The sequence below is a fragment of the Lampris incognitus genome, chromosome 3, assembly GCF_029633865.1.
Source record: "Lampris incognitus isolate fLamInc1 chromosome 3, fLamInc1.hap2, whole genome shotgun sequence".
NCBI lineage: Eukaryota > Metazoa > Chordata > Actinopteri > Lampriformes > Lampridae > Lampris > Lampris incognitus.
The window spans coordinates 89854177-89926265 of NC_079213.1; positions in this window are offsets into that span (position 1 = coordinate 89854177).

The following is a 72089-nucleotide window of genomic DNA, read 5'->3' on the forward strand; positions in this document are numbered from 1 at the left end:
ACCCCTAACGGGAGCAGCTGAAAGTAGTAATAGTAGTAGTAGTAGTAGATTCCCTATTGCCACACAGCGTTTTCTGCTTCCATCTTGGACACAGACAATCTAATTTTCTGACGAACTGAAAATAAATAACAAAATATCACAAATGCACAAAATTCAAATAATTACACCACTCCGAGGGATTTGAGTCAGTTTTTTCGCGAGTAATATGTCTCATACATCTCTCTTCAAATAATCTTCATACCGTATAACACCATATTTCTCAATAAACACTTTCATACAGTCATACAAAATACTAATATGATCAACGACGCTCCCTCACACCAAAGCTCATTGTTCAGACTCCCGCCCCCACCCCGCGTTTCTGCTGCTGCAATGGCATCCATGAACCTCGCATTAGCTACTACTAATTAGGTACGCATACACAGGCAAAACGGTCACAAACAAACACATACAGAAACTAACACGGTGTCACTAAACATTTCCCTAACCCAGAACACCTAAATAACTTCACCAGCTTACCTGCAAATGCAAGAATATGCGTTTAGATTCCCGATCGCTACACAGCGTTTCCGGCTTCCATCTTGGAAACAGAGAATCTCATTTTTGGACGAACTCACGCGAGACTTCCCTTTGACTCTCCCTGTACACACGCTGCTCACCTAGCGATACTGCCACCTACAGGCTAGTTACTGGTACCCGACTGTGTCACTGACTAACCTTGTACCTTCAATTTTAACGAATGAACACTTTTCGTTTCCCCATAACCACATAGGAAACATAGCAAATACTCCTAACTTGCATTACATTAAAGAAATTAGAAATTATTCTGTTTCATGACCTACATATGACTTATTCTGCCACAAGAGCAACAAAAGTCAGCTGGCTGTCAGCTGACAACCGGAAATTTCTCAGCTGCACATGCGCAAAAAGAACACAGCCGATAGTAACGGGTTTGAATCTTTACATGGTACAATTGTTCTTTTGATCGGTTTATGAAAAGGTTTAAACTACCCCTCTACCGAATCAGTACGGACCTGTTTATTCCGATTGAGATTTTTATATGAAGCATTGTATTCTGTTTGGGCTGTAAAACAGAGTTTATGTCCCCTCAACCTATTTCATTGAACTTACCTAAACTTAACCTAACATGACGTAACCTCGGCCGCCGCCTAACTCTAACCAATAGCTAACATATTCAATTGCTAACCCACAGGGCTGAGGGAACAGAGGGTTGACCCCCAGGAACGTATATATGTCAAAACAGACACTTTTTAAAGGTGTCAGGGGGTCAGCCTTCTGTTCCCTCAGCCCTGTGGGTTGGCTATCGAATAGCGTTGGGTTAAGGTTAGGGTTTGTAGTGATAGCAGTTAATACTTAGGAAATATGACTATGTTGTGGTGACCCACATCTATATAAGGAGAGACATTCACCTAAGAGGACGGTGTACCTTTAAGGGAAGAGGTGAGGGGTCAGATAATGCACTTCCGCTTCCGGTTCACAGTTCAGTGTCGTTGTCGAACGTATGACATCCTAAGTTGGAGCTAGTAAACTACCTCGACTACGTCTGCTCTCACGTCTCCTGTCTCGTTGTTTTCTAACTCCACATTGGTGACCCCGACGTGATCGAACTACTAATACGAGTATGTCTGACAACGAAGACGCCGGGAATAATGCTGCCGCGGTACCCGCTCCCGACGCCGGTGCTAACAACATGGCTATTGCTAACGCTAGCATTTACGCCGCTACTGTGAAGCTACCCGACTTTTGGCAGCATAATCCACGGCCGTGGTTTCAACATGTGGAAGCCCAATTCCAGCTGAGAGGGACAACGCGGGATGCAACGCAGTACTTCCACGTAGTGGCGGCGTTAGACGCATCGACAACGGCGCGAGCAATGACACTGTTGGAAGCTCCGCCAGCTGCTGGCAAGTACGATGCTATAAAGACATTCCTCCTGAAACTATTTGAACTGTCGGAGCTGGAGAAGGCAGACCGTTTACTGTCCCTGAATGGCCTCGGCGACGGCAAACCGTCTGAGTTAATGGAAAAAATGCTGTCTGTGCTGGGATCGGCTGATCCGGCCTTTCTTTTCACACACATTTTTCTGAGGCAGCTCCCCACGCCTGTACGCACAGCACTGGCCAGTTCTCCTCTCGCCGCCTCCAAGGACTACCGTTCTCTGGCTGCTGAAGCAGACAGGGTTTTCCTGGCCAACCGGCAACAGTTTGTGCATGCCCTGCTACCCCACAAGACCGCCCCAACACCACCTGTGTACGACTATATGGACACCGCGGCTGCGGTGACAGCCCGCCGCCAACCTGACGACGGGCTCTGTTATTACCATGCCAGGTTTGGGGCAAAAGCAAAACGGTGTCGCAAACCCTGCAGTTACAGGGTTCAGGGAAACGCCAAGGCCGGCGCTCGTTAACGGCTATGGGCGCCGGCCGTGACTGCAAGCTGTTGTTCATCAGAGACTCCTTGTCGGGCCGGCGGCTGCTGGTTGACTCTGGCGCTCAACGCAGCATACTACCCGCACAAGCTGTGGACACGATGACCGACAGTCACGGCCCCCAGATGGACCTCGCCAACGGCACGTCCATTCGGACGTACGGTATCAGACATGTGGACGTGTGTTTTGGCGGCCGACGTTTCGGCTGGGACTTTGTGATGGCTGCTGTATCCACCCCGCTCCTAGGTGCGGATTTCCTCTGTGCTTTCAACCTGCTGGTGGATGTTAAAAACTGTCGCGTGATTGATGCCGTCTCTTTTGCGTCATACCCCTGCACGCTTGGGGGGGCTGGAGCGCTGTGCCTCGCTAACACACTCTCCACCGGGGATCCATACCAACGCCCGCTCGCAAATTTCATGGTTACTAAGGCCGACGGGGGTTGGCGCCCGCGCGGGGACTACCGTCGCCTAAACAATACCACGACCCCCGACCGGTACCCCATACCGCACATACAAGATTTCTCTACCCACCTGGCGGGCGCTGCCATCTATTCCAAAATCGACTTAGTGCGGGGGTATGGTTGAGATATAACACCAGTGTATTTGTATGCCTATGTGTTACTGTGTACTATTATTTTGTTTACGACTTTGTTTGTCCACAAGTGGGCGGTGTTGCGCTTGCATGCGTGGATTGATTACGTCACTGAGACGCTGTTCATTTTTTTCTTCATCTCCCAAACTACCGAATAAACGGAGGCTGCATTTTTCCCTCCAGCAGAAGTTCGGTAGCCAGTACGATTCTTTATAACTGTTTAATAATCCACTTCATCTGCGCGGAGATAGACATAAAGTATTAGTCTAGTCTTCTAACAGGTTATGGGCCCAGATAACGTTGGATTATTTAGTAGTTTGATAAAAGAAGTACACGAAGTGTGATAACCTCGGATGGCGGGATGCGCGCAGGTTAGCACGGAGTAGCAAGTTAGCAAGTGTGAAGCTAGTTAGCATCGAGAGAAGCTATCGGGAAGCTAACGGAACGCTAAGCTAAGCTAACGCTACCTAGGGAGATGGAGCGAAAGAAGAGCAGGTGGCCCACATTCAAGGGACAGGCCGATGAGTATGAACTGTGGGAAGAGCGAATGCTCTGTTGCATGCATGGTGTGGGGCTGAAAACCACCATCCTTACCGAGCCCGCGGGACCTTTGACAGCGGAAGAGCAGGCCCTAGACGAGGAGCGGAACGCGGACGCCTACTGCGCATTGGCGCCTTTATTGGACAACACAAGCTTGGGACTGATCTTCAGAGAAACGAAGAACAACGGTAGAGAGTCTACCGGTGTTGCGGGAACATTACATTGGTAAGGGCAGACCCCGGATTGTCACTCTGTATGTAACATTGACTGGGCTAAAGAAAGCTGATAATGAGACGATAACCGAATACATTATCCGAGCTGAACAAATCATTACGGCTCTCAAAGGGGCGGGAGAAGCACCGAGTGAGGGACTAATGATGGCCATGGTGATGAGGGGGTTACCCGAGAGATATAAGCCATTCACTCTAATGGTGACACATGGCGACAGTGAGTTGACATTGGGACAATTTAAGGCCAAATTGAGAAACTTTGAGGCGGCAGAAGATGTAGCTAATGCTACAGCATCGGACGAGACGTCCGAGAGGGTGATGAAGGCCCACGCAGCGCCTAAGAAAAAGCCAGTGAAACGCTGTGAGGGAGAAGATGATCAAACGGTGTGCTGGCGATGCGGTGACAAAGGCCATCGGAAAACGGACTGTTCACGCAGCGTGTGGTGCAGCTTCTGCCGGGTCAAGGGTCACACGGACAAAGTGTGCAAGAAGAAGGACCGCGCTGATGGAGCCAGATGTGCACGCGAGCAAGGTGGCGGCGGTGGTCACGGAGCAGGTCGAGGTCAGGGACCGGGAAATACTGCGGAAGAAGAGAACTACATCTTCAGAGTGCAGGCTGGAGAGACCAGCTCAGCAGGACCAGGACGACGGCAACAGTTCAAACCAGGATTGATTGTGGACTGTGGGGCTTCTTCCCACATAGTCAATGATAAGAAGAAGTTTAAGAGCTTTGACAGCTCGTTCGAGCCAGAGAAACACTGCATGGAGCTGGCGGACGGTAAGCGCACCTTTGGTGTGGTGCAGGGCAGGGGAGATGCTACGGTATGTCTGCTCGACAGTGAGGGGCGACGGTGTAGAGTGACACTGCGGAACGCACTATATATTCCATCGTACCCCCAAGAGCTCTTCTCTGTGAAGTCTGCGACAGCACACGGAGCCAGTGTGTTCTTCGAAGAGGGCAGAGGTGCCCTGATGTCACCGGATGGTACCAGGTTTGACATTTTTGTATAGGGGAAAATGTACTATTTGCAAACTGAATGTGTTGTTGATATAGAAACTTGGCATGAGATAATGGGCCACTGCAACTATGACGATATCATAAAGCTACAGGATATCACTGATGGTATGCATATAAAGGGTAAAGTGTGTAAACCTGACAAAGAGTGTGCAGTATGCATAGAAGGGAAGTTTACCCAAAACAGAAACAGATGCTTCAACAAGCACACAGGCACTACGCCATACAGCAATGACAGGAAAAAAGTGCAACATGGCTAGAATGCAAAAGTTCGGGACAGAATGCTATGCTTACCAGCAGGACAAGGGGAAGTTAGATTCTAGATGTGAGAGGGGGCGTTTTGTAGGACACGACAAGAACAGCCCGGCCTACCTAGTCTACTACCCTGACCAAGAGAAAGTACAGAAACACAGACTAGTTAAGTTTGTACACAAGGCAACTAGTGAAAATGAGACTCAGACACCAGGTCTACACCCAGAAGACTGGGTAAGAGAGAGAAAGTCTGTTGAGACAGCTGCAACTCAGCCTAGAGTACAGAAAAATGTACAGACTGACGGTACACAGTCAGCACCCGAGGATGATGACGAGGAGCACCCAAGGGTGACGTCACAAGCCTCAGCCAGTGGGAGGTACCCCGAAAGGGAACGCAACCCTCCGAGATACCTGATTGACTATAGTCAGGGCGACAGTGATGACAGCTCACTCACTACTATAGATTATGCATACAGGGCAGTGTGCAGTGTCCCTCTGACCTTTAAAGAGGCCATGGAATCGCCAGAATCAGAAAAGTGGTCCAGGGCAATGGACGAGGAAATGGAGTCTCTAAGAGACAACAAAACATTCACCCTTACGAAATTGCCAGAGGGCAAGAAAACAGTGGGAGGAAGGTGGGTGTATTCGATAAAGACAGATATATACGGACACGACAAGTACAAGGCTAGATTTGTAGCAAAGGGATATAGCCAGAGAGCTGGGGTGGATTATGGGGAGACATTTTCGTCAACAGCCAACCTAACAAGTGTTCGAGTGCTTCTACAGAAGGCGGCTCAGTATGACTTGATTTTACACCAGATGGATGTAAAGACGGCCTATCTTCATGCCCCCATAGACTATGACATATACAAGGAACAACCTGAGGGTTATATTGAGAAGGGAGAAAAACTAGTGTGTAAACTAGAGAAGTCAATCTACGGCCTCAAGCAGTCTGGCCGCAATTGGAATTTACTGTAACACGAGTGTTTGACAGGTGATGGTTTTACACAAAACCAATCAGACCATTGTGTGTACTCCAAGGAGTCAAAGGAAGGGAAAACGATCATTATAACCTGGGTAGATGATCTTATCATAGCATCAAGCAGCACAGAGATGCTGAGTAAAGTGAGAAAGATGCTGTCCACAAAATTCAGGATGAAAGATCTGGGCAGGTTAAAGTGCTTTCTTGGGATGGACTTCACTCAGTCCGCCAGCTGTGTAACAGTTTCACAACAAAGGTACTCTGAGAAAATATTGGAGCGTTTTGATATGCAGGAGTGCAGGGTAAGAGAAACCCCATGTGAGCAGAAATTAGACTACTCAGAAGATGCATCAAAAATGTTAGATGTGAAAAAGTACAGAGAGGTGGTCGGGAGTCTAATATACTTAGCTACATGTACACGTCCAGATTTATGTTTTGTTGTGAGCAAGCTATCTCAGCATTTTGCAGAGCCTACTGAAGAGCAATGGGTGACAGTAAAACATGTGTTTCGTTACCTTAAGGGCACCACAGACAAACAGCTCTGTTACAGGAAGAGCGACGAGAAGCTTGGCTTACAGGCATATAGTGATGCCGACTGGGCTTCAGATACTGCGGATAGATGCAGCACATCAGGTTACTGTGTGAGCATGAGCAGGGGAAGTGCACGTATCTCTTGGAAAGCCAAGAAACAAGCTACTGTGGCACTTTCTATGTGCGAGGCGGAGTATATGGCTCTGGCTTTAGCCATCCAGGAATGTATTTATGTTGAACAGTTACTGGGAGGTATTGATTCATATGAATACAAGAGAACAGTGGTTTATGAGGACAACCAGGGGACAATAGCTTTAGCGAAGAACCCGGTGTGTAGGCAACGCTGCAAACATGTGGATATCAAATACCACTTTATAAGGTCTACCATAAGAGAGGAAAGGATGTCATTGGTGTATTGCCCTACAGACGAAATGGTTGCGGATGTAATGACGAAGCCCGCATCCAAGGTAAAACTGAAGACATTTGCTAAGGCAATGTTTGGTGTGTGAAATATGAGTGGTATGGGTTATACCAAGTTTTTTTTTAAATTTTGTTCTATAAATATGAAAAGGTATACAGTAAGCTCATGATTCATAAGTGGGAGTGTTGAGATATAACACCAGTGTATTTGTATGACTATGTGTTACTGTGTACTATTATTTTGTTTACGACTTTGTTTGTCCACAAGTGGGCGGTGTTGCGCTTGCATGCGTGGATTGATTACGTCACTGAGACGCTGTTCATTTTTTTCTTCATCTCCCAAACTACCGAATAAACGGAGGCTGCATTTTTCCCTCCAGCAGAAGTTCGGTAGTCAGTACGATTCTTTATAACGGTTTAATAATCCACTTCATCTGCGCGGAGATAGACATAAAGTATTAGTCTAGTCTTCTAACAGGTATCACCAAGTGCCGGTCCACCCACTGGATGTTCCAAAAACGGCTGTCATCACACCCTTTGGGCTCTTTGAGTTCTTACGTATGCCTTCTGGCCTTAAAGGGGCGGCGCAGACGTTTCAGCGCCTTATGGATTCTGTGCTCCGCGACATGCCATTTTTGTTTGTGTACTTAGATGACATCCTCGTGGCCAGCGTGTCGGCGGAGGAACACATGACGCACCTCAGACAGCTGTTCGACAGGCTCAGCGAACACGGCCTCATCATCAACCCAGCTAAGTGTCAGTTCGGGGAGTCGTCCATCACCTTTCTCGGGCACCACATCACTCCACAGGGGGCCGTTCCCCTCCCTGCCAGGGTTGAGGCTGTCACCATGTTCCCCCGCCCCCGCACTGTACAGTCGCTGCAGGAATTCCTGGGCATGGTGAACTTTTATAACCGTTTCCTGTCCCGTGCCGCCCACATCATGCGTCCCCTGTATGAGGCCCTGCGGGGTAAGAAGTCTAAGGACGAGCTGGACTGGTCTTCGGGGATGGACGAGGCTTTTGTGGCCGCCAAGACTGCGCTGGGCAAAGCTGCGCTGCTAGCTCACCCGTCGCCTGCCGCCCCCATAGCCCTTACAACGGATGCCTCCGACTACGCCGTGGGGGCCGTGTGTGAGCAGTGGGTGGGTGGGGGGGGGGCTGGCAGCCGTTGGCGTTCTTCAGTAAACAACTCCGTGAGAGCGAGCGCAAATACAGCACCTTTGATAGGGAACTACTGGGTCTCTTCCTCGCAACCAGACACTTTAGGTTCCTATTGGAGGGCCGACAGTTCACCGCTTTCGTGGACCACAAACCGCTGACGTTCTGTATGGCCAAAACCTCAGAACCGTGGTCTGGGCGTCAGCAGCGCCATCTCGCGGCGGTTTCCGAGTTTACCACGGACATACAACACGTGTCGGGCAAGGATAACTTCGTCGCCGACTGCCTTTCACGGGCGGTTGTTAACGCCGTTCACTTGGGACTCGACTACGCCGCTATGGCAGCGGACCAAGCCAAGGACGCGACCGTTCAAGACTACCGGTCGACCCCTACGGCGCTACGGCTGGAGGACGTGACGTTCGACGCGGCCAACACCACCCTCCTCTGTGACATCTCCACCGGTCAACCGCGCCCCCTGGTGCCTACTTCCTGGCGGCGCCGAGTTTTCGACACCGTCCACGGCCTTTCCCACCCGGGAGTGAAGGCCTCGCCCAAGCTGGCGAGCGTCAAGTTCGTTTGGCCGGGGCTCCGTAAGGATGTTAGAGCCTGGGCCGGCTCGTGTGTGGCGTGCCAACGCGCCAAGGTGCACCGCCATACCAAGCCCCCTTTGGCGCCGTTTGTGGTTCCAGAGAGGCGGTTTGACCACGTCAATGTTGACCTGGTGGGTCCCCTGCCCCCCTCCCGTGGTTATACGTTCCTCCTCACTATTGTGGACGGGGCCACCAGGTGGCCAGAGGCTATTCCCTTGTCCTCCACGGCGGCAGCAGAGGTAGCACGGGCGTTCATCGGCTGCTGGGTGGCCCGTTTCGGCACGCCTGGTGACATCACGAGCGACCGGGGCTCCCAGTTTACCTCGGAGCTCTGGACGGCGGTCGCTGAGCACCTGGGGGTGAAGATCCACCGCACTACGGCGTACAACCCGCAGAGCAACGGACTTTGTGAGCGGTTCCATCGGGACATGAAAGCCGCTCTGCGGGCAAGCCTCACTGGCTGCGACTGGATGGACCGGCTCCCGTGGGTCATGCTCGGCCTGCGTTCGGCCCCGAAGGAAGACCTCCAGACCTCCTCCGCTGAGCTGGTGTATGGCCAGCCCCTGCGGGTTCCGGGGGAGTTTCTTCCGGATGCTACGGCTCCCTGGTCGGCCGCCTCTCACCTCAGTGCGTCCCGGAGCGCTGCCGGTGCCTTCGCTCCCGTTCCGATGTCTCAACACTGCCTCCCCCGGTCCTACGTCCCCAAGGATCTGCCATCGGCGAGGTACGTCTTCATTAGGCACGACAGCCATCGGTCCCCGCTGCAGCCCCCATACGACGGGCCTTTCCGCATCCTGGAGGCGGGGGATAAGAACTTTGTGGTGGACATGGGGGGCAGGCCGGAGCGGGTCGCTATAGACCGTCTCAAGCCCGCTCACTTGGACATTGGGGAGCCAATGCAATTGGCCCTACCCCCGCGGCGGGGGCGCCCTCCTAGGTCGGCCCCGGCACCTGCCTCTGTTCCTGCTTCGGCCCCGCCTATGGCCCGGGTTTCGGCCCCATCTGTTTCCCCTCCTGTGAAGCGCAGCCGTTATGGCCGCAGGGTCCGCCCCCCGACTTGTTTTCCCCGTGACTTTGCACTATGTCATTGACTGTTCTGTTGTAGAGTCTATTTTTATGTTCATGACTTGCACTTTTGCTGTTCTGCATTGTTTTGTGTAGGTGAATTCTGGGGGGGCCTGTGTGTTGACCCACATCTATATAAGGAGAGACATTCACCTAAGAGGACGGTGTACCTTTAAGGAAGAGGTGAGGGGTCAGATAATGCACTTCCGCTTCCGGTTCACAGTTCAGTGTCGTCGAATATATGACATGCAAAGTTGGAGCTAGTAAACTACCTCGACTACGTCTACTCTCACGTCTCCTGTCTCGTTGTTTTCTAACTCCACAATGTATTAACTACAGTAGCAAACTGGGTCAAATATGTACATTCAACTTGGTGTGGTATCTTCTACTAAAATCCTACTGTCTAATAAAGACAACACAAGTGTAGTTTACAGGTAGGAATGATAGTCGTACCTGCCCTCTGGTGGTCGGATGTATTAATAACTCCTATCCCTTCACCTATCCCTATCCTATTCCTACAGGGCTGAGTAGAGGTCGAGGTTAAGTCCGGTTAAAGTAAATTAGGTTAATTCAAAGAAATAGTGTTGAGGGAGCATAGATGCGCGCCCCTTTTTAAATGCAGTCGCTCAAAAACAGCCACTTTCTAAATGTAGTTGCGGCCCAGTCGTTTACTAGGTTTTTCTTGTGTTATGTTTGCTTGTACACTAAGAGATTTTGAAATGAATTTATCCTCTAGCATTAGTTTTTTTTATGTTTACTTGTTATGAAATTGTCAATGTCACGTACTAATCAAAATGTAAAGCTAAAAAAGCCAGTGGTGGTTCAAAAATATTTTTGATTATAAGTAAGCATATGGTGATATTTCACATCATTTTAGCTTTTTGTGAGTCTACTTGATATACCCACTTAAGTGGGTATGTCAAGTAGACTGGACGAAGGTTTGGCGTCACCCTAACAGTAAATTTCTCAGGCTGTTTTTGCTTCATCTTTCATTGTCAGACATCCTAGAGGCGTATTCACTGTCTAAACAAATACCTGCGCCAAACTGTCTCCTGTGTGCTGTTACGCTCATCATTTCCCCGTCAAATGTAGATGCTGAAAGTGCGCACAAATTTGAACTTGAACTGACATCATGTGTCCTTTGTGTCCCTCTAGTGGACCGAGGAAGTCATTCATTCTGTTCAACAATACGGTGACTCAGCCGTGTGCCATCGTGGTATGCAGTTTTTTTTCTTTCTTTTTTCCTAATCCCAACCAAGACACCAGCAGCTAATTTTTACACACTGGTTTCTCTGGTATGTAAATTGATTCATTCAGCTTGTGTTTTTGGGCACGACTTCACGTTTTTGTTTTTATACTCTGGGACAATTGCTTATGTGATTGTGGCTACGCCAAAGCCACAGAAGGCTACTGAACGATAAACTCTGGAGTCAAGGCGGCCCAGTAACATCACATGTTCATCATACCCTGTTATAGTGATGCCTTTGACAAAAATCAAATCAAGGACAAAAGTTGATTTTCAAAACGCAACCATTTTAGAATGAACTCTTGTCTGAGACTCTGAATCATGGATCCTTCTTGCAAGACCAGGTGTCATTTGTTTTCAAACGGTGGTTATGTATATCTCCTTTTGAAACCGCTCTCTTCAGTTGCTGTGGCCGTAACTCATTGGATTAGGTAGACAAACAACTTGTGATGAGTGGTTTGCTGATATTTACTGGCAAGCATGGTCACACTGTATATAGCCAACCATCCTCTGCTCTCGTCTAGCAGCCGGCCCGCCCAGGGCCAAATGACCTCACGCCTGCATAACATCCTCTGATTAGACTGCTGCATTTCTTGCATAAGCATTAATTAACTCACTCTACCATGAAGAGATTTCACAATTCAGATGCTTTCTTTAGATAGTGGTCTGCTGGATGTAAATATCACGAAATATGTATCGGCGTGAATTACAACAAAATATAATTTGGAAATCCTGTCTATTTCGATGAGTGACCTTGTGTTTATGGTGAGGGTTACAGTGTCAACCATGGCCGCCTCTCCTCTGCACACATATCAAAACTGTGGGCCTGTAAATTGTCTTTTTTTCCCCATCCACATTGCACAGATCTGCACTGGTGTCTTCTTACTATGGTTTTATTCTGCTATCACTGTCCTTTGTTCTTTTTCCCCCCTCATTGGAATACAAAGCAGGTGTTTACTGATTGTGAGGAAGAGAAGCATGCAGAAATAAGCATGTAAACCCTGCCAGGACTGTTTGAATGCAGGCCAGTACCAAATATGTTCTAGAGGCCTGAAACAGCACACAAACTCTCACACACACACACACACACACACACACACTCACACACACAGAAACCCATGCACAAAATATTGTAAAAAAAAACATATTGTACAGTATACACTCTATGGAAGAGAGGGTCAAATGTAAATGGTTTGGTAATGAAAATGGAATAATTTCAGTTTAATAATTTGCATTAAAACCTGTTTCTCACAGGTGTTGAAAGGACATACCCTTTTCAGTGTGGCAGCATCAGCATGAAGGTGGGTTTAATTTCATTGTCTCAGTCAAATAATTATACGGTAAAGCACTCTCGACTTTGTCATTTAGTTGCATTTAACATTGTTTTATTTGTCAAGCCTATATGAAAAAAAAAGTTTGCCGTTATCTAGGGTGTAGTCTAATCTAGGGTCAGCTGCTTCTGTCAATTTAGGAAAGAATTTCTTAATGAATCTGCTAGAGATTAAAATCTTAAGTAGAAAATGTTTCTTATGAGCTCATTTCTGCAGATCTATGCTTATGGCAAGCTTTTGATGCCATCTGGTCTGGCACTGTGAGTATATTTAAATAAACCTGCTCTGAAATGTTCCAAGCATCCCAAGAAAATGTTATTTATTCTCAAGATATTTTTCAGCACTCCTAACCTAATAATGCATTGGTCAAAGGAGAATTGGCTGTTTGGATATTAAATATTTACTATATTTATATTACACTGTATTTATGATTCAATTCATAATTCAAGACAGGAAAAAAATAATCCAGAGTTGGTTCAATGAAACAACAAAAAGAAATTAAATTAATACATAAATCAAATGGGACTATTATTTGTTCATTTGAAAAATTTCAAAATTCCAGGAGATATAGTGCAACAACACGAGTTTTATTTGAAAATTAAGAGAAAAAAAAAACAGTCAAGGAAAAGCACATTAACCGACTTGGTTTACTGCATGTGATGTGTTTCTGGATTGATCAGTGAGTGAGTAGCAACTCAGACCAAACGTTAGATGAGGGCAAAGTCACTGCAGCAGATTCAATATTTCCACATTATTTGAATGAAAAAGAGCCATGACAATGAAGAGGGTTTGACAAATTTATTTGAAAATTTTTTTATTTTTTGGAAATTAATTTACGATACACACACTGGTGTGCAGCATAATGACAACCAGGGATACACAAAATAAAGTGACATTGCTTATTTTCATAGTGCTCCTTTAAGGGTTTGGCAGACAGAGAAAAAACAAACAAACAAAAAAAACCGAAATAATAATTATGATAGGAAACTTTACCAGCACAAAGTACAGATAGAGAAAATGCAAATAGTTATTTTATAAGTCTTTCAGAACCCAAATACTCATTTTTTTATCAAAGTGAATCCTAATGCGAGATTAAAACAAACTGTATTTCATTAAGGATAGTAATTAACTCTCCATAACTATTAAAGCATAAAATTAGCATGGATGCTGTGTTGCATATGCACGCACTAAAAATATAAATTTCAGATACATTTTTTAATTTGAAAATGGCTACGTAATATTATTGGTTTTACTCTTAACATTTTCTCATCACCCCCCCCCCCACACACACACACACAAACACACACACACCCATCCAGAGAGTGTGATGGAGATGCGTTCTGAGCTGTGTGTCGATTCACATTTCCTGTGTGCGCCCGTTTTCGGGAGAGGAAAGCAAGCAAAGAAGTAAATAAAGCAATCATCAGCATATCGTGATGCTATTCCTTGTAACGCTCGGCCGCGGAAATCTGGGACACAGTTGCATTCATCGTTCAGTGAGCTCTTCCACACAGTTAAACCCACCGACAGCAATGAATGTTGATTGTGACCTTTGCAGCAGTTTGGAGGCCGGGAGCTTCCCACTCCCTTCCTCAGTTTACAAGGGGGGGGGGGGGGGACGGTGTTCCTCACGTCGTCTGTGACTGTTCTTCAGGGAGTCAATGACTGCGTGAGCATGTTTGTTTTTCCTTTGTCTTTTTAGAGACACTGAGAGACAAGGACTGGCCACAGGGTACAATCAACGGTCGATGGTTTTTTCAATTTAGCTCAAACTCACCGACAGCGTTGAATGTTCACTGGGGCGAGTGCAGACCTGATGGTGAGCCGGGATGACAGTCTGCTTGAAGATGCAGCAGAGACAAGACTCCTCTGTGGGCGGAAAGGCTTCTAACTCAATCTCACACACTCTCTCTCATATATATATATATATACACACACACATATATACACACACACACACACACACACACACACACTCTCTCTCTCTCGCCTTATCTGTCTCTCGCAGAGCAAGAAGGACACAAAAAAAGTCATGAGTTTTTTTCCCCTGCTGACGCATGCTCCTTGGCAGACTCCATTTTTGCTCATCAGATGATTGATTGAAGATGCAAGATTTAAACAAAATGTTTAATTTCCATCCCTATTAATATTAGCTCTTTAGTGGTAGTTACAGAAGTGGTATAAATTCACTTGTAGACAGCTAAAAATGAAGTCAGGAGATTGGGTTTTATTCAAACAAGTAACGACCTCCACCCCACTGTGCACCTGGCATCCTGGTGATGTCCATTTACATACTGTACCCGAGGAGAAGACAGAAAAAAAGATTCATTTCAGGAATGAAACATGCTGCGATAATTCAAACAGAATATATGAATGTACACCCTCGAAATCAACGCTGGGCGTCTGCCATTTCAAATAAAAACTATCAATGATTTATTACATTCATTATTAAAAAGAGCTTCATTGGATGCTTACCATCACAACTACCACACTACTCAGAAAAGAAAAGGAATTGGCTCCCCATTGGCTTCATGAATAACGGCAATGATAACTGATTGTCGTGAGCAGGGTACACAGTGTCAGGTTGAGCTGTTTGCTTGGCTTCAGAGAGAATACAAACATGGTCATTATGCCACAAGAGAAAGACAGCGTCAACTTAAGGAAACACATTTTGTTTTTGCTGAAAGCAGCAGTTAGGCAGAGGGAAGTCATCTTGAAACTCCTGACTCATAGCAGGGGGTTTTAGTAAACACAGCAGCAGGGTGGAGGTTGTGGCTTATCGTCATGTGTTATACCTTAAGCGCCGCGGCTTGGCCTCTAGACACAGACCAGCAGGCCCCTGAGGGCCACACGCAAGTTAAAGGACGAGGCACGCAGCGGCTATGAAACCCTGTGGACTTGCCAAAATCGATAGCATCTGTGATTTCACTATGATGTGGCAGTTTGAAGAGGAAGGAGTCTTTTTTCTCACATCGATGCTCATAAAGAAACCATCCACTATCTTGTATAAAGTGGTTTAAAGACTGCTGCTGAATCATAGTTGCTTATTAAAAAAAAAAAACCACACTAGTGTTAGTAAGAACATGAAAAAATACCACAGAATTGCTGTGACTTGGTTGCAGGATGACAATACCATTAACGCAGAGTCAAGATGTGGTTGACTGATAAAACATGGTATGTGGCCATTGTTTTGTATTTTTTTCCAGAAAAGTGTGAGAAGTGACTATGAGACAACATGGTGAATTTCTCTATTCCCTGCTTTCAGCTGGACCACCGGTCCTATTGGATCAGACAAAACAAGAGGACTGTGGCACTTTTACTGCAAAAGAAAAATACCATGTCAGCGTGGTATTGTTTTAGCTAACATTTTCAAATGTGGAGTGGAACAAAAGAAATGTTTTCACAATGTGATAAAAGTGCACTGCTCATTGTTGGGATCCATTGAAAGCATTATCCAAGAGTCACTGAAAATCATTTTTTGGCAATATTCTTTCATGTTTTCTCAGTAACAAACTTCTTTTTCTACTGCAGCTTTAGAGCGCTGAACTTAAATCAAAAAACTTGACCAACTCATAATAGCTAAAAAAAAAAAACAGTTTGTTCACTGTTGACGCGTCATTCAATTTCAGACCAAAAAGCACAGTCCTTGCTGCAAGCAACACTGCTAACTTGGCCTCTCCGTCCTCCCGAAAAGTGATTTGAATGACAGCGTTGAAATTGATAGAAGTGGACGAGGATGAGCGACACTTCATAAGGTCTTCTGTGGCTGCGGGATGAGGGCGACAGCGGGATGAGAGAGCTGAGACACGCGAGAGATAGAGCGAAAGGCCCAGAGCTGACAATGTGACCCAAATCTGAATGACAAGCCCTGCGCATCAGCCCTCAAACCAGCCTGGGTGGGGGGATAGATGATTAAAGGGCTTAGAAGAGAGGGAGGAAGGGGAATGGAGAGTGTGAGGGTGAGAAGGAGAGGGAGGGGGAGCAGAGGGGGTGTGTGTGTGTGTGCATGGGGGGGGGGGTGAAGGAAGGGCAGCCTTCCTTCAAACACGCTGGCCTTAATGGCATGGACAGCTCTGACATTTAACCACTGAATCATCTTTAGATAAGTGGATGCAGGGGAAGGGCGGGGCGGGGTGGGGGGGTTGTACTGTGACTCGTAACATTTTTGGGAGCCAGTTTTCAGGCTAAATATAAAGAGCTTTGAAAGAACCCGAAAGACTTTGTGCGGGGGGATAAGGCTAATCATGGAATGAGTCCCACTCGTCAAAATTGACAGGGAAGAAACATGTCAAACTTGACGGGTGCCATTAGGTTGGGGGTCAGAGAAGTGCGCCACGAACCAGAAGTTTCAAAATACCTGGACAATCTAGAACAATTGACAAAAATAAAGTGATACTTTCCTTCCTTTTGACGGTTACTGCCAAGGCCCTCTTGAGCAAAGACTAAACATGCTCAGTGGGCTGTGGTTGCTCATGGGTGTAACTGTGAAAGTAGGGTACTATGGAAAAGGCCCATGCCCACTGAGCATATAGTATGTTAAGAAATGCTTTGAAATATTACTTTAAAAAAAGAGCGAGTCAAAACACCAGAGGGAGGAAAAAGAATGGCAGACCCAATGGAGCGAGTCTGCTTAACAGGTGCTGTGAAACTTTCACGGTGACACGGATAACCTCGTCAAAACACCCGAGGAACTTCCACAGTGACAAAACATTACAAGGGGTGATCGCGTTACTCCCAAATGATGCAAAAGGAACCGTCTAGACTTGGTATCAAAGTGCCCCGTGAAGGTGCGGCTGCCTCACTTCCTGGGCTTTCCTATTGCCGACAAAGCGGCTGGAAGGACCGACCGAAAAATAGGGAAAGGGGGTTGGGACCGGACAGCTTACAGGACGGTTAGTCCCTGGGCTGTGCTGCCCCCAATACAGGCAGGTTCGATCCGAGGCAATTGCCGTTTCTCTCTCCCTCTCTCACTAAGTGTCGCTTTCTTAATCTCGCCGTTTTCCTCTCTCTCTTCCTCTCACCCAGGAGGTGGAGGAGGAAATTCCTAGTGAGTGCGCTGTGAGTTGTTGCTCTCTGCCTGCAGGTACAGACTGGTTTCCTCTGCCTGCCTGTCTGCAGATATCATACCACGACGTGATCTGTTTAGCCGGCTGACTTAATGCTCACCTGCTCATGCGCCTCCGGGTCTGTGTATGTGTTTGTGTGCACATATATATATATATATATATATATATATGTGTGTGTGTGTGTGTGTGTGTGTGTGTGTGTGTGTACGTACGTGTGTTGGATTCTTCCATCTCCTCACAGCTGGAATGGCGTCTCTCTCTCTCTCTCTCTCTTTACCTCATGCTCTGCGATTGAGTACACGCTCGCACACACACGCACACAGAGACACACAAACAGTAGAGAATAATGGATAGGCTGTTACCTCACTGACAAGACAGTGTAAATCTATCACTTAGAGCAGCAGCAGAGATGGAGTTTAAATGCATAGGGGCTGATTACAGTAATCCCGTCAGAGGAACTGTCAAGCAGAAAAAGTTGGGAGGACAGAAATGAGACGCCTTCCAAAACACTGTCAAGACCCACCCCACTGGTTCAGCCACCAAGAGCTAACGATATAGGATCAGGAATTTAATAGAAGAAACGATTAAAAAAAAAAAGAGTCAGATAGCTTGATAAAAATCCCCAGAAAAACACACTATGACCATGTGACGCTTTGAGTAAGGCTTTGAATGTGTGCATGTGTGAGTATGTATGGTACGGCGTTAGGATAGGATATGTCCCTTGGGTAGGGTTACAGATGAGGTGGGCTGGGGTAGTTGGGGTTAACATCAGGTAAGGGCGTGTTCGTACGTGTGTGGAGGAGGAAAATGAAGGAACGATGGTTGGCATATTTTTTAACAGCGTGTCACTCACTGTGAGAGGGTTAACAGGTCCATTCCCTGTGAGGCTCTGTAAGGAGAGTGCTGTACAAATGCTGCCAGTGTTAAGGCCTTTGTTTACCACAGGGGCCACCCGTGCTGAAATTATATGTGCTCATGGGTACTGTAAGGCATTTACAGTATAAATAGAAGCATCCACAAAAAAAAAGGCATTATGCTATGTAAGTTACTTAATCCATAGACTGTCACTGAACTGATAGATACAAACTGACAAGTACAAACACACAACCACACTTGAGCGTGGGTCTGAGTACAGCTGGAGGTGTAGCCTCGCCAGACCTGCAGACAGGCTGACTCTACTCATATTTATCACACACCCTGATTGGAATGGACAGGAGTAGCACAAGACACACACATGCATGCACGCACGCACGCACGCACGCACGCATACACACACACACACACACACACACACACACACACACACACACACACACACACACACACACACACACACGGCTGGGCAAAGAAACCTAGTTGTAAGTAAAATCAATATTTCAAGGGTGAACTGACTGCTTTTCGCTAAATTTTAAAATGCACAAAAACATTTGACCGACGTTGCTGTATTATTAAAACCTCATTTTTATTTTCATTTTTGCTGGGGCATTAATTCTGCCATTGCGATTTTACATTTTACCCAACCCCTCCATACCAGCCAGCAGCGTACATTTAAAGTACATGGAAAACTGTGAAAGAAGGGGGTGGTTGAGAGACAGAAAGCGAGAGAAATAGGCATGCAACTGAGACAACCACAACTGGATGTAGACGAACAGTCCTGAATAATGTCATGAGACTGAGACAGAAGCGAACTAGATGCAAAAGAGAAGTGAGTAATAGCTAATAGGCTGAGAGAGCGATGGGAGCAAGGGGGGGGAGGAGAAAGGATGTCTCCCTCGCTCGCTTTCTCACACACATGCACACAGAAAAAGCATGCTTGAACATGCTCTCACACACATGCACACACACACACACACACACACACACACACACACACACACACACACACACACACACACACACACATACACATAGCTTAAAGATACTCTGTAGGGTCCTGAATAATAACCATCTTTGTCATTATCATCACTCAGCCACAACCCCCCTTCGCCTTCCACACAATCATTCCCCTATCGTTTACAGTATGCTGCTAAACGGGAACATCAATAGACAGATCCATTAGCAGCCAAAGTCCTCTATTCACTGAATATGGAGAGCTTTAATAGCCGGCAATTGCTCGCTCTATCGCTACACCTCGACCGGCAGTTAACCAGCCAGCTCCGGCCGTCAGGGCGGGATTGATGGAGTGTATCTTTGTGGCTGGTCTCTTTTAACACAGCTGCTGAGCCGGAGGGACAGTATCCCTTTATTAAGAAAATAGATTTCATAAAACTCTCCATTGTTAAGTTTTTGATTTAAGTGGGCCTGCCACTTACAGCTCTTCCCAATATTTAACCACTCTCATTTGCATTTCAGGCATTTAGCAGACGCTCTCATAAAGACTGACTTACGACCGCGGAAGCGGATGAGAGTGAAGTGCTCATCTCCAGGACATTTAAAACGGGACACGTGGCATCGTTACTGTGGCAGGAATCAAATCTCTTGCATTAAAGTTAAGAGGATGGTGTCTTCGACCTCGGGGCCATCCTACCACCCCGCTTGGCGCACAACTTGGTGAATCTGAAAACTGAATGCAAAAACAAAGCGGGATGGTAGTCTCCGGCTTGTCTCAGTGGGATTAAATAAGCAGTGCGCAACTGATCAACGGCAAGCATCTTCAAAACTTTACTGACTTTTCTTTAAGTATTTTTAAACTTGATGCGTTTCTCTTCTCAAAACATACGTAAAAAAATACAGAGGCACGCAACTCTTGCTGTAGGGCAACAGCATGAGGACAATCTGTGCTGACTTAATCTAATCTATAATGGCCAAACAAATAAAATCTATTCACAAAAACAGGCTTCATCTTCTCTGCTGGCCCGTCTCTGCGACGTCACTAGCTCGTTCACCTCGTCCTAAACGGGAGTTGATGGGACTGTAGATGGGAATTAATGGGGGCAATTCGCTGACAGTTTAATGCACGTAAAAATAGAGCACCAACCCCCTGACCAAACCCGCAACCAGACCCCCCCCCCCCCACCCCTCCAAAGACGATACCCAGAAATAAGAAACAGATCAGGAGGAAAAAGGAGAGAGATGGAGGCGAGAAAAAGAAAGAGAGCAAGAGAGAGACAGACAGACAGAGAGAGAGAGAGAGAGAGAGAGAGAGAGAGAGAGAGAGAGATGTGAGGGTTTCCCACAGTACCCCCACCTTACCCAACCCCACCCCCAGAATGTAATTTCAGCACTCTTTATCTGGGGGGGGGGGATGGGCGGGTTAAAGTAGGATGCTGAGAAGTCTGGGAAGGGCCTGGTGGGGGTATGGGGTTTGTGGGATATGTGGTACGGCCGTTAAATTTGACTTATAGAGATTGGTTGTGACTGATGGAAATGGTTAGCGAGAGGCCTAGTGCACACTCTTCCACACTCTACACGCACACACACACGCACATGCACACACACGCACGCGAGCGAGCGAGCGTTAAGAGGCTGATACACTAAAAACAGCACATAAGCACCCCACAAAGTGAAAACACACTATGATTCCACGTGGTTAATAACATTTGCTACTTGTATAAACATCAGCTCCACACTAATCCTGGAGCTTTGTTTGAAAATGGAGATGTCCACCGATACAAAAAACACACCGTTATTCCATTTCTACCGGACACCAGAGAAAAACCTTTACAGACTGAAACTTTTTACAGTTTTTGCAAACTTCTACAGACCGAACATGTCTTTAATATCTGAGATATTGAATGATGGGACTCCAGGTAAAATTCTGTGTGTTGTTCCCCAAAATGAGGGTATTATGTTTTCCACAATGCTTTAAGTTTTTGTTTTTTTAACAAACACTAATGGCAGGAAACAGTAGCCAATTAATGACTCTGTCCTTCCACATGCAAACTATCACGACGAATAATCTGATTCTTACCGTAAATGAGTGTGTGTGTGTGTGACAGAGTGTGTGTGTGTGTGTGTGAGGGTGGAGGTATACCGCAGACAGACACAGTGCCATGGGTGTGTGCGGCCGGCGTCTCCTTCATGTCTGCACCTGGGCAAGAAACAAACAAGAGGGGAAGAAAGCAGAGGATGAATTCAGGTGTTGTTTGGTAAAGGGTGTTATTAAAATAGTCGTACAAACATGGCATGGCACAGGCACACAAAATGAACAGGAGACATGCACACCACTCAGTGAGAAAGAGCAAATAAAGACAGCCGTCCCCCCCTATTACAAACACAGTGATTCATCACACTGACGGTTTGAGCTTCCCACCCTCATTCTCAAAAAAGCATTTTCACGGTTTGTGTTTGTGTGTGCGTGCGTGTGCGCGTGTGTCTTTGTCTTAAATCATCCAAAAACAGTATTAACTTACGTACAGAAGGAGAAAAAAATGACACTATATAGGAAAAAAAATGAAGTTATCTCACAGGACTTCTTTTAATAGGTGCATTGAACCCACTCATAAGCCAGTTGGGATAAACACCCCGGGTGGTCTTGATAAACCATGACAAGGCGCTGTCCCGAGTGTACATTAACGCGCCCATTCATCTTCGTAAACAGCAGCTTGATTGGTGCAGAAGTAAGCCTTCATGGTGTATAAATATAAAAAAATAAAAATAAAACGAGTAGCACTTAAGCAAATGCCAGCTATCGGCCTTTGAAGCCATTCTTCGCCGTGTAAAATAGAGTCTTACTGATAGGAGAAACGAGGCGGCATTTTTTTCTTCTTCTTCTTTCCTCCTTTTGCTGGATGAGTTAGCCGCGCGGTGCGATGCCTGTGATGCCATGCGTCGACAAGGCGGCCTTATTCAGCGCCACGAACACGGCTAAAACGAATACCCCCACAGCAGAACAACGAGCGCTCTGACGGTAAGACGGCGCCCAGCTTCTCACGCGCATCGTGAATAATATGTTGGGGGAAAAAAGGCAAACGTATACCAACAAAACCCCCTTGTTATGGTCGAAGAAATGAATCCTTCAAAAAAGGGGTTGCACTCTAGTCCGCATCATACCGCGGGTTTATATTTGGGACTTGAAAGAAAGTCACTCATGAGAGGTGCACTAAATGCAAAAGAAAAAAAAAAGGTCTTTTGGACACCTTTAGCGCTTCACTTAAGAGACGCATGAGTGTAGAGACATTTTGGGTACGTCTCCCCTGCAGCCCATTAATGGCCCTGCACCGAGAGTTTTGGAGCTGGAGGAGGCTGGACGTCGCAAGCATTTCATGCATTTATTCAAGATACCAAGCTGCCTAAATGTGCTGTGCTGTGAGGCAAACATGTGTACTTCCTCACCCAGTCTATTCTGCTTCATGTAAACAAAAAGGCTCCTTGTCTAGGTTTGATCTGAAAATCTAATCCTAGACCAAGGATCTCTTATTCTCAATCTAAGCACTGGTAGATAAAAATGAGAGACAGATGTCTGCGGAAAGCATCTAACGCTAACTTTAGCCTCCGGATATACCTGGCGAAGACGCGACCCATTTTGCTCACATCCATCTACCCCCCCCCCCTTTCGCATTACAGAGAACGCGTCCACATATATGATTTAAAACGGTCTAGACATGGCTTTGATGAAAGCCATGACGGGAATGTAATAAATGGACTAGAAAAGTCACGCAGTCCCCCCCTTTTTTAAGTGCCATCTGAACGCCTGGCTGCAAAGTATAACTAATCCGTTCGGAGAAGTCCTGAAAGGTGGCGTGCTTAAAGCATGGAGCTGCCACTGAAATATGGCGGAGGCGATTCTCTCTCAACTTGGCCCTGCGTTCACGGAGAAAGAACAATGATCGACCTTGGCCAGCTGAAAAATTGCCTCAATTGTTCATACTTCACTTTGATGTTAAATACAGAGACCGGGTAGCACAGGGAAGCTGCTTGCCACAGCTGAAGGGGAAATGAAGCCTTTTATGCCACTAAGAACTGCCCCCTCCCCTCCTCTCTCTCTCGCCATTTTTTTTCTTCTGAGGCTGTCTTTTTCTGCGCACACATCGCAGGTGTGTGAACACCTTCCCCCCCCACCATATTTCACTCTTACCATCCCCCTTATGCTTCCCGTCCATATTCCTCTCTCCCTCTACCACCATTTCTCTCCACATCTCTTCATCTGATATCCTCCCTCCGCTTTTCCACCTCATCTCTCATCCGTCTCCCGACTCTATCTCTCGTTCCTGTCTCTCCCCTATCTCCATTCACCCTGTCATTCTCTCTCTAGTACTATCGCTCTCTCCCCCTCTCCCTCTCTCTCGCTCTCTGTCTTTCTCCCCATCTCCATTTCTTTCTCACTCATCAATCGTTCTCTCCCATAAACCCCTTTTCCCTTCCTTATCCCCCCCCCCTCTGGCTCCCTCTCTCTCCCTCCTCCAGTGAGCGGGGCTGAAGAATCTGGTTAGGGTACTTCCATCATTAAGGGCTCGGCAAGGAGTCGCCAATTCATTCTCTCATTAACAGATTTGTGTGCTGCTCCTGACATTAAAAAAAAAGGAAAGCCGAGGACCACCCATGCATTTATCCCCTTCTCAAAACAAAATACAATAAAAGATCTGTGTTTTCTCCACTGGCTAAATGAGCCAATTTGTGCCTAATAGAAAAAAAAGAACCTGCAAATTACACGGAGGGGAAGTGTGTGTGTGTGTGTGTGTGTGTGTGTGGGGGGGGGTGTTTAAAGGGTGTGTGGCATGCCTGCGTTAACGGGATGATGTTGTTAATCAGGATGGACTGCTTCAAAGTTCCTTGCTGTGGGCTTGACTGGATTTGCAAGTTGTTTTTCTTCTGACAAAAATCAAGGCAGCCCTTTTTTTTTTATGTCTACCGTCTATGTTTTGAAATGTGACCGAGAAAGATTCACATCTGCATAGCACACAACAGAAGATTATTTATATCTTTGGCTGAAATAATCAACATGCCTTCATTGTGACAACAGAATAGTATGTCCACAAAAACACATACTAATATGTGTATTCTGCATATGATCTCTTTGATCGCGCTGTCAAGAGACAATGGCCCAGTGCCTGTGAGTTCATATATACAGTAAGACATCTGATGCATGGTAATTAACCACTAACTTTTGCAGGAGCGGGCGGATCGACTCTCTCCACAGCTCCTAGCAGAGGACAATGCAGCACCAACATGGTTGGTTGGTTTTAGTGCTGGCTTAGCTTTATGTGTTGAGCATGGCACTAATATTGCCAGGATTTGAATTAAAGCATCGGCCACCATGGGGAAGGACTTACTGTTGACTCGGTGACCGGGTCATGTTTAAATCTATATGTGCATGATATTGGTATACGTTGTACTTGGACAACATCTACCGTTTGCTCCCCTGCTGCATCACGGCCAAATATTCAACCAGAAAAGAACTGTGTAGAAAACAAGGATGAAGGGAACAAATGACATGGCGACGCTTACATTCTTCTACTGTTTGTGCTAAGATACACGCACGCCCACATGCACATGCACGCACGCACGCCCACACACCCACCCAAACACAAACACACACACACACACAAAATGCACTGTTCTCTGTACTATGCTAGGATATGTCTGTTTTCACCATGCAAGTCTGTTTGTAATAAAACAAGTAGAGACATGTAGAGCTCAGACCACCCAAAGCAGTCGCCCAAACACCCGAGCTCCCCAACAAAATGGCACAAGTCTTCAAGTCTTAATCGTCTCCATTTTCTGGGGTGTGCCCTGTGATGTGAGCTTTCAGAACCCTCGAGCGTCGACAACTGAGCTGGTCCCATCGACAGGCCGCAAACCTCACAAAAGTGTCGGCTAAATAAAAAAAATAAAAAAAACAAGGTCGCACATGGATTGACCTTGGATGGAAATAGGCTTATGCCATTTTCCAACCTTGCGGAGGGAATTTCTAAGGATCTACAGTCATAGTGTTTATTGTCTAGTTAATCAGCACCAGCATCCCCAGACTTGTAAATGATCCAAGACTTAAAAGTTCCCGTAGGGGTTTGTTTCATAGTAAAACCTGGGGAGGTGTTAAAAACAAGCGGGCAGATCGTTGACTATATCAAAAAGGGGTGATAAAATACCAGTAATGTCAAAACAGACGGAAGGGTGGGAATGAAGAAAGAGAGCTCGTGCACGGGAACATGTGTGCCTGTGGAGGCATGCAGTGTAATTAAGTACTGTCTGCAGAAGTGAGATGGCTGTTGTGACTGCGCTGCTCCTTTTGATGATCTGAGCTTTCAAATGGACAATGTGAGGGCCAACTGAGCGGAGGAGAGAGGAAAAGACACGGAGACGGCAGGAACGAGAGGGGGGGGGGGTCTATACTGGCAGGACTGCAGCCACCTATCTGCCAGAGGAAAACTCCCTGGGCTTTGATCCTGGGCCCACTTCTTTCTGTCCACGAGTTTTTGTTTTCAAGCGAATCGCTGTGATGTGGAGCTGAATCGCAATGAGATTCCAGCGCAAAAAAAATAAAAAAATGTATTCGCATAAGCCACAGTAAAACAAAGGAACGTGCCAAGAAAGAGCCAATTTGAGTAGAAAAAGAGGGGGGGGGGAGCGTTAACATCCCATCTCACCCCCCCCTCTCCTTCCTGGAGTTTTCAATATGCTAACCTCCAGGGCTTGCGGGGGAGGATTAATCTGTTTCTGTTATAGTTTAGCGCAGATGCTATTGGAAGCTATTTGTTCCAAACAGCGAGGCTAATGACCCAGAGCTGATGCTAGGTGCCTGACTGGGGACTCCAAGCAAGGGGAGGAAGGTAAGTAACCTCATATATTCTAGGAGTGGCAAAGCCTAATGAGAGGGAATGGGATTTAGACTTGTGGTCCATCATCTACTTATGACCCAGATAGCAGTGCCGAGGTCCTCCCATGAGTCGCAAGCACGCGCGCACACATACGCAATCACGCACGTATGCATTGACAAGACACACAGACACAGACACACACACACACGCACACACACTAGGCTTTCTTCTCTTCAGCTCGCTGTGATCTCCCTTTTATGTTGTTTATTAAAATGAAACCTATTCACCCTTGCCCTTATTCTATCACCTTGTGCTGCTTCTTTATTACGTGTAACTGTTCTAAAGACATAGAAATACATTTAATCCGCTATTTGGGCTCTGACCTTTGCATTCCTCATCACGGGTCGGTTGTAATGCCGCCAGGGAAGGAGTCTAACCCCCCCCTTTTTTTCTTTTTTTTTTAAGAGCTGGACTCGTAGGTCCACTACACAGTATGAGCCCTTATGCCTAAAATGGAATTGTACATTGCACGCATGTATGCACAAAGACATGCACGCACACACACACACACACACACACACACACACAGAGGCGTGCGTGCAGGGTGTAACTAAGCGGGGAGACCCCTACCATCTTAACCCGGGTGAACAAGCTGTGATGAGAAAACAGCGGGGGTCCACTGCTTTGCCTTTATTTGATTCAACTGGGGCAGGGCTGCCTTTTCCACTCCTCTGAAACACACATGACTTACGTGTGTGTGTGTGTGTGTGTGTATGTAAGTGTGAAAAAGTGAGCGAGAAAGAGAATGGATAAGCACTGTGTGTGTGTGTGTGTGTGCGTGTACTTGTGTGTTGTCTCTGTGTGTTGGTAATACCTCCAAGGGCAGCCTGATGCTAGCTCTTATCGACACCCAGCAGTGAATGTGGGCCTTTGTCTCCACTCGGGAGGCATTATAGAAAGCTTAGGGGCTGTCTTTGACAATCTTTCACTCTCTCACATACTGAAAAACCCAGATGGGAAAAAAAAAGAAAGGAGGCATATAAGGAGGCTATATGCCTCGCATTGTAGTGCTCTACAGCTCCACTACTGTAGTAAGCTGAGAGGCATTATAACCAGCTACCCCACTTTCAAATATAATAATAATAATAATAACCTTTATTTATATAGCACTCCTCTTAACAATGTTACAAAGTGCTTTACAAAAGAAATAAACCGGACAAAGCAAAAATGAGAATAAGACCAAAGGACATGAGCACAGAGGAGGTAAAGATAATAAATGAATGAGACCAAAAAGGTCTGTAACTTTGGGATAAGGATTGGCTCTAGGGGCTGGATCGGTCGGGCTAGGGTGCGAAGCGGGGCTGGGCTCCCACTGCGGCTGGGGGAGCCGTCGCCCCACCGTCTGCCTCTCTACGCTGCCAAAAAACGCAGCGCGTGGCCCGTCTCACGGGGCCCCTTTCCATCCGTGGAGCATCGGTGTTGCGGTGGTCGGGGCGTCTTTGCGGGGTGGTGTCCCACGCTGCACTGGAAGGTGGGCCAGCGGAGGGGACCAGTTACGGAAGTGCGCGGCGGTGGCGGCGACTCTGGACGTGCACTGGGCCCTTCTCGCGGATCTACCCAGCTACGTCGCCCACCAGGGGCCCTGCTCTCGTGGGGTCTCCCCCTCCCCTGGTGGGCCACCTCTGCTGGCAACTAGCAGTTTACTTAGAACTGGTGTGGACCAGGGGAATCTGACTGTTTAATTAAAACAAGGACATGGATGTTAGAAGAAAAAAAATTGAATGTATACTCAAGACAAACTTGAATAACAGAGATGTATTCAAAAATCAATCAGCATGTACATTTGAAGAAGTCATTCTATCATCAGCTGTTTCCATCCAACTTTCAAATAAATTCAAGTGAATAACTGAATATCGCAAAACTAAATGTGAATTAAGGTGAATTTCCATCAGATTTAATTAAGCGAATTAAAACAAATGTACTTTTCGATGCACTGCATCACATGTCCATACTTCTACATCCACAAGAAAAATAAACAATTAAGCTGAAGAAGCAGCTGATCATGTGATAAAATTATATTCCCATTTCATTTTTCCATTTGGCAGCTGTGTTTCCATCACAATTTATCTCATTTCTTTTAATCACATAAAAATTGTATTCACTTTTATGCGAAATGTTGGGGATTTTACTGGGGATATCTACCATTTCCAGCAAGCCTTTTGACTCAAAATGATACACTGAGCACAATAAAAGTTGGACGGAAACACGATTACGGAGTTTACCACTCAGTATCAATTAAATTTACAGCATTTGGCCTGAAGACACCTAATCCTTTGGTCCTACTTAGTTCTTCACCTTCATTCCTGCGTAGAGGTTGAAAAAGTATTTTAAGCCATTTAAATTTGTGTTACCACAAATGTTGTGGGAGTAGGTGTGTCTGTTGTCGAACAGGGAGGTCTTCTTTTGAAAGGGGGGCATCATGTTAGGTTGCTTCTTTCAACTTTTAACAGGCTGTGGGAATCTCGGCTTTAGTTTGAGGGGATGTTGGGCCTCTCCTTCCCCTTTCAGTTTGTAGAAAGAAAAAAAAGAAGAACGTTTCTTTTTTTATTTGAGATGTCTGGTAGTTATTGTGCTTATTTGGGGGTTAGAGGTTGGGGCAAGGTCCCTTGGAAACACACTTTATGAAATGAAAATGTTTTCTTTTCCAATGATGGCGAGCGCTACTTCTCTGGTTTTTAAGACCTCAGCATACAGCTCCTTGGGGAAGTGTAGCCATTTGTAGAGCCGCTTCCAGCTGAGTCGTTAAATCCTCTCTCTCCATCTTCTGCCTTTCTCTCTCTCTCCCTCTCGTCTCTGTTCTTGCCTTTTCAGCTCTTTCCCAAACTTTATTTTCAATCAAGATAGCCCGATGAAGAGAGTTTAAAGTGTGACTTTCTCTCCTCTCATCCTCCCTTGTCCTTGCATTTCTCACTCACCCTACGTTCTCTCTCTCTCTCTCTCTCTCTCAACATCACGTCTGAGCAGCAACACAAAAAAAAAATGTGTTGGAAGTGAAGAACCTCTCTCTCTCTCTCTCTCTCTGTTCTCACCCTCTCTGTCTCCATGGAGAGGGCCCATGTCGTAGGCAGGTAAGAGTTGAGTCTACAGAGCATCCCATCCCTCACAGCAATTAGAGCAGGGCCAGGAAGTGCACTGCTTTATGACCTTATAAAGACATTGGAGGCCCCTCCCCTCCCCATAACCCCCCCCTTTACTAGCTCTGTCTCTCACCCTCTTTGTAGGTTCTCTCTTTTTGTTAATGCTCTTCTCTCCGGCTCCATCCTCGCCACGAACCTTTCGTTCTATTGTTAATTCCTTTCCTCTCTTTGAAATCTCTCTCTCTGAGCCTTGATTCTTTTTTTATTATAAATAATCCTCTATCCTCCTCCCAACTCTCTGAACTTTCCTCTCTACTGTTGCTATTTTTCCATCTCTTGACTGCTCTACCACACTCCTCCAACCATCTGTGTCATCCTTCCTTGCATCCATCTATACTTCCGTCAGTCCATCTGTTCATTACGAGACATGGCTCCAAATGCCATCCTAAGGCCTTTTATTTATTTATTTGGGTTCTGTAATCAAGTGGTGATTTATGCCAACGGAGGAAAAAAAAGCTCTGAAGGTTGTGCACATGCCTTGTCGGAAGACAAATGTTATCATCTTCAAAACTTGTCGGTGGAGTTTTTACAGACGTCGTTCAATTGAAGTTGTCCCCCCCCCCCCCACCATCACCACCATCATTCTACTGGTAATGGCTTTACATCATTAGACAGTTATTCTGTGTGCGCATGAAGCTACAATTACTCGCTCTGTCCACCAGCTGCACAGTGAATCAATATGACTTGACGGAGTGACTCATTCACCTGTCGTTTTCCTGCAGGTGTTTTTGAAATATGAAATGGTGTGACACTCTGTGGCGTGACTTTTGGGGCCAGCTTAGAGAGACTCGGTTGCTTCTCAAAGACCTTCTGCCACCAGCAGAAAGGAGGAACATGCTTGACATAGAGAAGGGGAAAGACAGCGACCGGCACCATGGCTGAGCACTCATATGGGACATCTCTACATCCAAATGTCTTCATCTCTTTCGAACCTAAACTATCTTAAAGTAGGCTTCTACCACATTAAATCCTTGTATCAAGGGGTTGGGTTGGAGCAGTGGAAATGCTGCTTTTGTGAATCCATGTTTAGCTAAAGCATGAAGGGATAGAAGAATGTCGGCCGCTCACCCAAAAAAAAAAAAAAACTGAATAAATTGAAAATAAAGAAGAGAACTCTCACCTAACCATCGTGTTCCAAATCGGTCTTTAAAACAGGAGGAGACTCTTGAACTATAACACCCAGAAATAGTGGCTTTGGAGCATAATTGCCCAGCTGTAAAATACCCCCCCCCAAAAAAAATATAAAAAAATAAAAATAAAGATACAGATTGCTATATCTCCCTGTTCTCCACTCCCAAGCTCCTTTCATCCCCTTCCACTGTCTTTTAAAGGGACAGACCGCCTTTTGTTGGGGGGGGGGGCATGGAACGATTGGGCCACACAGTCCAAGTTACTTTTCTAGGCAACAACATCTAACATTAATGGGGGGGAGAGAATCATGGAGTGTCAAGGTTGGAGAGATGGGGAGATAGACAGTGAGGAAGAGAGACAAAGAGAAGTTGTGGTTGCCTGGAAATAGACCCTCACTAGGATTTGGGGGGTTGGGGTCATATCATCCTGTACTCACTGAAGAGAGGCGAGCAACAGAGAGGTAGGTCTAGGGCACAGAGATGACAGAGTCAAAGGGAGAATGAAAGAGAAGGAAGTATGAGACGGGGAATACTGGAGTGAGTAAGTCAAGTTGGAGTGAGTTGAATTGCAATGAATTGGACTGAACTGCAATGTGCTGAAATAAGCTGAAGATAATTCATTCTGTTCCTTCTGAGATATTCTTTATGTGTCATAAGGAGGTTCAACACATTCTGCATAAAATACATGAATGGACGGTGTCACTGGTGGTACAGAAATGAAAAGAGGAGAGCTAGGGAGAACTGAATGGAGCTTTTTTTATTTATTTTTTTGCTGGCAAAGTAACTAAATATTCTGGCTTAAGATTCAAACCCCAGTGTTTATACTATAAATGTAATACACCACCAACATTTTCAGGGTGTTAGCTCGCTACTAGGATCCAGCAATTGTGTCTAACTTGTACCTGGCTCTGTGTTACTGTTTAGACCCCTGAGAGAGTCATTAGCAGAAATCACAAACAGTTGGAAAACCATAACCTCTATCTAGACTTGAATGGATTAACGTTGGATATTTAAAGTCATAACTTGAAACTAAACACCCCATACCCTTCTTCTGTTCCCTGCAAACATGTCTCAACAAATCGGCTAATCTAATGTTTACATCTCAAACATTTCTTAGAAAAGAGAAAAAAAAATATTGGGTAACACTTTAGTATGGGGAACATAAAAAAACTTAATTACTAGTGAATTAGTAATGATCAAGATGTCACTTTAGTATGGGGAACATATTCTAAGTAACAAAAACTTAATTTACAGTAATTTAACACTATTAACACTTGTAGTTTTGTGTTTTGTTATGTAAGAACAGACCATATTCATTAAGTGTTAGTAAGGGAGAATAACTCTTCTTGTGGTACTACCACCTTATAAAGTCCATACTAAGCACAGCATATTGAGATGGTACTACTAATAAGCAATAATTCTGAGGTTATAGAGGGAAAACTCATAGTTAATGGCTTACTGGTTGTATAATAAGGCCATGCAGACTAAGGCATTAATGAGTACGTAATAATGACCAATTAAGAGCCAATATGTTGTTAATTTGCATGCTAATAAGCACCTAATTAATGGTGACTACGTTCCCCATACTAAAGTGTTACCAAATATTGTCAGTGGAAGAATATTTTCACTTGTTTCCGATACCATTCAACTCAATGAGAATTTTATGTTAATACTTTTGTAGTTTATCATTTGGATTTTAGCGATTCTGGCTGTGATTTTGCTTTCTGAAGCTCGTTCTGATTTAATCCTGATTCAAATGTTTTGCAAATGTGACAGAAACTATCCTTCCAGGATTTCATCGAAACTTGGAAATTTGTGTCCTTGATGCAACAACCTTACCATTTTTTATCCAAACTGAATCATTCTGTTAGCATGAAAATTATGCATTCAATGAATGGAAGAATTCAAGAAAATTCTGGGATAGAATTGAATTGAAGCGCACTTGCAAAATGACCTGGTCCCATTGGCAGACTTCTTTAGTTTAATTAAAGAAAATTAGATTTTTATGACTTAATTACTTGTCATGATGGATATTTTTTGCAGCTGGTTGACTGGAGGGTAAAAGGTTCTCACCAAAAGCAGAATATGAGGATTACAAAAGACGTTTTTCCTCTTGTTTCTTTTCCTCGATAACCATCCCACTATGTATTTCTAACATCTGAACAGCGGCAGCCATTCGGACAACTCCTGTGTGAATGAAAATGATTTGAAACTGGCAACCAAGAAAAAATGAACTGCTCTCAGAATCAAGATGAGGATAGAAACTGTTCACTCTGGAAATGCTGAAATGCAGTCAACTCAATAGGTCTCCTCCCAGTTCTTCTTCTGCATTTTGTTTCATTCCATTCACCTTGAGTTGCTTAGATTAAGTTTTCGCTTCAAATTCCATAAAATGTGTGTGAATGTGTGTGTGTGTGTGGGGGGGCATTTTCTATTTGATATGAGGTGGCAAACCGCAGTGGTTTTCAAAATAGATGTCAAATAGATGTCCTCTCTGCTTTCTGATACATACATGAGTTTGGGTATTGGTGGTAGTCTGTATGCTTTGCAGTGTACTATAATTAAAATGGACTCTTTTTGTAGTTTAGTATCATATTTTAGGGATTAACGTTTTAGCATTAGCATTTAGCTTTAGTATTAGTATTAACATATTGAGCTATGTTCCAACTGGTTAGATAAATTAGCACTGTTTCTGTTTATTTTGGTATCCTCAAGAGATGCAAGATAATCGCATCAGAAACAAAAATGATCAGCGATCCTCTTGAGTACTGAGAAATGTTTGCATGAGAGAGCGTGAGTGAACGAGAGATGAGTTAATGGAGAAGTTGAGGCTCTGAGGATGTGGCAGTTAAGACAGACATGATGGCACATTCCTCATCTGGTGGCTGTGGCTTGATGCCAGGCATGCACATGCACACATGTGCACGCACGCACACACACATGCACACACACACACCACACCAGGCAGGTGACTCAGGCAACAGGCAGAAGGGATAACTTAAGTATGCACACATCTTCATACACAAAAACACAAACACTCCCACACAGGAGATGACGCACAACCCCAGGGCTAACCAAACTCTCTCACCTCTCTTTCATCACATTTTGTCTCTTCCTCATTCATTCTGCTCCAGGGGAAATTCTGCTTCCCTCCTTTTCCTCTGTGGTTGAAGCAACTGGTGCTAGCACTTGTTTTTGCTCGCTTCCACCTCGTCTCTCTCCCCTTTTCTGTCTTTCTCTCTCCAGCCCATGATGACCTGAAAGGCAAGTAGAACAGGGAAGCACAGCAACAATGAAGAAATTGTATCAGGGGGGAGCATTAAGTTAGCTCAATGTTGTGTGAGATAGTTTTCTCTAAAAAGTAAAAATGCATGTCTTTTCAGTCTCAACGCCTCCAGTGATATTTTCAATATCCACCTGTACAGTTTATAAAAGCAGGAAATAGGTAAAGAGAAACTTGAATTCTTCACCAAGGAGATCCACAGTAAAAAAAAATTATTTTTTTTTAAATGGGAGTGATGCATTTGCAGGGTACAACTGTGGCAGCAGTGTGTGTGTGTGTGTGGCAATGAAGAGAATTATGTTCCCATATTTGTTCACAGTCACCAGTAGCAGTTAAGTTGGTTAGCTGCTTGTTAAGTTTGTTTGAGTAACTTTACATCTAACTGTGTGCTGATTTTTCTTTTTCGATGGGGTGCTTTTACAGTGCACATAAAATCACTTGTAGCTCTGCCCCACTTCTACACACACACACACACACACACACACACACACACACACACATACAGAGACTCATTTACCCGTCTCTTTTGGAGTATACAGCTGCACTGATAAAGGACTGGGGTTATGCAAATATTGCACAATGGACAGTAAACAATGCCCCCCCCCCCAAACCCCCTATGAGCGAGCAAGAGAGACAGACAGAGAGAGTGAGCTAGTGTGTGTGAAAACCTGATTGACACTGCATGTTTTCTTTATTACTCTGAACACACCCCTTTTCAGGTCTATTTTTACATCTTCAATCTAAATGATAAACCTTTTCAGTCTTTCACTCACTCACTCACTCACACACACACACACACACACACACACACACACACACACACACACACACACACACACACACACACACACACACACACACACACACACACACACACACACACCAACTATCTCCTTGCTTGCATCCCCACCCATGCACCCGGCCGTCCCTCATCCACTCCCTTGTTGTAGGCCTGGGCTGACCCTCCCCAAAACCCCAGCAAGGCAGCAACAGTGCTTCTTTGTTTGCCCTCTCCTTTCTCCCCTCTCGCCCCCTCGCGCTGCCCCAGTCGATGCTGGTTGGCTGCAAGGCGTGCCTCGACAGGAACGATGGAAGACGGGGAGGGAAGGCAGGAAAAGCAAACTAGAGGGGGCTGGGAATAGGGGTCGGGGTCTTGCAGTCATTTTTCAACCTCTCCTAGTCTCAAGCTCTTGTCTCACTCCCCTTCTCCCTCATTCCTGCACTTTTCCTGTCAACTCAGCATTATGTGAGAGGGGCTTCTGAGAGGAGGGGGTGGGTTGCTACGTTCAGAGCCCATGACCTCCATGAACCCAATGACTCCAATGGACAGAGAGTCAAAGAAAGCACATAGTGGAGACCTATTTCTAGTGCAGACCACATAAAAACATCACTAAAAGAAGCTAAATTTAAACAACAAAGATGACAGCAAAAAAGAAAAAAAGTGCACTTATCAAGTAAGGACTCTAGATCTTGGAATTATTTTTTTTTGGACAGAATAAGAAAGAAAAGGCTCTATCCCAGGGCTCAGAATAAGTGTGGCGTGATATTCTGACAGGCATATTTTTACAAAATATACTTTAAGTACACATCTTGTAATTTCTCATTTATGCAAAGAAAAATATTAGACGTGCCCATTGAGGTTAGTCAAGACGTAATTTTAGTCATTTAATTTTGGTACCCCAGCTAGTGCGGGCAAACCCATTTCCCAAATAGCATAAATAGTGTTCTTGTAATGGTGCCTGGGGCATGTCTCATTTGGATAAGAGGGAGACAGCACAGCCGAGCACAGTGCCTTTTCCTTCTAGCCACACACACACACACACACACACCCAGCAGCTCCAATAAAATCGGATCATTAACCTCAACTAATCTACAACAACATTATGTTTGTAAAAAAATGTTTTTCTAGCTTAAGCACCCACACACCCAAGCCCTGCTAATTCATTGTGTGTGTGTGTGTGTGTGTGTGTGTGTGTGTGTGTTTTCAAGTGAGATATGGTGCGTTTGAGAAGGACAGCGACATGTAAGTTTGTGTGTGTGCCTCACTGTGGGCACTGATATATTTGTTTCATGTGTCGTGTGTATACGTATGTGGGTAGGGCGTGCTCGCCGTGCATATGTGCATCTATAGTGGATGTTGTGTGACAACGACGCAGGGAGCGAGAGACAGACAGAGGGAATATGTGACTGCCTGCGAGGTAGCTAGCAGCCTTGATCTCAACTCCTGCCTCTCTCAGAGGCCCTGCTGAGCTGGCTTCATTAATCAATAGAACAGATGAAGACAGACTCCTGCCATGCCGCAAGGAAAAACGGTAGCGTGCATGCATCCATGTGCGTGCATCTCCGCATCTGTGCGAGGGGGACAGCGTGCCTCGGGGAGGAGGTGACAGCCATGATGCAAACTTTCAAGGCTTTCTACCCACACCAGAGATCATCTGTATTGGTTCCACTTTCATATGCCCCCAAATAAAGAAAGAAGAAAAAAAAAGACTTGCTGTCATTTCAACTGAGATAATTTACATGAACTACATGTATGTGCACACACGCACACACACACATATATATATATATATATATATATATATACGGTACTGTATGCTTTATGCTCAGGTCCCACAACCCAAACCAAGAGTGCAAACGTTTTAATAAAAAGAAAACAAATTTTACATTGGCATTTGCTGTGTGTGTTTGTGTGTGTGTGTGTGTGTGTGTATAACAAGTGTGCTTGTGTAACACCCTGTTCAAAGAGTCAAGTGTTTTTCTTAAACACTCTGGTTTGTGGAAAAGTCACTTTTAAGCAGTGCAGCTAATTCTGCACAGGTTTGAAATGTGCCTATATTGACGAGAGCATGAACTTGCTTTAATGCTGTGACCCCTCTCCTCTTTTGCCATTTGACCAGATTCAAAGAGAGCATCAAAGGCGATGTATTTCAACTGGTCACATCAGAATTCACAAAAAAAAATCAGAAACACACACACACACACACACATCTAATTTCTTCCTTCGCAAGACTCCTCCACCCATCAGGTCTGGGCAGCCATTGCTGTGTCGTTCTAAACTCTTGAAGACAGGCTATAAGACCTGTATATCAAGAACCTTTTATGGTTTTTATTTGTATGGTGTTTTTTTTAAATAAACTAATTAATACATGTTCAGGCACAGCCAAATTAGAGATGGAACAAAAGCATGAACTTTACAGGCAGGCGAGACAGATCAAACACACCTCCACTGCATGCACAATACTTATTTCTGTCAATTAAAACACTTGAAAGGCTCAATGGACAGCACTACCATATAATAGAAGAACCGCTGGCAATCACTTGGGATGCCTCAAACTGACAATCACCAGGATGTTGTGTCACACAAAGGCTGTGATACTCATTCAATGGGCATTTGTTTTGAGGTAGCTGAAAATAGCTCGTGGGGTTTCATCAAAACTGTTAGTCATCTGCCGAGCACATTTACTCATTTCCACAATGGGATGATACACCTTCGGGAAGTGAGCATTAAAAGCACTACTATATTTGGTGGATTGTGGATGTGAAGGCATTACTCATCATGTTCCTTTGTGAGTCAGAATTAACTGCAAGTTTGACTTGAAAATGGTTGAAGCGGCCCACAACAGTTTATTCTGTTCTCACAGGCTGCACTATGAATACAAATTCTTAGTGCAGCCTTTACTCTATGGATAAAACGCCCTGCCCTAAACAGGAGCGATTTGTAATCTCTCTAAATGTGGCTGAATCTTCAAAAACAATTTAGTCCAGTTAGAAAGACTTTGCCTCTCAACAACTTTTGCCTGAGTGTGTCTGTCTGCCTGCAAATTTCCCTTTGAATCACCATTTGTAACAATAAATGGCCTTTATATTTTCAACATTAATAAACTTCAGAATGCCTGATGTTTAACAATAGACAAAATGTTCATAAAAGGTGACAAAAGTATGGTAAAATAATTTTGTTCTTACTAGTTTTCTGTGTCTAATTTTGATTGCAACATCCAGCCATGTGGACAGGATTTTTATTTTAGCCACGGTTTTATGACTCGAATATGAAACTGAAAATGGGTTCATTTTGTCAAAAGCTGCGTCCCCATTAACTGCCAAGCGAATGTTTAAGTGAACTTTTGAAATGTTGCAAGGCGCGTTTCTATCAACTGGTTTGCGTAAACTAGGTTACGCAATGCGTTGTTTCGTCAGAAGTTGGCGGTATAGACTACATTATGACTGTTTAAACAGAGTAGAAGAAGAAGCGGTTCCGAACCGGAAACAAAACCAGTCGCCTTGGCCATCCACGAGAGAAAAAGAAGAGCGGTCTTCAGGAATGTGTTTCAATTGGGAAAGTTGTAATTGTTCTTTCATATTAGCTATTACTGACCATGTTTCATGCTGTCCGGAGACGAAGACAAAGAAATGCGCGTTGTGGGAACATCCGGGAAGACGCGGACAGCGGAAACAGCTGATCAGTCATGTGAGTTAATTCTTCGCCACGTCAAAACAAGGGTGTTTCCATCACCCATTTGGCACGTCAGCTCTTCGTGGGGGGGAGGAGCCAAAAAACACCTCAAGTGAGCGCAAAAACGTTCGAACTTGGAAGTTTTTTCGAAATTAGCCGTTTCCATAACGCGATACTTCAAAATGAGCATAAAAATACGTCATGAAACCAAGGCTAATACGGTTTGTGTCATTTACTGGCGTTCAAGACCTCCAAATGACTTTTTTTTTAATGCAAAGTCACAAAATCCAGTTCTCTGTGTCCTACTCTTTCCAACTTATCAGTCTTGGTAAATTGTCCGGTCCCATAAAACATTCATCATAATAACCATAAATAGATAAATGTGTCTGTATTAAAAAACAAAAAACTTTGCCTTTGGGGTCTATAGTCTGTTAGATTGATTCTTCCAAAATTTTAGACTGACTGCTGGCTCCACGTGAATTAATAATAATAATAATAAATCTCTGAAACTGTTAGTATGAACTAAATATAAAAGTGCATTTATGGAGTGAAAATAAGGCTGTGTATACCCAAACTAACAATAACAACCAAATACTGACCTTAGATTAACTCTAAAACTAGACAGTGATGTCAAATCATATTGTATTGCGATTGGGTATGGAACGAGAAGACAACTCTTAATCCAAACATAAATGAAGTGGCTGAACCCTCATGTTTTTCACACGCGCACACACACACACACACACACACACACACACACACAAATAACAGAACAGAAAGTCCAGACATGCAGACATGAATATCCATGTGAGTTCTCAACCCGAGATGCCCTGATTGCGTAGGCGCATTGTGCTCGCTGACACCGTACCAGCGCCTGATGCTCAGACAAAAGGAGCCGGTGCAGGCCTCAAGGGGGCAGATGACAAACGCTCCTAAACCGCAGGCAGACATAATCTAGTCCCCCCCCCCCAAACCAACCCGTCCCGGCAAATGTACAGCAGTGGAGAGATGGGGGGTGGGGGTGGGTTTATTCAAAGCACATTAGGGAGGTGACGGGGGCCAGGCATCGAGGGACTCTCCCCACTTGGCCATCCTAATCAACCGCCACAAACCCCTCCAGAGCCCCTTTCGAACACATACAACCCCAACCCACCCCTCCCTTTCATCCTGAGACCCAGACACATCCAAGAGCGTTTACGTTGACCAAAATGAATGCCCCCCCCGGGAGCCATAGTTTAATTGTTCTTCTTCTTGGTCCAAATTAAACAAGCTGGAGAACATTCTAGTAACCCCCACCCCTCCCCCATCCACACCTCTGACAGAATGGCACGTTCCATAGAGCACGCCCGCCGATGTAGAATGATGAGCGGGACCCTATTGTCTCGTTATATAGTCTTCAATTAGGCGGGAGATGATTGGAGACAATGAGGGGAGCATTTGTAATCATGAGCCTGCTGATCTCACGCTGGGAAGCAGAACTTCATTATGCCCAATGGTCCCTTCTCAACAATAAAAATCGGAAGTGTGTAAGGTTCATCCTTAGGGAGATTTCAAGCATAACTGGGTCAGAAAACAAATTTTTTAAGGTGTGTTCCTCGCAACTACCAACAGCAAGCCAGGTTGTCTGATTTTGAATGTCTTGTAAGTGATCGACAGGTCTTAACCTGAGCAATGACACCCACTTCTTTGTTGTGGCATTTCAATGACTTACCTGAGGGCATCGCGTTATGCGAAAAAAATTGTTTCGAAACAGTTAAATCCTTGCATCCTTTTTGATGAATGAGGTGGTGAAATATACAAATCCGGATGGCACCTTCAAAAGAAAAAGAAACTCCAGCAACTTTGGTGTTCTGGTTCGGTTTTTTTGATGAAAGTACTGGATGATTTTACAGCTGCTGATTGTAGCTGTGATGCTTTATCCTCAACACATTAATGTTACACAAGCTTAGCTCCAGGAACAGAGGCTTTAGCAGTGTGAATGTCAGCCCAAAGCCGTAGGTAGAAATGAGACTTCTTTAAGAAGGGAAAAGTCAAGAGCACATTTTCTAAATTTACCTGGAAAGCACTGAGCTGAGAAATGACTCTAACCCAGGTCTTGCTGTCTTTGGCATTTGCCTTGTCATTTAAAATCGTACTTTGCCGTGACTGCTAGGCTTTGATAGAACCAACCAACCAGACAAATACCGCTTTTATAAAATTGCGCAAATGATTTCTATCAGCTGGGGTCATGGCTGCATTGCGACCCCCCCCCATCCCCCTTCTTTCCACTGTTCTCCCAACACACGGTGCTAATCTGGGACAAGCACTCGTGCCGGCACTGACATGTTGTCAAACCCGAACCAGGGTGATTTTATTTCCTTCTTCAGATCACGCAAGTGGAGCATGGAGGTGGTAAAAGCCTTCAGGACGAGGGATAGAATTGGGAAATATTTCTACAACACCCCTCCCCACATGCTGCAGGGATTATATCAAACATTCTTTATCCTCCCGTCCATTCAGCCGTTGTTCCACATGTATCAGAGGCAAACCAGATAGGTGCCAAAAATGATTCAGTTTTGCCCAATTTGCAGATTAAAATCAGTACGGGGTGCCCGTCAGAGAGATATCTGTCACGTTGTGCTGCCCTGGGGCCAAAGAGCCCTTCCTGCATGGCCCGGGCTCACTTATCTGATCCCAGCAGACGGGGTGAGATGTCGGCCATGCCAACCAGAGCCTTTGATTATTATTTTTTAAAAGCGTATCCTGCTGCTTTCACACTGCTTTATTGATCCCCGACAGACCTCATTTTGTCTCTCTGGTAAAGAGTACTTGGTGTGTGCTCTATTTGTAACATGATCATCCAGAGGGGCGACAGAGAGCTGGACAGGCCACTAATCCTCCTCTCTCTTTTTTTTTCCTCTCGAAACTGTCTGGTGAATTTTGTTGACTACCCCCTGTCAATTTTCTCAAAACTGGAGGGTCAGATGAACCCCCTCCCCAAAACCCCCTACCATTTTTAAGAGGTCAGGTTATAATCCACATCTACATTGTGTCTTATCAAGAACAGCAGCTTTGACTGGTGTCTCAAAGCGATAGCAAAATTCAATCGCAACAACATTTTGCTTCCATCAAAGGGAGACCTCTTGTTTCCTAAATGCCTGCAAATGGGTTTAACAAGAGCTGACATGTGAACACCCCACTAAACGTTTAGCAGATGTATGTTTCAAAAAGCACCTTACAAGTACCATTAGTGCAGAGATTGTTCGCTGGTTTATCAATGTTTGGACCAGAGGCTAAACATTAAACGCACTTATTGACCCCTGTAAAGCGAACGCATTCCTCCATGTTTAACCGCAGAATGCAACAGTATATCGTGGGGAGCATCTGCCTTGTCACTCCACCCAGATGGCAGGAGAACATATGTAAATTGGCTCATTAACCTTACAGCGGCTGAACCACTGGGACATGTAGGATGTTCATTCCACACGGGCTTTTCTGAATTTTATTAATGCCCATTAATAGCGTCGGGAGTCTTTCACTCGTGCATGGCCTGAGGTGATTCACAGTGGCATTATCAAACGCTGTTATAATTATACATGACATCCGCCTGATTAACACTCCTGTGATTATTACACTTTGTCAGACCATCTTTTCTTTCTTGTTTTCCAGTTTTTAAAGTAGTCGTCCATTTTCTTTTTGAGAATATGTTTCCTCAGGAAAAAAAAAGGCGAGGCGCCTGATATCGCCAACCCCCTCCTCCAGCAAAGGTTTGAATCTTCACCCCGTAACAATACAATGGCATGAAAATAGATGGGTGGTGGGGTGATGGCGGGGGGTGGGGTGGGGGGGTCTGGTTGAAAATGTGAAAAGGATCTGTGTTTTCATGCAGCGTCTCCCCTGGTGTGTGTGTGTGTGTGTGTGTGCATGTGTGTGAAATAAGCTCGGAGTGTGTGTCTGTGCATGAGCTGCTGGCAGTGAGGGCTTGCACCTGGAGTAGGGAGGAGCAAGCAAAGGGTCAAGGGTCACCTCACAGGCTAAACAGGACCGGGGCTCTCTCCCTCCTCCTGAGTGGGCCAGACGACCCCTACAGCCCCACCGCACAACACGGGCCTTTTCTACCCCTCCGTTTTTCTCTCTCTCTGTTGTCTGCCTTCTTTCTTTCCTCCCTCCATTGGAGAGGCATAGCAATCCATAACCATCAACTAGCCCTCCCTCCCAGACGACCGCTTTCTGCCCTCAGATGGAAATTCAAAAACAATTAACCTCATCATGGCTGGGGACATTTTTTTCTTGTGAAAGAGCACATCAGTAATTGAATGATTCCACCATTTACATTCCCGACCGTGACTTCACTCCTTCACGCGTAAATCTGGTTACCAAAATCCTAAACTGTGGCTTTTGTGATTGTCCAGTGTCATTATCATGGGTTTTACATTACCATCCAATGAAGATAGTGTTTTATATCAAGCAGGATTTTATAGGCTGCTTTGAAAATATTTATGCAACATATCCTTTTGACCTACTTAATTTTTATACGCTTTATATCAGTTGCTCTCAAATGTGTTGAAAGCTTATGAGGGTTTTCAGAAAATTATATCTTCAAAAACGGATAATAAAATCTCAAATTATAATTTTCTCATTAAAAACAGCCACATATACAAACAAGATTGCTTATGCAGACTATATAGCTCTATATGTCTAAGAGCCAGCATGTTCTCCTATATTTTTAACCTTCAACAATAATCTCCTGCACCCCCTTCGTCATGGAGAGGCCTCCTATTCATCTCCAGGTAGGAAGCCTCAAAGTGAAGAAGGAAGGAACAGCTTGTTGCTCCCATTGAGCCTTTTATTGCCTCCCCCTTCAAAGGATGGTGGCAGACGAAAAGGAAGATCCTTCAATCTCCTTGATGCCACGATACACAGTGCCAGCTTTCACATAACACAAAAACAAGAGGCGGGCTTCAGACTGAGGCTCTTTGCACGTACATTTATAGCACACATGTTCCTCAAAACATCAGAGACCGGAGACGGGTACATTCTCAAGTGTTTTGGATGGGTCTGATGAATTCTAGCTATGAGACATAATTCTTCTAACAACCCTCATAAATCAAGAATGGATTCATCAAGTTTTAAAAAAGAATAAAAACTCCAAATAAGCATGCAAACTGTTTGTTTATTGGAAAATATGTCAGTATTCATGTCAAGGATATCACAGGCAATGCTATTTGACCTCATCTTAACCTTCCTGTTAAACAAAGGTGTCATACAAAGATGACTGTAACAAGCGTTTTTCCATAAAGCAAGCTAGCTCAGCACCAGTGAAATGATGCAATTCCTAACCAACAGTGAAAAAAATGGCTACTGCTCTGAGGAAAACACTCTTGAAAATAATTGTCTATTAGAGAAATGCGTCTTTAGAGGCATTTCCACTGACTCACAAGTCTAATAAGCCTATTTCTCTTTTTCCCCTTGACTTTAGAGGCTACCTAGCCTTAAGCCTCAATTGAAAGCCGATCACCGCGGGAGTCGGTGTGAGGCAGAGGACTGGTTTGAGGGCCTCACTTTAAACCTCCAATGCGGTAAACTGCAAATGTGAAGCAGGGACATGTTTTTTTTTTTTTCCCTGACTCTTTTTGAGCTCATGATACTTCATTCCCACTCGATACATGTGGGAAATTACTGTTTTCACGCTTACTTGCCGGCTTGATCACATCCAAGTTTATGAATCAGGTTCAGAATGCCACACAAGGGGGCAAAATAAAATGTGCTGTGGCCATCTTTGTATGCTATCAAAATAGATAAATAATGGTATAATTAAAGTACAGCTAGAAAAAGGAGCCATGTATGGTCCAGCGCATACACCCCTGCTCTATTCAAGAAAAAAAAATCTGCACCATGCCATTTCTAGATTTTCGTAGAAGTTCGCCAAGACTGCAAAGCTAACACACACACACACACACACACACACACACACACACACACACACACACACACACACACACCGAGAGGAAAGCATTCTCGTCTTTGATGTTTCCTCTTGGGAGTATGTAATATGGCTGCGAGTCACCCACACTCAATCCAAGATCTGTACAGGCTGAACAGCGGCAGCAGCAGAAGTGGCTTAACTGCCCCCCCAATGGACACATACACACACTCCCCAGTTTGCAAATAACATTGCGTGTCTTTTGCTCTCTTGATTGTGGCTGGAGGAGGAGGAGGAAGGAGGGGCAGAGACAGGGGCAGGGCAGGGCCACAAAGAGAAGAAAAAAAAGGAGGAAAGAAAAAAGAAAACAACTGGCCATGTTCCAGACAGACTGGAACTTTGCTTGATCATTATGTCTAGCCTTCAGGTGTCTGGGGCCCAGGCCGGCAGTAGGCGGTAGTTAGGTTGACAGTTGTGGTGGTGGGGGGTGGTGTGTATGTGCGTGTGTGTATGTATGTCTCAGTGCATGTGTGTGTATCGGGCGGTCCAAGGCAGTAGGTGTAGATAACACAGCAGCCAGACAAAGAGGGAACGCACTGCCGACATACCGCCAGCATCAAGGAGGGGAGGAAGGGGTGGAGAGGGAGTGAGGATGGGGAAGGAGCGAGGAAAAGAAGAAAGGAGGGTTATAAAAATTTGATTAGACGATCCTCCGCCGAAGTGACTTTCTGTGTCGGCTTGCTTTCCCAGTCCCCCCCCCCCCAGTTCCCCTCCCGTCTTGCTTCTCCAGAGCGCCGCCCCAGAGAATGGAGCAGACAGATTTTATAGGTCCTAATTAAAGCCATCTGAAGCCTTTCAAAACATCAAACGACCCCAGTCCCCACTGTTCCGTTCTGATTGTGCAGATATATCGAGCAAAAATCAAGGGGCACCCCCTTTTGTTCAATTCCTTTTTTTATGCCCCCCCCAAAAATCTCCAATTTGTGGGAATCCACATCGAGGTTCAAATGATGACATGACCTCATGCAATGTCTGTCAAACTCATTGTAATGTGATATACACCCCTTCTGCGTGCGCGCGCGCATGAGAGAGAGAGAGAGAGAGAGAGAGAGAGAGAGAGAGAGAGAGAGAGAGAGAGAGGGATAGGGAGAGACCCTTGACAAGGCGACATTTAGAAAACACACTTGTGGCAAAATATGATTTTCAAATTCTGCATTTCTCCGTCTTAGTCGGGGGGGGGACGTTTCTGGCAATGTGTCATATCCTGGTTGGAAATGTTATTGAAGATCCACCCTTATCCTGCCTGGCTGGCTGGCTGGCGGTTGGAGTGAAGCTGCTTCCCTTTCATTTCATTTCTTCTTTTTTTCCTTTTCTTTCGTATTTAAGTACTTCTCCATTCCTCTTGTCTTCCTAATTGTCCTCATTGAGCCGTGTCGACCGGTTAGACAGCGTCTCACGCACTGCGAGCGGGGGGTCAACGGGTTTACCGTGTGCATTTATCTATATGTCATGCAATGGCGCTGCGAGCAGACAGCTCCGCACGCACGCACACGCACGCACGCACACACACACACACACACAGCCGGCAGCAGAACACGGCACACGGAGGCGAATAAAACAGTGCACCCAAGGTTTGAAACAAATCCTAACATTTTTTTTAAATGAAACCCCGAGCACATACAGACATACACAGCACACACAGACACACACAAATGTAGCGAAGGGAAAGCAGGCTCGAAATTAAAACTGCTCCAAGTACAATTACACGATAGGCTAACATATTTACAATAGAATAGCAGTAGCAAAATAACGAGTCAGGAGGAAAAAAGGATAATGTCGCCTACTTACAGTTCATTTCTATAACTTTGGGGCGTTATCACCTCGCCGCTGGGCAGACGGTGGGTGGGGGGGGGGGGGAAAGTCCGTTCGTCCGGCGACGCCGTCCGTCGTCTTTTCCGTCGACCAGAAGACCGACTTAAGCCGAGAGGGAGGGAGAAAAAAAAGTTTTCGTCAAGTAAATTCGTCGCGCGGAGAGGTGTGGGTGGGGGAAGGTGGGGACGACCCGACGTCCGATTTCGCCGGTTCCAGCTCTTCAATGATGCCTCGACTTCCCCGGGATTGAATGGTGTGAGGAGAGGGAGCGCACGGAGAGCCGTCATGTGAGCTCGGCAGAGCCGCGCCATTGGTCAGACAAACATAAATTGATAAGGCTCCTCTTTGTTCTATTGGTCCAGCCCGGGAGCGGAGGCGCCCCCTCAGCTGCCTGTGTGCAAGAATGCGAGTGCGCTTTGCTTGTTCATATTTTCAGAAAGAAAAAAAAAGGAGAAAAAGAGAGAGAAAAAAAGGGGGGTAAAGTAACAAATTGTTCCAAAGGTCCTTCTGCTTTGTGTCCTGAGCGCACACGGACTATGTAAGAGCGAAAGTGCTGTCATTTATTTTGGCTGTTTGGTAAAAGCTAATGAATGAACGACCTAGCCCTACTTGTAAATACCATGTTACCCATTATGGGTGTTTTACTTGTACATCGTCGGTTTTACGCGCACACGCTGCGAAATGAGATCTGATTTTGATGGATTATGACTACAGAACATCCCTCACAGCCTTCTTATTCTGTGTATATGTACTCTATTCTTTGTATTCAGTGTTTAGGTGGAGGCTGTAGCAACAGCCTTCGCTGTAATTTTTTATATTTTTTTCCATATTCAACACTGCATACTGTAGCTCATACTGTGATTCAATTTAAGGATGTCCCATATATCCTGCACAATAGATTCATTTATTACTTATGTGCATTTAAATATACATCTGTCGGCTTTATAGCATGTGTAATATACAAGAACTGTACAATAACTGAATAACTGTACCTTGTGCAGTAACTGAACATGTGAACATGCTGTTTCATCTTTTTCTTAATGTTTTACATCTGCTGTATTTCCATTTTTATTTTCATTATTCGACCAACACTCTTGATCCACCCTGCTTTTATATATAAATATACATCTCTTTATTCCATTCTACTTTATAGACACGTTTAAGACTTATGCTATTGTGTGCATTTTTGATATTGTGTGCTTCTGGACTATGCAAGCTTTAATGACACTTCTCCATTAAAGTATCTATCTATCTATCTATCCATCCATCCATCCATCCATCCATCTATCTATCTATCTATCTATCTATCTATCTATCTATCTATCTATCTATCTATCTATCTATCTATCTATCTATCTATCTATCTATCTATCTATCTATCTATCTAGTCTGTCTGTCTGTCTACCTCGATCTCTATCTATCTGACAGCAATTATAAGTAATACTGACAAAAACAGACGAACCCATCTCATCTTTGTAATATGATATAAGTTCAACAGAATGTATCTCTAGATCGCTCCTTTGTTTACTGTCACACAGAGGCTGTTGTATTCAATCTGAGCAGGTTGCTTCATGTTGCAGTCATCACAGATAAGGCCCAAACACTGGGTTTGGTTTTGAGTTAATTTGCACATACAAAATAATAGAAACTGGAAAAAAAAATCAGATTCAACCCATACAGGTTAGACAAAGAAACCCTGAGGGCTTTACGTCTCAACCTGGAAGAAGAAGTAAAAGCCAGCCTGACATCACAAACCACAAATGCAGTTTCTTTCACCTTCCAAGCAGGTGTAAATACAGGATGTGCCGATGCTTTCCCCCTGTAGAGTTCAAAGACCTTCGCCATGCATTATCTTTTCAACTCTTAATGACTGCAGTACAGTAGCTAATTCATTATTTAGCAGAGAGAGGACTAGCTGAAAGCAAGGGACATGGCCCATATGCCTGTAGGTCCTTCACAGACCCATCAGTCTCTGGTATTCCTGCCCTTGGTACTTTATGAAATTAATGTGAGTGGAAGACATTTTACATATTTACATCATCCAGTTAATTCCTATACATGGGTGGACTTCCAAGATTAGAACATCATGTGAAAGAACGTTCTCTCCTCTCTCCTCATTCTCTGTAGCGTGGGGGAGAAAGAACTCAAGGTACTGTATGGGTGGGAAATAGAGCGTGTGTAATCTGGAGCGCGCATCTTCCCCCTGCCCTGGCCGCAGCATTAAATCAATATTCCGCAAAGCTTTCTCTTGTTTTCACATTCACTTGACTGCTGCCGTGATGCGCCGCAAGGGTCGAGCAGCCGCTCCCTGATTTTTGTGGCACTTGCCTCCCCTCTGTCCTCTTCCTTCTCCCTCCTCCTACACACACCAACCCCCCCCACCTCCCCCCCCTTCACTTCACTTCACTTCACTTCACGACAGACGCCCTCATTTGGATGGCTCCGAGGCGATGCGCCCATTCCATTTGTCTCGCGCGCTAACGGGAGGCAGCAGGAATAGGACGGCGCGTTATCTCAACATAAAACATTATCTTCGCCTTGCTCCTCCAACACCATGAAACAATGATTATTAACTGCTTGAGGAGCATGTTCAGAGGTTTCTAGGCTTGTCACCACACTTAAGGAACATGAAATATATTTCAAAACACAACTCTCACGCCCAAATATTGAATAATTGCGACTTGCAAAAGACTCCCCTTCTTTTTTCTTTGCCACGGGTGAGTAATTTCAGCGCTAGCTGACCGTCACCTCCGAAGGGGTATGGCTAATGGCATTAAGAACAAACATGTGACGGTATCATTTTCACAAGAAACCAACCCAGCACTTCCTTTTCAAGGTTTAAAAGCTTGCCGTGCTGCATCATCCTGGTGTTAAGATACTGGTTATGCATTCATACCCATGCGCACGCACACCGATACACACACCCATGGTTATGAAAGCAAAACCCTGCATCTGCAAAATAGGTCATATACTGCAGTCGCTTTATCTCAGCAAAACTATTGTACCCGTTTGTGTGTGTGAGCGATAGAGGAGTAATGTATGCCTACTTGTGTTTACACATCAAAGGCAAGACTCCAGTGTAGCATTGTGCGCTGGGAGTCTGATGAAAGAGGACCTGGAAAAGGGTTTCCTTCCGATGCTTTCAGGGTCCGAGGCCTGTATGATATAGTTGGCCTCAAGCACTGAACTGTCAGTCTCTCTAATACCTTATCATGGTCAAGAGGCCGGTTAGAGAGGCCTGGCTGGCACTATACTTTTGAAATGACCTCCAGTCCACTGCAGTGTCCCTGATGGCTTATACGTCAGCAAGAGGATGAATCACACTTTCAGTCTGCCTTTGTTTTTTTTTTCCTGTTAATGTTTTAACTAATATGCAGGCTCTAGGTGATTCTAATTGCTAGCTCAATATAATAATGTACCCCCAAATTCACCTAGGAGTAAAGAGATGCACACATACAGACAAGCTAACTGATTGATGCACACATGCACGCGCGCACACACACACATTCTCTGTCATTCACCCATGGTGGAATGAACAAGCGGGGTGGTTCAGAGCCATGCCAGTCAAAGACGGAGACAGCTCTGAGCAGCAGTTTTATAGACCCATCACTGTGTGAGCTAATCTACACTGCATTCCAGCCCTATATTTAGACCGATGTTTTGTGAACACTTAGCATAATTCGCTGAGATGAAAGGAGCTTTTGGAGAAGGCTGTTAACCTCAGCCACTTTAATGTTCATTTAGAGTTTTCAGCTGCACGTTCCAAAACACCTGTTCTCGCCTGTGTTGTTCCCTGAAAACGCTCTCCATTTTAATAAGGAAATCGTTTAATATGAATGGGGTTGACAGTATGCAAGACATTCATAAGAGGAGATGGCCGATTCGCTCGGCTCTTAAACATGTTCTGATTTCAAAAACGGGGCGAGCATCGATCACAAGGGCGCCCATCATTGTCGTTATCAGCATCCGCATCTTTTTCACTCTCACATCATCAGCAATACCCCCAGCATTGACACACACTCCTCAACATCATGCCTGCCATTTGTTTCTTTATTAAATATGAATGCAGCAAATAACATACTTGAGGACATCATTCAGTGTGATCTACTATTGTCTGAAAAGTCCATCTGGTTCAAGTGTGTGTGTGTGTGTGTATGTCCAGGCAGGGGGCTGAGTTGGGGTAACAAATGCTCTGATCTAGTCCAGGTGGACCAGAGGGAGTTGGTTGTACTAAAACCCTTTAACTCCATCTGCTGCATGGCCCACATAAATACACAGATGCAAATACAGACATAGACACACACACGATGCAGACAAGGAAACAGACACACACACACACACGCACACAAACATGTAGGGTCAAGATGGATGGAGAGGTTCAAAAGTCTGTCCCTTGAGCATTAAAAAGCTATACACTTTGGCCACAGGAACATGCCACACTAGGGACCTGCATGGCATCTGCCTACCAGCTCCCAGAGCCAAGGCATGGAGTCGGAGGAGGAGCCTGGGGCCGAGATAAACACTTTCCCGGTCACTGCTACACCATGGGGATGGAAAGGCCTGGAGCTTCAGCTGAACACCACAGATAATATCCGTGTGTGTGTGTGTGTGTATGTATGTTTGACTGTCTGGCAGGGAGTTGTACATATTTTGTGGATGAATGGTTGTGTGTGCATGTGTATATATGCATATGTGTGTGTAAGCATGAGTGCAAACATGCACAGAGGCACAGGTGTAGCGAGTCAGGGCCGGGCCCCGATGCAAGACGGTCAAAGCAGGCCCCGGCCTGCCCATCTCAATCAGACGTGTCATAATGTCATGCCAGTAGCGAATGAACGAAGTGAAAGCATGCAGCTTTAAAATGACCAGCAACAGCGAAATGCACTGCACTGTTGACACCTAAATGAAATGATTACTAGGAAAACCGACCGCCGTGCTACGTATATAAGAGAAGTCATAATAACAAGGCCAAGATAGTGATAGACTAGCCTACTTAACAACATCTGGTGTCAGAACACCATAGCAGATATAAACATAATTGGCAACAGTGCACCTTGACACAAATGAAAACATAATCGGGGACGACACACCCGCACATTGACATCATTATTCTTGTCTGTCCATAGGCCTTATAAGCACGAGGCACAAGTGTGTAGGTTGATTATTGGTAAAATAAATGGTAAATAAGTTCTACCTACATCATAGGCGTACTCTCCGAGCTTTTCGCTGTGCAAATTCTTGACACTTCGCCAGCTAGCTAACTCCTGTATGGATTTTGCTACGCAGTAGTATGCATGTCCATAATTACGCACGAGCACACATTGCCCATTTTTGAACATACTGTAGACTCAGTACTCAAGATCCTTGATACGATAAGGGCAACATAAAGACGGGTCTGTGCGTGCGGGCCCTAAACTGTTGCAGGCCCCAATGCAGCTGCATAACCTGCATATATGGTAGTTTCACCTCTGCACAGAGGCACACATCTACATGTTAACTTGGAAAAAAATCCTGTCTCATAATAGAGTTTATATGGTTTGACCTTCTACACACATCTTTTTTCACAGAAATGTGTGTAGATATGCCTCTATTGACAAATTCCACCACATCTCAGCCATCAGAAATAGTATTCAGGATGTACAAATTTCTAGACACATGCATGCATAAATCACCATCCTGCAGCATGCATTTGAAAAAAAGTATATTTGATCTAACCCAGCATTAAGCCTCTACATATAGTACCTCTTCGAGTATGTAGCATGAATTACCTTATGCAAGTTTGCATATTTGGAGAATTTTTTTCTGGACTCAACTGACTTTATGCTGATAGTAGTACAGTAATAAGCTGCAGATGGGCTGTTGTAGTAAGCCCTGGCATTGCTCTGATGATAGGAAATTATCACTACATTGTTCACAACCTTGGTATATTATTTCACTTAATACAAGCAAAATAAAAACGTAAGGCTTCTGGATGTAAATAAAATCTGATATCCTTTGTGTATTTGATGTTCATTTGTTGTTAAGTCCTTGCCACGAAAGCGAGAGCACTGAACAACCACAGCACATTACCCTCACTACATTTAACAGCGACATTAAACAATACTGCGTTCACAAGAGGGCTCATTATTATGTTATTTTTTACTTTGGTTTACGATGTAAGGCTAATTGGTGCTCTGCTAACAGCAAATCAATCCATTCTTGTTCATTCAGCTCTAATTCATTGTTTATTTAACAGGAGTGTAATCTAGCCCTATTTTATAATGATGGGAATGGTTTCCCCTTATTCGGCAGCGCTGACCTTATCATTTTAGCTTGTCATATTGGAATACTCATTTACCCGTCATGTTAAGAGTCGCCTCACGTAACAAGCCGCTGAGGCAAATCAAATTAATTCTGGGTTACTTTTAATCGTATTGATGTTTCGCATAACAGTGCATGACAATAAAGGTCCTGTGATCATAGAGACACTAATTGGTTGTGGTCTTTTTTTTTTCTTCTTTTTTTTGTAAGGAAAGGCACATTACTAAAGGTAGCGCATGAATATTCAGAGCACACAAATAAAGAAGTGGTTTTATAATTGTTGATATTTCACAGAATTTTAATCTTGGAATTTAATCTGTCAGAATATATTCAGAGCACCTTAACTGCTGTATTAGTCAGAACTTCATGGAGCGGCACATCCCTGGTTCACACACACACACACACACACACACACACACACACACACACACACACACACACACACACACACACACACACACACACACACACACACACACATTCGTACCCATGGGTCAGAGTGCGAGGCTGGGAGTGAGGCTCCTGGAACGACGGAGGGGGACAGTGTCTTGATAGAGAATATTTTGAAAGGGACACCGATACACTGGCTGCTGTGGGAATCAAACTAGGGACCTTTGGCTCACAGGACCATTATAAACCTTATCGTGAGCATGTCATTGTTTATTATTAATGTTCCTCAGTACTAATCACATCCAAGGCAATATCCGGTCTATTCAGACCATTTTAGTGATTGAAAGTTGTTCATGTTAACAGCAAGGCAAAATTACCATGCCACACAGATCAACTCAAATTACCTTTTAGGGCCAACATAAATATTGAAAATGTAAATTCATCGTATAAATGATTGAAAATACAATAAAACTAATAGAAAATTACATGAAGACAGGGTCTTTCAAGAGAAACAAAATCACAAATTAAAATTGATCTGAAAATATTGATTTTTGTTTGTATTTCTTTGTGTGTACTTTCTTTATTATGATTTCCCACATTGAATTTACTCAGTTTTTAAAAAAAAATGTTATTTGCCAGTACAGCACAAACTTCCCATGTTTGCCAAATAGAGATGATCACTGATTCTTATTCATCATTTGTAAATTCCTGCAAACTACGTGCAGAGACCACATTCACAGCTAGGTAGCAAATCATACTTATCGAGAAAGATGTGTCATGAGTGACACACAAGCGTGATCATTTTAAAAGTCTGGTGGCTATATTCCACTACAAGAGGATTTTTTTTAACAGAAAAAAACAACTGTTCCAAGAGAGAGAGACAGAGATGGAGACGGACAAAAAAAAAATAATTAAGTTACGCTGTCCTCTTGGTCCCTGGATGCTGCCGGACAGTAACTTGTTGACTGAGACACAGGACTTGACACTATGACATGTGCTTCTGTAGAACCCCTTCGGAAATTACTTTCTGCGGTATGCATGAAGGACAGATGCAAGACAGAAGCCTGAAAGGAGACTTTTTACAAAAAAAGGAGTCCAAGAGACGAGACTTCACATTAAACAATGCTTAGGGGATGATTATCTGCAGCACACACGTGGGATACATGCGCAACAGACACGTTGCAAGGGGACTTTTCACAGTGACTACCGCTCGCTGCATAACATCGGGAAAGTGTTTTTTCTCTCTCTCTCTCTCTTTCTGCTCCTCAGAACACTGTTTAGCTCAGCAGTGATGAACTGTGGCTGTACTGCAGCGTGATGGGGGAGTTGTCATGACGGATAAAGAATAGCAGACGTGGTGTAACATTCCGAGGCTTGTCGTGTGTTTAAGCCACAAAGCCAGAGCATGTGTTTGGACAGGGAGAGAGAGAGAGAGAGAGAGAGAGAGAGAGAGAGAGAGAGAGAGAGAGAGAGAGAGAGAGAGAGAGAGAGAGAGAGAGAGAGAGAGAGAGAGAGAGAGAGAGAAAGAAAGAAAGAAAGAAAGAAAGAAAGAAAAAGAAGGAAAAGGAACGTGGGGGAGGGAAGACAGAGAAAAAAAGTCATCAGGAGCTGGGGGGGCAGAGAGAACAGATCCAGCGATCCAGGTCAGCTGTGAGGCCTCAGCTGGAATGGAGGGCTACACCTGTCAGCGCCTGGGGGCCTCCCTCTCTCTCTCTCTAGCACTCTCGCTCTCTCTCAGTCTGTCTCTCTCTTGGTCTGTCTGTCTGTCTGTCTCTTGCTCTCTCTCCTGCTGGACGAGCAGGAGCCCCTCAACCCCACCCCCACCAACCCCCATCCCCCTGATCCAGGCCAGTTCAACCCAGCCATGCGTAGCCATCTCTGGGAATTCATTCCGGAAGCTTCCTCTTCATTACAGCCACTCCTCTCCCTTGCACTCTTTCTGTTTCCTAACCACCTTACTTGATCATATTACTGCCCCCAATACAACCCACCACTATTCTCAGGCATGCATCTCATTTTTTTTATACATGACAATATTTAAAATATTCATCATGCAGCATCATCAGCAGTGGAGGGTAAAGCTTTCGAAACACAGTTTACCAACTCCTTGGTACGCCTATACAAGGTAAATGTTTAATCACTCAAGTCTCAATTCTAAGGGTATGGTGGTATCAGACTGATCTGCTTTATATGCAAATTTTATTGCATTACATGTAAGTCGGTTTGAGCAGGAAAAAACAAAAAACAAAAAACAAACTGATACCAGATCTCGTTATTTGCCCACCTTATATGGCCTGTCTGTTGTGTGGCACAATTATTTTTTTTACTTCAATTCTTGACTCATTCCAAGCATTTTGCCCCTTAAGTCCACCTCTTAATCAAACAGAACGGTTAAGGGCATACAACGCACACAAGCATGGCTAACAAATGCAGTCACTCTGAAAAACTGCAGTGCTAGCATAAAATTTTTTTGACATGTAGCATTCCAAAGTTCACTTTGCCATTTTGAGATAAATTGCTTGACGTGCCCAGTGACTTGGCTAGGAGGCAGCCTCTGTCAGTTTCTGATTAACTACATTACTCATATAAAATGTGGACATGGTATAATACTTCACAGCTAGCGGTTTCTGTGAATTACATTTGATTTTCTGACAAGCTAAATGGTTTGGCTTGCCAATGACTAGCGCTAGCATCGCTAGCAGTTAGCTGCCGTCAGTCCCAAATATATTGGCCCACTGAAGCATAAAAGTGAACAAAAACATTGTGTATGTGTCTCAACTAGTGATGAGATAAGTTTCGAAACATATGCTCCCAAAACTAACCGAATCTCCATTTTTCTTCACAGCAAGATCAGGTGGTGTGGAACAACAGTGAGTTTATTCTGCCCTGCACTTATACCACATCCTACCCTACATGCTGGACTCTGAATTATTCAGCTGTTTGTACCTGTGAGGCAAGCAGACCCTGTTAAGGGCCATCCCAGTATGATCTATAATTAAAAGTAATGCAACATGAAAGTGCATAAGACATGAGACCGGGGTTGGGATAAGTCACTCAGACTTCCATCCATTTTGGGTTGGGTCATATGTTCACTTCAGCATTTTTTTTCTCTTTATGCGTTTATTTTTAAAATCTCTTCCAGCCTGCCAAGCAGTAAATTGTGTTTTTTTTTCCCCCACTGCATACTCAAACATGGGGGTGAAGGGATGTAGGGATAGCACTGGCATTTAAAAGGCAATAAGATCATGAGCTGTATATTATACTGTCATTGTGAACCCATCCTCTAAGTATATAGCACTAAAACCAGAAGGGGGGCTGTCACTTAGCGTATTTGCCTAAGCGGCCTCATCATAGTGCTGTTAGTAGTTTTTGCTCAGAAAATGCCCTTGCTGTACGTTAAAAAGTACAACCAAAATAAAATCATTTACAGTCTCTTCAACTTGACCTTTGGGGATGTGTGAAACCCAACGTCCACTGTTCCCAAGCGGTCAAGTTTTAGGGAGATAGTAACAGTTACTCTTCCTCACCCACAACTGCACATAACTCGCATTGTCTCCTTAAAGTAGATCTAAAAGAATACATCAATAAATGGACTTGGATACGATGCTAAAAAAAAAGAAAAGAAAAAGATATCACTTTCTTGGATGTTACAAAAAAACTGCTTCAATTACACTGCCAAATCAAACACACTTGGTAGAAGTGGACACGCGCGCGCGCGCGCGCGCGCACACACACACACACACACACACACACACACACACACACACACACACACAACGTGATGAGATCCTTACATCTGTCCAAATGTGAGGGGTAATATCTCCACCTTGCAGGCGGCTGTGGGGAGGAGAGGCTTAGCTGCTCGCTCTCTTTTCTTCCCTCACCAGCTGTGAAGGAAGTCTGAGGTGTCAGGAGTTTTTTTTTCTTTTTTTCATCTCTCTTCTTCTCTAGCTCTCCCTCTTTTGCTCTGTCTTTCCACACCGAGTGCGCCTCTATAGCGAGTGAGTCCGTGCTTTACAGGGCACACTGTGTGTGCCTGATAAGAGGCTGAGAGCAGATATATACATCCTGGAGTGAGCCGTGGAGACACGACAGGGACACAGTAAACAGATCACATACATTAGGCTTTTGGGATTCACGTGTGGCATATGTTACGCCGACATTAACATAAGGTGATGGCAAAAAGGCTTAGCACAATTGCAAATAAACTCCAAAAAAGCCAAATGCATGACGAGGGGGGCAAATATGCTTGCCAGGTGCATTAAAAAAAAAATCAGTATTTGCTGTGCCTCGTTTTTACCCCACACAAATTGAATTGACCCATCCATCACTGGCATGCACGAAAAAGAAAAAAAAGAAAACAACCTCCATCAACAGGAAATAAATAGTGTGTTTATTTTCTCCAGCCATGTGCCGAGAGTATTTAGAGGGCTGCTCCCCACATTCACCCCCCTCCCCAGAAAAAGCTTTTACCTCTTCCTTTTTATAAAGACCCAGCAATTACTCCAGTTTGCTGACACCCTGAATACCAACACAACAATGCCTCTTCTTCCCTGAACGATTTTCTGCCCCCACCACCACTACTGCCTCCTCCCTCCACACCTTACCACCCCCCCCCATGCACACACACAGACATCTTCCCCTCCGTTCTCTCAAATTCAAAGTTGGCAGCGGTTGCCATGGCTACCGCAGGAGTTCATAAATTCAGGTGCAGAGGGACTCTTTGCTCCCTGCAAATTATCAGGAGGTTTTTTGTTGGGGGGGGGGGGGGGTCAGTTGGGGAATTGAGTGAGTGTGAGTGATTGTGAGTGTGTATTCATGCGTGTGTGTGTGTGTGTGTCTGTGTGTATGTTGCATGTGTGAAGGATTTGGATGAAGGAGGTGCGGGGAGAGGATGAGAGAGAGTAAGGAAACCTGTCCCTCATCTCCACCGTGTCCCCCTACTAAAGCAGATGGTGTCGAGTGGCTCCTCCATGCCACCATGGTCGCCTTTGAGCCCTGCTGCCATACTGCCATAAGGAGGGAGGTTAGCGGGAGGTTTTTGGGGTGACAGAGCTTGGCGCGTGCTACAAAGCTGAAGCACTGGGAGGGAGAAAGGGTCCCGGCACCGTAGGCCCACACTGTGGTAAGCTGCCGTTCTTTTCCAGTCCCTATGATTTAGCGACCATGTGGAATGAGAGGCAGAAAGGAAAAGAAGCAGCTTTCTGGATTTAGGGTCTATGTGCTATGCCATGCTGCGTGTTTTCAGACAGATGAAGATAAACTAGTTCAACATCATTTGACATTCAGGCTAAACCTTTGTCCTGTGAGACCTAAATTAAATACTTTTTTTCCCCCATGTGTTTGCCTTTGAAATCTTGAAACTCACAAACATGGGCCAACCTACTTCTGTAGCATCAGAGCGGGGTAAAGATTGGGTCTCTCCATTGACCGCAATGTTAAAAACCCAACCTTCAGTGGACTTGACTTCCATCTGTGATCGCTTATTTTGTGTTTCAGCATAGCGTATAGCACAACACAGGTGTTGTCACTGACATATCTTTATGTTTCTGTTGTCAGACGACTGCATAAGCCAGTTATTTTTATAGACACAAGAAACATAAAGATAGGTCTTTGACAGCAGCTGTATTGTGTAACAGACTGTGTTGAAACACAAAATAAGGAATCACCTTGAATCGATGGGAGCCCATTCTCACTCCCAAGTCACCACATATGGACGCTTGTTGAGGATGACCTCTTCGTCACTGTTCAACGCTCTAGGTGCCCCTTTAACGTCAACGTTCAGCGTGGAGGGACTGAGATCACCTAGGCACAAAAACAAAACAAAACAAAAAAACAACAACCCTAACACTAACCCTAACCTCATTACGTCAGAATGAGTTATATCACACACAAATCAGTGTTTTTAGAGAACAAAAAATCGTCCCTGGTGCCGGCACGTAATTTTAACACAACACATTACGTGCCACAACCACATAATGCTAGTGTTAAGAGGTCGTGGTCATTTCACGTATTTCTGTGAGATCATGTTGATGAGTGCACACAGATATAAGATAGATTTACACTCTGTACTTCTATAAAAACCCAGTCGGGATAATCACGAATGTTTTTTTTTGTTTTTTGTTTTTGTGCCTACAACTACCTGCCACGTTGAAAGTTGACGTTAGCCGCTCTGGTGGCCGAGCGGAATAAACCGCCGTTCTTGCAATCCGCTCGTCATGTGGCTGGGAGGTTCGTATCCCAAACTCGCCGTAACCGGTCACGGCCAGAGCGTCCACGGGGTAAGGCATTCATTGGGCCACCCTTACCCGAGGGATAGTGGGTGTAGATCGGTGTAGAGTTCGGGGACTCGTCGTTCTTCAGCAACTCCTCTGGCCCACCCGGGCGCCTGCAGGTGATGCACTCCATGCGAGGCTTCAGTGTGTAAAATAGCGAGAGCAGCGACACGAGTTTGAAGGAAGCTGGTGTTACGCCTATCGCCTTCCTGTGGAAACGTGAGCCAGGGGAGTTATTCGACAAGAGTTCCGGCCATATGTCATTGGGTTAATCGGGTGGGATAAGGGGAAAAAATTGAAATAAAAAAAATAGAAACTTGACGTTAAAGGGGTACAGTGACGAAGAGGTCGTCTTCAGCAAGCGTCCATATCGTCACCTTCTTAAAATAATGGGCCAAGTCATATGTTCAAGTTTTTCAAAAAACAGAACTGACAAATTTTGTTTGAGTTTCAGTTTATTCTATGTCTAGTTGGTACCGCTCCACCTCTCGCACCAGCTCAGGCTCCTTCCCTGCCAGAATAAACTGACAACTTTTGTTTCAGTTTCAGTTTGTTCTGTTTTTTGAAAAACTTGAAAATATGACTTGGGCCATTATTTTAAGAAGGTGTGGTGACCCACATCTATATAACTAGAGACATTCACCTAAGAGGACAGTGTACCTTTAAGGGAAGAGGTGAGGGGTCAGATAATGCACTTCCGCTTCCGGTACACAATTCAGTGTCGTTGTCGAACGTATGACATGCAAAGTTGGAGCTAGTAAACTACCTCGACTACGTCTACTCTCACGTCTCCTGTCTCGTTGTTTTCTAACTCCACAAAGGTGACGATATGTGACGAGTTGGGAGTGAGAATGTGTAGGACAAAAAGTTGGCTTTTCAACATTACCGGCAATGGGAAGAACTAATCTTGACCCCGTTATGATGAAGTGGAAGTACACCGGCCATGTTTGAGAAAAAGGTCCATAAAGCAGCCTGTCCCTCCAACACCTAGGCAGCGATAGCCTGGATATTAAAGAACGACCGGGATTTCACGCCTACCTAAAATGACCATGTGCGGTCAAAATGACCACCGGTTTTTAAACTCTATATTCTGTCAAGATAAATACCCAATTGCGATATTAATGCATTGCATATGTTCGTATGTTTGTTAGGAAACGACTGACACCGCAATTAACATTTTAAAAACTTTAATACTGTAGCGGATTCGGGGGGCAGCCGGGAAGCGCTGCCGCAGCCGGGACACGAGCGCGGATCTCCCGCACCACGGGCGGCAACGTTATCCAGTCGACTAAAGGGTCCGACCCGTTAGCCAAGGGCTACCGAGTCTATTTATCCGTGCACGTTACACTACTGGTTTTTAAACAATTTAAACTTCAGAGAGACATTTTGGAACTTGAATAGCAAAATTGAAAAAGTGAAAATATTACACGAAAAACAAAATGGAAAACACATATTGCTAATCTAACAAACGTAATAAGGCCTATAAAACGTGAAATGTTAAAAAAAAAAAGAAAAACAGAACAGAAAATAAATATTGAAACAGTCCAAAACAACGACCGGAACTTAAAAACTACTAGAACGACCATAGAGGGCATTTTGACCGCCGCGGTTTTTAAAGTCTATATTCTGTCAAGATACATACCCAGTTGAGATAGTAATGCATTACATATATTAGTATGTCTGTTAAGAAACGACTCACACTAAAATTCCCAATTTAACAACTTTAATACTATTTTTCAAACAATTTGAAATGGCCGCGGTAATGCCTGTAAACACTGCAACGCCTCGGTGGTAGCCATGGTGCGTCTGTAACGGTGTCTGTAACCAGATATGTTGGCAGTAATCAAAAAATCAAATTTTGACTATCACTCTGCACTGGAGAACGCAATTTTTTTTCTAGGACAGAGCAGTGAACTTCGAGAAGGAAATGATGCGACCAAAACACGTCATAAATAGTGATATGACGCGCACGATCACGCACAAATTATGAGCGGTAATTTTGACCAGTCATGATCGTTTTAGGTAGATTTTATCATAACTTTTTTGTGTGCAATTGGTCTAAAACCCGTTTTAATGCAAATATATGCAATTTTTGGATAATTCAGGGGGCGGCAGATCTGTATCTTTTTTTTCTCCACAAAGTTATTAAACTTTGAAAATCCAAAACGGTCATAATGACCGTCTGGGTCGTTCTTTAAAGAAACGCCGCTCTTGTTGGTCAGAATCCCTTGTACACCAAGGAAAATGGTGGTTGACAAATGGAAAAAATAAATAATCTACTCTCAACAACTACTATCATGGTGCCCATGAGCAAGGCACCTAACCCTTAACTACACTGCTCAAAAAAATAAAGGGAACACATAAGCAATGCAATGTAGCTCCAAGTCAATCACACTTTTGAGATATCAACCTGTCCAGTTAGGAAGCAACACTGATTTGTGAATCGATTTCAACTGTTGGTAAATTGTCTAATTTCCACCAGGTGGAAATTAGACAATTTGCAAGACAACCCCTATAAAAGGAATGGATTTGCAGGTGGTGGCCACAGACCATTTGCCTGTCCTCATCTTTTCTGGCCGATCTTTGGTTAGTTTTTCATTTTGCTAGTGCCCTCACCACTAGAGGTGGCATGAGGCGGTATCTGCAACCTACAGAAGTTGCTCAGGTAGTGCAGCTCATTCAGGTTGGCACATCAATGCATGCTGTGGCAAGAAGATTTGATGTGTCTCCCAGCACAGTGTCCAGAGCATGGACGAGGTACCAGGAGACAGGCCAGTACACCAGGAGACGTGGAGGGGGCCGCAGGAGGACAACAACCCCGCAGCTGGACCGCTATCTGGTCCTTTGTGCAAGGAGGAACAGGAGGAGCACTGCCGGAGCCCTACAAAATGACCTTCAACAGGCCACTAATGTGCAGGTTTCTGCTCAAACAGTGAGAAACAGAATGCATGAGGATGGTATGAGGGCCCGATGTCCACAATTGGGGCCTGTGCTCACAGCCCAACACCGTGCAGCCCGATTGACCTTTGCCAGAGAACATCTTGGTTGGCAGATTCGCCATTGGCGCCGTGTTCTTCACAGATGAGAGCAGGTACACACTGAACACATGTGACAGACGTGAGAGAGTCTGGAGACGCTGTGGAGAACGTTCTGCTGCCTGCAACATCTTCCAGCATGACCGGTTTGGCGGTGGGTCAGTGATGGTCTGGGGAGGCATATCCTTGGAGGGTCGCACAGACCTCTACGTGCTAGCCAGAGGTACCATGACTGCCATTAGGTACCGGGATGAGATCCTCAGACCCATTGTCAGACCATATGCTGGTGCAGTGGGCCCTGGGTTCCTGTTCATGCATGACAATGCTCGTCCTCATGTGGCCAGAGTGTGTCAGCAGTTCCTGTATGTCGAGGGCATTGATGCTATGGACTGGCCTGCACGTTCCCCAGACCTGAATCCAATCGAGCACCTCTGGGACATCATGTCTCGTACCATCCGCCAACGCGATGTCACACCACAGACTGTCCAGGAGTTGACCGATGCCCTGATCCAGGTCTGGGAGGAGATCCCTCAGGAGACCATTCGTCGTCTCATCAGGAGCATGCCCAGACGTTGTAGGGAGTGCATACAGGCACGTGGAGGCCACACACACTACTGAGCCTCATTTTGAATCGTCTTGAAGAATTTCCACAGAAGTTGGATCAGCCTATGTTCTCATTTTCCACTTTGATTTTGAGTATGATTCTGAATCCAGACCTTAATGGGCTAATGATTTTGATTTCCATTGATCATTCTTAGGTTATTTTGCTCTAAACACATTCCTCTGTCTAATAAATAAAGATTTTCAGCTGAAATATTTCATTCATCGAGGTCTATATTGTGTTTTTAGGTGTTCCCTTTATTTTTTTGAGCAGTGTACTTCAGTATAGCTACTAGATAGCCAGCTGTTTTAAAACTGTGAGCGTGATGAAGGAAAAAGATAATGCACGGTACATACAGGGCACCTGCAGGTATCAGATTTAAATCTAATATTTTCAAGACCTTTTCATGGCTAATATATATATATATATATATATATATATATATATATATATATATATATATATATAAAGACTAATTTTACAACGAATAATGCCAGAAGGTTTCAGTCAACAGGTGGCACTGATAGGGGCAATTCTAGGATTTTTTAACTTTAATGTTAAAAATTAAAAATTGCACATATGGTACATATCCAGTCAGCTCTATGAACATCACATAGGTGTAATAACTTTTCGAGCACTGTACATTTTCCCCTAGAGGTAAGTGTAGATTAGCCATGGGGGTTAGCATCAGCTAGGCTAAGCATTTTATAGGTTATCCAAAATTTTGATGCTGCTGCAGAGGAATGTAACTAATTCTGACCAAAATAAATAAATCATGTAAAATGTGGGCCTCATAATCTCAAATATGTGACAACTTAATTAATTCTAAGGCCTAGTATTTGTAAGACGCCCTGTGATGGCCTGGGCCCTGTGAGGGCCGGGCGGCCTGTCCAAGGTGTCTCCCTGCCACCCAGTGACTGCTGGGATAGGCTCCAGCATCCCCGCGACCCTGAGAGCAGGATAAGCAGTTTGGATAATGGATGGATGGATATTTGTAAGATTCAATTTATGAGATCTTGTGACTTTCTTAAAGGCCTGCATACGCCCTTGTGTAATCATGACATAAATGAATGAGTTAATAAACTGCACCTAAATACTAAAGTAGATACAAGCAGATTAAATGTTAATAACTAATGATAATTTTGAAAGAAATACCACTTTCTGAGCATGAAGACCTAACCACAGATCCTCTAGTTATAATCAAAGGTCTGGGTACTCTAAAATAGTTTACCCCAAAAAGTTCAAATCTGAAGAGAGAGTGTCTTATTTTAAATCACCTCTTCAAATCATATTTGAATTTCTACAGACATTTCATAAAACATTGTTTGTTGGTACAATCTTACCTACCTATTAGAGTTAGGGTTAGGGTTAACCAGGTTAGGGTTAACCAGTTGTATCTTGTCTCTGGGTCCTTTCTTTGTCCTAGAGAACGTAAAGCACTTTTCAAACTTTTGCCCTAGACCAGCACTACACAAGTAAAGCTATTACTATTAAAATAAATACTATTACTGTTATTTCATTCAAACATCAGTGAGGCCGTTATCATGGCACATGATACTCAGCTAGTTTTCAAATGGTTAGCCAAATCATTGACTGATTATGCCTGACCAATCACATCCACTGTACAATATCCTGTGTCAGGAAATGACAGGCCAACCTCAGAGAGAACACTGTGTGCTGGCCTACACTGGTTGTGGTGGTGGTGGTGTGTGTGTGTGTGTGTGTGTGTGTGTGTGTGTGTGTGAATGGGAGGGGGTGTGGTTTGTGGGTGTGGTTGGGGTGGAAGACTGGAAGCGTGCGGAGAAAGAGTGTGTGTATTTGGGGTTGGGGGTGGGGTGGGCAGTAGAATGGTGAGCAGGGAGATGAGGGTCCTGCTCGCACCCTAACACACAGTGTCCATCTTTCTGTTTCTATTTCTCTACCTTTCTTTCTCTTTCTCCCCCAAACATACACACTTACATATACACAGACAAAATGGCGAAAACACTGGCCTCCCACATGCATTTAACTCGTCTGCAGACGTCGATGGGAGGGTAGGCGCAAGCGCATGAGAAGACACCAGCAGCAGACTCAAGCGTGGAATGTATGCACCACACACACACACACACACACACACACACACACACACACACACACACACATCTGTCTACTATGCGCGGGTTCACACAAGTGCAGTACACACAAGCGGTGTATTGGCTCTAACACACTCCGTTAGCACTCTGAATGCACTGTACGCAATCACACACACACACACACACACACACACACACACACACACACACACACACACACACACACACACACACACACACACACACACACACACACACACACACACACACACACACACACACACCAGCCTCTCTCTGTCCATGAGCTAGAAGAATGGAGCTAGTGTGCAGCGAGGCAGCCAGCAGACAAGGGCAGGGCTGGGGTTTGCAGTGGGTGTGGGGGACTGGGAGGGGAGGCACAGGGTTTGGAAATGTGGGTAGTTTTAGGGAGGAGCCCAGGCCTATAAGTTTGAAATACATTTAAGTAAATAGAAAAAGTCACAAATAGAATCCAAGGCCTTTTGAGAGTCAGATTATGGCAAACTGGGAGATTTGTGGTTGCATCCACAAAGCCTTTTAAAGCTATAACTGATCCCTGCTGGCAAATTTAGGAATAAATTATTAAAATGATGCGTGTTTCCTTTCTAAATTTAGAGGCTTTTCTTAAAGCAAAGCTGAAAGTATCTTAGAAAAAAAAACTGCTGTTGAAACAAGAAACTTTCACAGGTCAGCCTCATAATCCATCATAGCACTCGCTACTCCACCGGTTAACTTTCAGGATTACACAAGCTGGAAACATCTTAACACCACTGGTTTAATTTTTTCATATTTACTTTAGCTAGTTCTCTCACTCAGAGTAACTAAGAGTGAGTGAGAAGTTAGGAGCATATTCTTTACACAATAGACTTAATGCTCAAGTTTCTCTTGAGACCTGAAGGGTTGGTAACATACCGTTTTTACTTTTTGCAAATATTTCATGTAAAACGTATTACTATTGTTTCTTTTGGTTCATTCTCATAGATAGTTATCTTTTTTTTCTGTCTGATATGACCACCCTATGATTTCACAAGAAGCATTCGCCTCCACAAGCCAGCTCCATAGTTATTTTAGTCAAAACTTGCTTAACTTGTACGGGTTTCATAAATCTGAGTTGGAGCATGGTGGCAGATCTCTGAAAAGACATGTCTATTAAGAATGAGCAAAATTCATTTTTAGATTTGTCTCAGCTCATGGACCTGGAAAGCAACCCGTTCAGTTAACTCCTTCATATAAACTCATACTGGTGTGTGCTGAGTGCTGGAGGCTGTTGCTACACGAGGAGATAAGTTTCACTACAAAAGATGACGTTCTTCTGCTTTCCCTTCATTTACATTTGGATGATACACTTAAAATATCAGTTGAACAGTTTTCCCCCCCATCACTAACATGATGTATCAGTTCATATCTTTTGTTTTTACTCTTCACTCTGCTTTGACAAAGCAGATTTGACAAAGCTTTCGTTTCCTCTCTGATGCGGCTCCTCCTTCATTCTGATTGGTCGGTGGAGCTTAAGGTGACATTGATGAGCTGCAGACTCAAGATGTGGAGCGCTCATGGTGCTTGGCTCTAAAAAGTGGTCGGATCCCCCACACATGACCTTTACCCAGAGAACAATAGGAAAGTACAGGAAGCCCTTTTTTGCAGGTCTCTGGCCCAAGTTTAGTCAGTGAAGATTCATCAAGTCCTTGCTTGCTTTGAGTCAACAGCAGTAGCCCTCCATGACAATGTGTGCAATTGTGTCTTTTACTTTAAAACTGTAGTTTAAACACATTCCAAGGGGCTTAAGTCTCAACAAATGAATGACCATGCAAAATGGGACAAATTACGACAGTATGTCATATATTATTATGAAATACTGACAAGAAATAAGACATGTAATGGTGTAAAACACATCTTGGAGAAACTAAATTTTGATTTGATCAAATGCTGTCATAGATTCACAGATTCATGGTAAAGGTCTGGTGCTTCATCCCTCCATTATGACAATTCATTGACACATCATGGGCTTCAAATGAATCAAGCCACACAATAAAGATGAGTTGGCTATTTCTTTGAAAGTCGGGATCAAATCTCTCTGCGTCTGGGAACTTCTGAGTCTACCACCAAACTCTTGAGTTTCTTACCACTTGGAGGATGACGCTATTGTTTTCATTTTTTTATTCAAATTGGGAACTTGTGTTTGCACATGTTGTCAATGCTGCAGGCACAGCTACTTTGATGAACATAGGACTTTTTAGAGGACTCTTGTAACTATAATTGTGTGCATGTTTGTGTGTGCATGCATGTATTATTCTCTGGTAGAAAAGCATTTATCAGTTTTAGAAAATATACAACTGAATGTATAAATGTAATTAGCAAATACCTAATCATGTTTTATCCTATCTAGGTTACAATTTTACAACTAATTGTTCTTACAAATCAGCCTTATCAGCACGTTCATTGTGAATTTAATTCCATATTCTCTGATAAGTAAAATTAAAAACTACAGCGGCAAAAGCCCGAGACAATTTCCCCACTGTCCTATGAACTATTTTTGATTTGTCTTTGAATGCATGCCCTTGTAAGACAGTCAGTCTCAAGCAAATCTTCTCATGCTTCATCTTTTAATTCATTGCTATTTTCTTTTCCTGTCTCTCGCCCACCATTTGCTTTCGCAGACACAGATGTTGTGAATGAGTAAGTGCGTGAGAGAGAGACAGAGACAGAGAGACAGAGACAGAGAGACGGGGGGGGGGGTTTATCTGGGGCGCGAATAGGCTTCTCTTCTGAAACAGAATGATCTGACTGGCTCCAGTCTCCAACGTGGCCAAAATAAATCAGTTAAAGAAGGAGCTGAGTTAATTGCGCTGGCGTTTATATAGAAGGCTGCCTTGATTTGATCCAAAAGCTTAAGATCTCCCCTGTGGATGTAGGGTGTGGGTGAGGGAAGGAGAAGGAATGAGGATGGAAGATGGGGAGGTGAAGTTCACTTCCAGTGTGTTAGATAAGCTGATCAGTACTCTAGATTGTGTTCAGATAGGCATCTGTTGCCTCGGGAATAATTACTAAAATTTGATAGAAGTATGTCCTCTGAATGACTTTGGTTTAATATTTGCAAGGATGGGCATTTTCAAACTAGTTTCCACCACAAGACACAGTATAATCTAATGTGTGAGACATTTTTACACCAGGAAACTACTGTACGCATGTTAACGTTCATCTGTATTGCACTGAGGTTTGCTTCATTATGTTTTAACTGAGGCAGAAATTCCAATAGTTTTCACACTGGTGAAAATGATGATGGCCTAGTGGTAACTTAATTTTCTCTCTTTCATGGAGGTCCGCTTGTGAATACTTGGTTACAATTAGCCTGGGGCCGACTTCACTAATTAGCAGTGCCAGACCTTAGCTAAAGGCACGCTATCATCTTGACCCCCACAAAGCTACCGCAGTGATGGAGTCGAAAGGGTTCCCAAGCTTTGTAAACATCTGTTTTATCCGTTCACAGAGAGATTAGCATTGAACCCTGTTCTCCCCTTTCCTCCACATTTAGCTCGTTTCTAGCTAGCTAGTTTTAGTATCTATCTCCTCTCATGTGTGATTCTATCAGGCTGCATTTTTACCAGCTGCACGCTGCCAGCAGCCTGTATCCGCTTACGAACACATGCACGCACGCACGCACACACAGACACACACACACACACACACATACACACACACACACACACAGCCACAAACTTAGCAAGAGGGAGTTGGAAGATGTTGAAGACCGTTGAGGCCGTGGTTTTGAAGGTAGGCCTGTGTGGCCGATGATGGGAAACAGTCGTTACGGTAGGGTGTGGGGAGCTGCAGCCGCTACAGAGGAAGAGAAGAGAAAAGCAGAAATGAGTTGGTACTGTACATACAGTATGAGTAACCAGGAAGGAAGTCAAAAGTGAGTTAAACAGAAAACAATGTCTTGGCTTTTTTTTTTAAACTGTGTTTGGCCTTTGCTCAAAGAAAATGGACCTTTATCATTCTTTTGACAAGCTTAACCATTGGAAACTGCTCAAATGATGAATAAAAACACAAGCATTTTTTTTGCATTTTCCACAAACCCTTATCTATTTGAGGAAAGTATCGAGAATACTTGAACAATACTAGCTGTGATTCTGAAGATCATCGATTATGTTTGATCTACGGACGTTACGGCCACGGGTGTGTCTGTATAGTTGTTTTGTGTTGCTTTCTGTATGTAAATCTCACTCTCATTCTACATTCAGGTATATGCCAGGTGCTCCTCATCACCTAATCAACCAGACAACCAATCAACCAATTTCCATCAGTTGTGCAGTCTACTATTTAAACCCCCACATGTGTTCAGTTCCCGGGGGCCAGCTAGTTTAGTTTGTGTGTGAGTTTAGTTAGTGTTCTGTAGCTACTTTGTGTTTGTAAAGTCTGGCCAGTTTTCACTTAGGTTTTGCATTGTTTCAGTCTGGAGTATTTTGAGTTATGTTTAGCCTTTAGTTTGTTCTTTTGGGCAAGGAGATCAAGGTAAGATGACCATGGGCATACACCCCATCACGTAGCTTACCTCATGTTATACACACTAGGTCAGGAGTGGTTGCCACCCTCTGTATTTCGGTTTGGTGCTTTTGAGCACTGTCAAGGGGGGGTTACTTTTGTTAGTAGTTTGTTGTTTTGGCAACCATTCGGTTCCCTTGTCATGTTAAGTTTAATAAATATTTATATTTATACGTTTACCTGTCTGTGTTGCACCCTCACCTCACTGTTACCCAGTGTACTAGTTGTCCCTCACCAGACCGAAGGATGTAACAACGGACATCTGCAGGGGTGCTGGTAACTGAACTGGTGCTAAACCACTCTAAATCCCACAGATCCATTTAATGTGACACCATGCTGTTGTATCTGCACATTTCTCACCCGTAAATAAGAAAACATGATTTAACCTGAGTTATAAGGTAGCTCAATCATCCATCCATTATCCAAGCCGCTTATCCTAATTAGGGTCGTGGGGATGCTGGAGCCTATCCCAGCAGTCATTGGGTGGTAGGCAGGGAGACACCCTGGACAGGCCGCCAGTCCATCACAGGGCCCCCACACACACACTTTAACACCTAGGGACAATTTAGCATAGCCGATTCACCAGACTTACATGTCTTTGACTGTGGGAGGAAACTGGAGCACCTGGAGGAAACCCACGCAGACATGGGGAGAGCATGCAAACTCCACACAGAGGATGACTGGGGATGACCCCCAAGGTTCGACAACCCTGGGGTTTGAACCCAGGACTTTTTTGCTGTGAGGCAACCGTGCTCACCACTGCACCACCGTGCTGCCCATAGCTCAATCAATAATTAAACATCGTGTGTAATTTGGTTATTGGTATGCAAGTGTTTCCATTATGCCTAACCAGTCACGTCCTTTGAATGTGACCAAAACAAAAGTTTGCAGTAACAAGTGGGAAAAAGCGAAAAGCCCAGCAAAGAGCATTTTAGGAAAAGACGGTGATGAAAAAAAAATAGGTAAAATGTTGTGATGAGTTGCAAATTTACAATTAAGTTATTTTGACTTTTATTTGAAATTTCAGACACTAAAGAAATGAACCTTGACCCGAGCTTATCTATTAATGTTGTATCTGTTGGTAGAGGTCTTCTGTGACCTTGTTCTGGCATATCTGCTTGCTAGCCACAACAACTTGCTACCTGCTTTATTCTTACACATTTAGCTGCTATGAAAAAGGCGTAAAATGGTTTGTACTGGATCATTTTTCCTGGGAATGTCCTGTCGGACAATAACCAAATGAGCATCTACAAAGGCATTCATAAATTGAATATTTGTGGATTAGCAATTACCCTAAATACAGCAGTGATGGAGAGTATCAAAGATGACGTTTGTTTGCATGTAAATCATCAGGATTGTACCTTTAAGGATTCTTGCCACAAATAAATCCATTCAGTTGTTGGAAGTCTATTTATGTCCTATTTGAGCAGTGTCAACTACATTACCTGTATGATTGCATGGAGGCATAAGCCAGTATTTAACTTTCTGGATATAAGTAAGTAAGGAAGGAAGGACGAGTTTATTTATATAGCACCCTTTTAAAACAGAGTTACAACATGTTGCACAAGATGCAGACACAGAAAAAAATAAACAACATACACATAGAGTTGTATACAGAAAAGTATAAATTACAGCCCCATTACAGGGAAGACAAGTCGGTAGAGTTGGGTTTTGAGAAGTTTTTAAAGCTGTTCACAGACTCGGCTGATCTAACAGAAGGGGGGGGGGTGGACTGTTCCTGAGGGACGGGGCCCTTACAGCAAAAGTACAGTCACCCTTGGATTTGCGGAGGGAGCGGGGTATAGATGAGACCCTGGTCGGAACATCTGAGTGGCCTAGGGGTGGAGCGAGGATGCAAAAGTTCAGAAATGTATAAAGGGGCAAGACCATGTTGGGCCTTGTATGTGATATGCAGTATCTTGAACTCTATAATTTACTGGGAGCCAATTAAGGGATGTGAGGATTGATGTGATGTGGGATCTAAGATTGGTATTGGTTAGCAGCCTGGCTGCGGCATTTTGACAAGCTGTAGATGGGACAGGGCTGCTTAGCTGAGACAGGAGAAACAAGCATTGCAGTTGTCAAGGTGTGAAAAAATTAGGGTATGGATTAGTAATTGTAGATCTCTGGTTGATAGCATCGATTTGATCTTTACAATGTTCTGGAGTTGGAAAAAGCAGGTCTGCACAAGTTTGTTTATGTGTAGGTTGAAATTCAGATTTTGGTCAGAGTCCACCCAGATTTCTTGAGCAGGGTTTGACATTGGTGGCCAGAGGGCCGATACAGGATTTCACTTCTGAGACAACATATTAGGACCAATAAGCAGAACCTCAGTTTTGTCTGAATTGACCTAAAAGAAACTGAGTGACATCCAAATCAAAGCAAATCAGCAGAGTACAACCTCCAGACTCTCACAGTATATATCAGCATATATCAGCATATATCAATAGCCACAAACCAGGAGACCATCTGTGTCCCTTTGACCAAACAGTGGAAGAAAAACTGGCCAAGAAGGACAACTTTCTATCCGTCACACAGCACCAAGGGCAAATACTCCACCGAATTAGTTGTGGAAAACAACTGCAAAGTCGAGATTCACTAAACAAATCACTCTTTTCCAACAAGTCAAGTCAAGTCAATTTTATTTGTATAGCCCAATATTACAAATTAAAAATTTGCCTCAGTGGGCTTAACAGCAACACAACATTCTGTTCTTAGACCCTCTCATCGGAGAAGGAACAACACCCTAAAAAAAACCTTTAACAGAGAGAAAAAATAGAAAGAAACCTCAGGGAGAGCAACAGAGAGGGATCTCTCTCCCAAGACGGACAACGTGCAAAGGATGTTGTTTACACAG